Source organism: Eurosta solidaginis, chromosome 4 (genome assembly GCF_040869045.1).
Source record: "Eurosta solidaginis isolate ZX-2024a chromosome 4, ASM4086904v1, whole genome shotgun sequence".
NCBI lineage: Eukaryota > Metazoa > Arthropoda > Insecta > Diptera > Tephritidae > Eurosta > Eurosta solidaginis.
Genome location: NC_090322.1, coordinates 67,260,851 through 67,332,939, shown reverse-complemented (window position 1 = coordinate 67,332,939; position 72,089 = coordinate 67,260,851). Strand labels below are relative to the sequence as shown.

The 72,089-nt window shown below is 38.9% G+C and overlaps 3 protein-coding genes and 3 long non-coding RNA genes across 9 annotated transcripts; 4 read left to right on the top strand and 2 right to left on the bottom strand.

The window, feature by feature from the left end:
* The first annotated feature begins 16,610 nt into the window (after nucleotides 1-16,610).
* LOC137249919 (uncharacterized) lies at nucleotides 16,611-23,433 on the top strand. Its single transcript, XR_010952606.1, has 3 exons — nucleotides 16,611-16,821; nucleotides 16,881-17,110; nucleotides 23,045-23,433. It is a non-coding gene; the product is annotated as an uncharacterized lncRNA (long non-coding RNA).
* Nucleotides 23,434-38,049: 14,616 nt separating this feature from the next.
* On the top strand, nucleotides 38,050-47,089 carry LOC137249917 (uncharacterized). The gene is made up of 3 exons (XR_010952603.1): nucleotides 38,050-38,360; nucleotides 38,432-38,662; nucleotides 43,535-47,089. It is a non-coding gene; the product is annotated as an uncharacterized lncRNA (long non-coding RNA).
* Nucleotides 46,924-55,113, bottom strand: LOC137249916 (succinate--CoA ligase [ADP/GDP-forming] subunit alpha, mitochondrial-like). Of its 3 annotated transcripts, XM_067781999.1 has the most exons (6): nucleotides 54,774-55,113; nucleotides 54,427-54,623; nucleotides 54,205-54,378; nucleotides 53,902-54,132; nucleotides 48,653-48,833; nucleotides 46,924-48,582 (listed from the first exon to the last, which is right to left on the bottom strand). In XM_067781999.1, the coding sequence occupies exons 3-5, from the start codon at nucleotides 54,340-54,342 to the stop codon at nucleotides 48,825-48,827; spliced, it is 378 nt and encodes a 125-aa protein (XP_067638100.1). In that variant the 5' UTR covers nucleotides 54,343-54,378; nucleotides 54,427-54,623; nucleotides 54,774-55,113; the 3' UTR covers nucleotides 46,924-48,582; nucleotides 48,653-48,824. The 3 variants fall into 3 exon arrangements, with proteins under 3 accessions (XP_067638100.1, XP_067638098.1, XP_067638099.1); XM_067781997.1 differs by having other exon boundaries at nucleotides 54,427-55,113; XM_067781998.1 differs by lacking the exon at nucleotides 54,427-54,623 and having other exon boundaries at nucleotides 54,774-55,112.
* Nucleotides 55,114-55,169: 56 nt separating this feature from the next.
* Nucleotides 55,170-57,686, top strand: p115 (General vesicular transport factor p115). The gene has a single exon (XM_067779476.1). The coding sequence runs from the start codon at nucleotides 55,272-55,274 to the stop codon at nucleotides 57,684-57,686; it is 2,415 nt and encodes an 804-aa protein (XP_067635577.1). The 5' UTR covers nucleotides 55,170-55,271.
* A 603-nt stretch (nucleotides 57,687-58,289) lies between these two features.
* On the bottom strand, nucleotides 58,290-63,674 carry LOC137249915 (probable pre-mRNA-splicing factor ATP-dependent RNA helicase mog-4). Of its 2 annotated transcripts, XM_067781996.1 has the most exons (7): nucleotides 63,464-63,674; nucleotides 63,002-63,403; nucleotides 62,687-62,862; nucleotides 62,139-62,426; nucleotides 61,936-62,082; nucleotides 61,727-61,873; nucleotides 58,290-61,633 (listed from the first exon to the last, which is right to left on the bottom strand). In XM_067781996.1, the coding sequence occupies exons 1-3, from the start codon at nucleotides 63,483-63,485 to the stop codon at nucleotides 62,813-62,815; spliced, it is 474 nt and encodes a 157-aa protein (XP_067638097.1). In that variant the 5' UTR covers nucleotides 63,486-63,674; the 3' UTR covers nucleotides 58,290-61,633; nucleotides 61,727-61,873; nucleotides 61,936-62,082; nucleotides 62,139-62,426; nucleotides 62,687-62,812. The 2 variants fall into 2 exon arrangements, with proteins under 2 accessions (XP_067638097.1, XP_067638096.1); XM_067781995.1 differs by having other exon boundaries at nucleotides 58,290-61,873.
* A 272-nt stretch (nucleotides 63,675-63,946) lies between these two features.
* LOC137247971 (uncharacterized) lies at nucleotides 63,947-66,431 on the top strand. The gene is made up of 2 exons (XR_010951969.1): nucleotides 63,947-64,521; nucleotides 64,586-66,431. It is a non-coding gene; the product is annotated as an uncharacterized lncRNA (long non-coding RNA).
* Nucleotides 66,432-72,089: the final 5,658 nt, after the last annotated feature.

The window sequence follows — 72,089 nt, the reverse complement described above, 5'->3', positions numbered from 1 at the left end:
CCGATGACCATTCCGGACAACCTGATCCGTCTAACCATCCCACCGCAACGCAGGTGGCTGCTCCTGCGGCTGCACACCTCGGACTGGTGGGATGGTCAACTTCACAAGTCGACCCGAAATGGCCCTCGTGACCAGCGCTTCGGGTGCCACATTGGGCGCCATCTGTTACTGAATCTCTGGGAGCAGCAAGGAAGGCAGTCGGCATTATCTGGGGGTGCACTGTGACTAGTCATGTCGGCTGGGTTGGATTCTTGCCAACCTTGCTGTCCTGCGCCATAAAAGGAAAAAGTTGCTATCATGCCTATTCAATCAACTGACAAAAAAGCCCAAGGACGACTCAAAACGCTTATAAATTCAAACTAAAACGACATCCGGTCGAACCGGATGCCACGGACAGACCGTTAAACATTCAAAAATTTAAAATTCAAAAAAAGAACCTTCAAAAAACTAAACGCAAAAACAATTTACCGAACCGGACATGACCGGTTACTACTCTGAAAATCAGAGGAAAAAAATGCTGAAAATAAATACAAAAGGGGTATAAACAAAAAGGGCCGAATATAACTTGGGGGCGCCGCGGGTGTTGTTGCGACGCCCGGTGCTGAACCCACCCTCAAAATCCATGGCCACCGACGCACCTAAATTTTCGGTGGCCCCTTACCTGTATGCCCTATGTGCTTCTAAATGAAAGGAGACCTCAGCATTTCCATTTACAATTTAGATTTATTGACAATTCATTATTGTTGAAGACTTAGACTATATTTATCTTTAATACATACTAGGTAAACCTCTGAGGTTAAGACTAACTAACTTTTCCTTTTTTTTCTTATTTCGCTAATTTTAGCAACTAGTTTAATTAACGGTATACTGAAAGCTTTTAAAAAATAACTTTAAAAATGTTTTCGAAAAAAAAGTTCCAAAATTTTACTTTTATCTCTCCGTAACCTTATCAGGCTTTATTTATCCGTCTAAAAACTGTATAGACAAAAATTTATTGAAAATTCCAAAATGTTCAAGGTTCTAAAGCAGTTCTCAAGTTTTCAATTTTTTTTTTTTGAAATCTTTGTGGACATTTTTCTTTGCATAGCTTTCCTTATGTAATAATTTAGAATTTATACAGGTAAATAGAAGAAATTAAATAACTTGTTAGATTTATTGAGCTTCAAGATGAATAAAAATTATTTTTTTGTTTATATTCATTTATAATTTATTTGGTCGATATTTCAACTTCAATCTGAAGTCATCATCAGGAACATATGGATATGTCGATTATACATATCCATATGTTCCTGATGATGACTTCAGATTGAAGTTGAAATATCGACCAAATAAATTATATGTATGATCGACATATCCATATGTTCCTGATGATGACTTCAGATTGAAGTTGAAATATCGACCAAATAAATTATAAATTAATATATACAAAACAAGTAAGGAAGGCTAAGTTCGGGTGTAACCGAACATTACATACTCAGTTGAGAGCTATGGAGACAAAATAAGGGAAATCACCATGTAGGAAAATGGACCTAGGGTAACCCTGGAATGTGGTTGTATGACATGTGTATCAAATGGAAGGTATTAAAGAGTATTTTAAGAAGAGTAGGCCATAGTTCTATTGATGGACGCCATTTAGGGATATCGCCATAAAGGTGGACCAGGGCTGACTCTAGAATTTGTTTGTACGATATGGGTATCAAATGAAAGGTGTTACTGAGCATTTTAAGAGGGAGTGGGCCTTAGGTCTATCGGTGGACGCCTTTTCGAGATATCGCCATTAAGGTGGACTAGGGGTGACTCTAGAATGTGTTTGTACGATATGGGTATCAAATGAAAGGTGGTAATGAGTATTTTAAAAGGGAATTGGCTTTAGTTCTATAGGTGAACGCCTTTTCGAGAAATCGCCATAAAGGTGGACCAGGGGTGACTCTAGAATATGTTTGTACGATATGGGTATCGAATGAAAGCTGTTAATGAGTATTTTGAAAAGGAGTGATCCTTAATTCCATAGGTCGACGCCGGTTAGAGATATCGCCATATCAAACGAAAGGTGTTACTGAGCATTTTAAGAGGGAGTGGGCATGAGGTCTATAGGTGGACGCCTTTTCGAGATATCGTCATTAGGGTGGGCAGGGGTGACTCTAGAATGTGTTTGTACGATATGGGTATCAAACGAAAGGTGTTACTGAGCATTTTAAGAGGGAGTGGGCATTAGGTCTATAGGTGGACGCCTTTTCGAGAAATCGCCATTAGGGTGGGCCAGGGGTGACTCTAGAATGTTTGTACGATATGGGTATCAAACGAAAGGTGTTACTGAGCATTTTAAGAGGGAGTGGGCATTAGGTCTATAGGTGGACGCCTTTTCGAGATATCGCCATTAGGGTGGGCCAGAGGTGACTCTAGAATGTGTTTGTACGATATGGGTATCAAATGAAAGGTGGTAATGAGTATTTTAAAAGGGAGTAATCCTTAGTTCAATAGGTGGACGCCTTTTCGAGATATCGCCATAAAGGTGGACCAAGGGTGACTCTAGAATGTTTGTACGATATGGGTATCAAACGAAAGGTGTTACTGAGCATTTCAAGAGAGAGTGGGCATTAGGTCTATAGGTGGACGCCTTTTCGAGATATCGCCATTAGGGTGGGCCAGGGGTGACTCTAGAATGTTTGTACGATATGGGTATGAAACGAAAGGTGTTACTGAGCATTTTAAGAGGGAGTAGACATTAGGTCTATAGGTGGACGCCTTTTCGAGATATCGCCATTAGGGTGGGCCAGGGGTGACTCTAGAATGTTTGTACGATATGGGTATCAAACTAAAGGTGTTACTGAGCATTTTAAGAGGGAGTGGACATTAGGTCTATAGGTGGACGCCTTTTCGAGATACCGCCATTAGGGTGGGCCAGGGGTGACTCTAGAATGTTTGTACGATATGGGTATCAAACGAAAGGTGTTACTGAGCATTTTAATAGGGAGTGGGCATTAGGTCTATAGGTGGACGCCTTTTCGAGATATCGCTATTAGGGTGGGCCAGGGGTGACTCTAGAATGTTTGTACGATATGGGTATCAAACGAAAGGTGTTACTGAGCATTTTAATAGGGAGTGGGCATTAGGTCTATAGGTGGACGCCTTTTCGAGATATCGCCATTAGGGTGGGCCAGGGGTGACTCTAGAATGTTTGTACGATATGGGTATCAAACGAAAGGTGTTACTGAGCATTTTAATAGGGAGTGGGCATTAGGTCTATAGGTGGACGGCTTTTCGAGATATCGCTATTAGGGTGGGCCAGGGGTGACTCTAGAATGTTTGTACGATATGGGTATCAAACGAAAGGTGTTACTGAGCATTTCAAGAGAGAGTGGGCATTAGGTCTATAGGTGGACGCCTTTTCGAGATATCGCCATTAGGGTGGGCCAGGGGTGACTCTAGAATGTTTGTACGATATGGGTATGAAACGAAAGGTGTTACTGAGCATTTTAAGAGGGAGTAGACATTAGGTCTATAGGTGGACGCCTTTTCGAGATATCGCCATTAGGGTGGGCCAGGGGTGACTCTAGAATGTTTGTACGATATGGGTATCAAACGAAAGGTGTTACTGAGCATTTTAATAGGGAGTGGGCATTAGGTCTATAGGTGGACGCCTTTTCGAGATATCGCTATTAGGGTGGGCCAGGGGTGACTCTAGAATGTGTTTGTACGATATGGATATCAAATTAAAGGTATTAATGAGGGTTTTAAAAGCGAGTGGCCCTTAGATGTATATGTGAAGGCGTTCTCGGGATATCGACCAAAATGGGGACCAGGTGATCCAGAAAATCATCTGTCGGGTACTGCTAATTTATTTATATATGGAATACCACTAACAGTATTCCTGCCAAGATTCCAAGGGCTGTTGATTTCGCCTTGTAGAACTTTTTCATTTTCTTCTACTTAATATGGTAGGTGTCACACCCATTTTACAAAGTTTTTTCCAAAGTTATATTTTGCGTCAATAAACCAATCCAGTTACAATGTTTCATCCCTTTTTTCGTATTTGGTATAGAATTATGGCATTTTTTTATTTTTTCGTAATTTTCGATATCGATAAAGTGGGCGTGGTTATGGTCGGATTTCGGCCATTTTTTATATCGAGATAAAGTGAGTTCAGATAAGTACGTGTGCTAAGTTTAGTAAAGATATATCGATTTTTGCTCAAGTTATTGTGTTAACGGCCGAGCGGAAGGACAGACGGTGGACTGTGTATAAAAACTGGGCGTGGCTTCAACCGATTTCGCCCTTTTTCACAGAAAACAGTTATCGTCCTAGGAGCCAAGCCTCTACCAAATTTCACAAGGATTGGTTAATTTTTGTTCGACTTATGGCATTAAAAGCATCCTAGACAAATTAAATGAAAAAGGGCGGAGCCACGCCCATTTTGAAATTTTCTTTTATTTTTGTAATTTGTTGCACCACATCATTACTGGAGTTGAATGTTGGCATAATTTACTTATATGCTGTAAAGATATTAACTCTTCTTTTAAAATTTGAATTTAAAAAAATTTTTTTTTAAAAAGTGGGCTTGGCCGTTCTCCGATTTTGCTAATTTTTATTAAGCAGACATAAAGAAATAAGGGTAATGTTCCTGCCAAATTTCATCATGATATCTTTAACGACTGCCAAATTACAGCTTGCAAAACTTCTAAATTACCTTCATTTAAAAGTGGGCGGTGCCACGCCCAATGGCCAAAATTTTACTAGTTTTCTATTCTGCGTCATAAGCTCAACTCAACTACCAAGTTTCATCGCTTAATGCGTATTTGGTAATGAATTATCGCACTTTTTTGATTTTTCGAAATTTTCGATATCGAAAAATTGGGCGTGGTTATTGTCCGATATCGTTCATTTTAAATAGCAATCTGAGATGAGTGCCCAGGAACATATATACCAAATTTCATGAAGATACCTCAAAATTTACTCAAGTTATCGTGTTAACGGACAGACGGACGGACGGACGGACGACTGTGTATTAAAACTGGGCGTGGCATCAACCGATTTCGCCCATTTTCACAGAAAACAGTTAATGTCGTAAAATCTACTCCCCTACCAAATTTCAAAAGGATTGGTTAATTTTTGTTCGACTTATGGCGTTAAAAGTATCCTAGACAAATTAAATGAAAAAGGGCGGAGCCACGCCCATTTTGAAATTTTCTTTTATTTTTGTATTTTGTTGCACCATATCATTACTGGAGTTGAATGTTGACAGAATTTACTTATATACTGTAAAGATATTAAATTTTTTGTAAAAATTTTACTTTAAAAAAAAATTTTTTTTAAAAGTGGGCGTGGTCCTTCCCCGATTTTGCTAATTTTTATTAAGCGTACATATAGTAATAGTAGTAACGTCCCTGACAAATTTCATCATGATATCTTCAACGACTGCCAAATTACACCTTGCAAAAGTTTTAAATTACCTTCTTTTAAAAGTGGGCGGTGCCACGCCCATTGTCCAAAATTTTACTAATTTTCTATTCTGCGTCATAAGTTCAACTCATCTACCAAGTTTCGTCGCTTTATCGGTCTTTTGTAATGAATTATCGCACTTTTTCGGTTTTTCGAAATTTTCGATATCGAAAAAGTGGGCGTGGTTATAGTCCGATATCGTTCATTTTAAATAGCGATCTGAGATGAGTGCTCAGAAACCTACATACCAAATTTCATCAAGATACCTCAAAATTTACTCAAGTTATCGTGTTAACGGACGGACGGACGGACGGACGGACGGACATGGCTCAATCAAATTTTGTTTCGATCCTGATTATTTTGATATATGGAAGTCTATATCTATCTCGATTCCTTTATATATGTACAACCAACCGTTATCCAATCAAACTTAATATACTCTGTGAGCTCTGCTCAACTGAGTATAAAAATAAGTTTTATTCATCTTGAAGCCTTTTAGCTCAATAAATCTAACAATTTACAATATTCAAGGCTATTAACTTGTATTACAAATTAAATAACTTTTAAAATTTGTTAATGATTTTTGCACGTTCACTACTGTCGGTTCTTTTTTTGATGAAATGCAGAAATGAAATTATCTCTCTCTATCTATTTTTCAACTTGCAGGTGCATACAATAAACTTAAAAATTGTATCATTAAACCCATTCGTAAATTTTAGTATCAGTACGGAAACCTTTTAATATATTTCACACGTTTTAGAATGTTTTGAAATTCAAATTTACTATTCATTGAACAAATTTGATATATTTTTTTTTTGGTTTTATTTTCGTGTTAATTATTTTAGTTTATCTCATCTTATTTTATTTTATCTTAATTTAATTTATTTCATTTAGGGGGCTCATGTAACCGTATAAATGCCTTATAAAGTGTGTAAACGTATAAATTTATCTAGTGCGTAAACGAGCTGTCAAATTTTGTATGAAAAATCATTTACACAATTTGTATAAATTTACGCGCACATTTCATTGTGTAAACGCGGTAAACTCAAAGGAATGCAACCTTGCAGACATTACAGCAGGCATTTTCATTAGAAATTTCCAACATCAGCAAGTAAAGGCGTTTTAGTTTTGATTTTTCACTTAATCTTGGCATTTTTTAATTTGTATAACAATCAAAACAATTTTGTTTGGCAATAATACAGCTGATAAACAATCAAGTTTATCAAGAGTATTACTATGTGCGTTCATATAACCGCGTGTGTAAATTGATATGATTTTACACCTTATAAGTTTATATGATTTCATGAGTCCCCCTATTATATCTTAATTAGGTTATTTCATTTTATTTTATTTTATCTTAATTTAGTTTATTTCATTTTATTTTATTTTATCTTAATTTAGTTTATTTAATTTTATTTTATTTTATCTTAATTTAGTTTATTTCATTTTATCTTAATTTAGTTTTTCAGGTTAGTTGAAGGAAAACTAGAAGTAAAAAAACAAGTATTCATGGAAGTTTATTGGCAACTTCCCTGTTCGATGAATCATATGTGACTCATAACAGTGTATTAGAATGAGTTCATGAGTCACCTGTGACTCAGTTCTTTATACAACTTTAATGACACTGGCTTGGTACGAACGTGTCGTTATATATATTGGTGAGTTCTATGTGAGCGTATATCCAAAAGACCCGAACTTTAGGAAAGTGAAAGAAAATTTCGAGAAATTTTCCTCTTTTTTTTCTAACGCCCTTTTCTCATTTTCTTCAATTTCTTGGTTATACTTGGGACTTCAATTAAACAAAGGAGCGTACTTATACACGCTTTTGGCATTTATGGATCAATTTAAATTATTTTTTATAGTCCTATATGTTCACCTGGGACTCCTTGAATGTGGTACACAAGATTGGTTCTGCTACGTTCCTGAGTCACATTTGAATCACCGAAATAAAATAGTCAAAATAAGGTAAATATATGTCAAATCATTTATAAACCTAGTATTCTATACTATGCATTCATATCGTTCAATTAAGCAATACACAAATCAATGGGCGTATGACATTCTCAAGGCGCTTCATCTAAAGCAGCGCATTCATAATGCTAGTGAACTGAATTTAATGTATTTTTTTAAATGTTTCTGCTTATGGCCTATGCAAATGTAAATGTATGCGTGTAATTTTTTTTTTTTTTTTTTTTTTTTTTTTTTTTTTTAATGGACGTTGTGGCAGCGCGCTGCCCTCAAGTGGCCCAATGAAACCAGGCTAATCCTGTTCACGCGATCGATTTATATATATATATAATAACTTTTTTTTTTATTTTTTTTTATTTTGCCGAGTCTTTGATGGGCAGCGGTTTGTCAAGCGTCACGATCTGAGACTGCTCAGCTACAGAAGAAATTTCATCAGCCAAGCGTAATACTTAAAGAGAACAGAAGCAAACGTATTATACATTAATTTAGAGAGGTGAGAACAATCTTTTTTATAGAAAAAAGGGAGTCCGAGCTATCAAATGTGTTTGAGTGAGAGTTATAATCTTGGCATAAACGCCGAAAAGGTTCATTTTTTTCGAAATTCGTTCTACATTGTTTCAGCAGAAGAGGTTTGAAGTGTCTCGATGTCCGAGAGGGAACGCAAAAGTTCACTTCATTCAGAAGGAATGGGCTCGAAATTGATCCATTTAAAAGTTTTGTCATAAATATCACACCAAGCATTTCCCTTCGACTAGCAAGAGTTGGAAGATTGATAAGCTTTAATCGATTAGTATAAGGTGGAAGATTAGTTAAAGAGTCCCATTGGAAATTTCTTAAGGCAAATAGTAAAAATTGTTTTTGTATTGATTCGAGACTGTCTGCATGGACTTGATAACGCGGATTCCAAATTATCGAGCCGTATTCTAATATTGGCCTAACTAATGTTGTAAAAAGTGCTTTAGTTATGTAAGGGTCGTTAAATTCTTTTGACCACCGTTTAACAAATGCAAAAATACCTTTGCCTTTATTCACTGTAGCATTAATATGAAGATTGAAACTAAGTTTGGAATCCATCATGACTCCCAAGTCAATAAAATTATTTACAGTTTCTAGACTATAGTTGTTAATTGTATATGAAGCTGGTGGCGAAACTCTCCGAGAAAAACACATGAATTTACATTTTTTGAGATTGAGCGGCATATAATTTACATTGCACCAGGTAACCAAGTGATTTAAATCCATTTGAAGCAAGGAATGTTCCTCAACCGAGGCACATGATTTGAAAAGTTTTACATCGTCTGCGTACATCAAGATTTTTGAGTATTTAATTGTACCAGATATATCGTTTATGAACAACAAGAACAGAATCGGACCAAGATGGCTGCCCTGAGGAACACCAGAAGAAACATTGATGACCCCAGAAAGTGTATTTTTAAAGATTACTTTTTGCGTACGATAACCAAGATACGAAGAAATCCAACATATAAGACGGGGTTGAAAACCGAGTTGACTGAGCTTATGAATAAGTAATGGGTGTGATACTTTGTCGAAAGCTTTACTGAAATCGGTGTAAATTACATCAGTGTGAAGGCCTTTTCTAAATCCATTAGAAACGTGGGTGGTAAATTCTAGTAAATTGGTGATAGGTGATTTGCACTTACAGAACCCATGCTGCGAGCTTGCAATTATGGGGGAAATAGGGAATGTTAGGTGGTGGGTAACAATAGCCTCAAATAACTTTGGGATAGCGGATAACTTTGCTATTTGCTTTAATCTCGTGAGTATACCACTTTCTATAATTTAAACGTCTAAAGTAGCGCATTCATAATGCTAGTGAACTGAAATTAAAGTATTTTTAAACGTTTATGCTTATGGCATATGCAAACGCAAATGTATTTGTGTAATTTGCTTTATTAGTACGTATGCTACTTTCTATAATTCTAAAATACTAAAATTTTTGTTTTTTGTGATTTTTACATTCTCCTACGATCAAATTTGGTTTTGGAATCTCTCAATTTAGTAGATTATAGTGGTCCGTAGTACGGAACGAACGCACCCATTGTTCTAAACGATGTGGTATTGTATTGGTGTTACCGGTACTGTTGCAGCGGGCCTATGCTGGTCGGCCCTGCTGGGGTTGTTGTGGCCGGCGTTTGTTGCTGTACCCGGCTTTTGTCGGTGGGCCTATATGAAGCGGCCTTGCTGTTGTGTTAACTGGTGGTGGTGGTAAGCTTGGTGGTCGTGGTGCGTCTGGGTAGGCGCTGCTGGTGGTTGCGCGCGGTGTTGCACGCAGTAATGATGCCAGCGCGCGGTTTCGTTGGCACTATTGGTGATGGTTGCACGTCGAAGTGGTTATTGGGGCCACTGGCATTGGTGGTTGGCACAGATGGCGGCGTTTGCGCTCGAGGGTGGTGCGTCGAAATAGTTGAGGTTGCGCCTGGCAGCACTGGCACTTGGTGTTGGCGCGGATGACGGCGGTTGTGCTCGAGGGTGGGGAGTGCAGCAGTATGTACGTCTTAAAGATTTCTTTTTATATATTCAATTTCTGTCGTGCTCGATATGACGATGCGTTTTTGATGATGACTGCTGGATGTGTGCTCTGAGACTAAACAAACGAGCAAATTTTTTCAGATCTCACGGAGAGCCCGGCTTTTACAACTGTAACTTTATATATATAGATGTGTGTATATTTCCTCAATGAAAAAGTTTCTGTCCACGAGACGACTTTGCAACTAAAGTCAATGAAAAGTGTGTTTTTTGGTTGTGGTTGTTTTCGACGTACCGGATGTCCCTGCTTCCCTTCCTTCAGCACGAATAAGGAACCGGCGTAAAACAGACCAGAGAAATACTGCTTCCTATACGTACGAGCTGCAGCTGCTCCCTTTTTCTGAAATGAAATTTTTTTGTGGCACAGATGAAGGAAAACTGGGAAGGTGACTCAGGTGAATAGAAAAAGCCTGCGTCGCTGTAGGACGATGCCATGGAAATAGACATATGTTTATCGAAATTCTCGGAACTAGGAAGCTCCGACGAAATCGCCGATGGACCTATGCAATTTGATGTATTTAAATGACTTAAACTCAAGTATCTGTTTTTGTTATATTATCGACAAAAAATATCCACAATTTACTCTATTTGGTCAATGCACAATGTGCTCATTTACAAAATCCATTTTACTACAATAGCAAAATAAGTATGACATATAGAACCATTTTGACATATAGCAATAAAGCAATAGATTGTCTTTGCAAAGTTTCAGCCAAATTCGACTATATCTTCATGTCTTTGGAATACTTTATATAATCGAGAGCCCTATGCTTTTATGTTAGCATGTTATCCGCGAAATATGCCTAAAAAGGAAACCAATCAACTCACAAGAGCTTCAAGTTTTTTGATCTTACACGATTAATGAAAGAAAAATTAACCCAATTACGAAGTATACAAAATCTGCTATGAAGTACTATTTCTTGTATGTCTTATGTTCGGACACCATAAAGATGATTTAAGACTTTCTAGTTTTATAATGATTTAATATTCAATTATCATGTCTGTTTAAGAGAAACTGAAAAGAAACATTTACTGGCATATTGCAATGAATTAAGGCAACTGCAGCTTCACCGTGTGATTCGCGGCTCGAATCTCGGTGAAACCTTTGATAACATTCGAAATTGCCTGATGATGACTACGTGGCGGTTTTTCAAAATGGTGCCTTCGCAATATGCCAGTAAATGTTTCTCTTTTCAAACATCGCGATTGAATATTCAATTGTTATAAGCCGGGTGTTAAGCTCATGAATTCTTGAATATTAAACTTCTTGAATAACTAGAAGACGCTATTGTTTCTATTGATCAATTTTACGCCTTTTTTGCACCCAACTCCTAAATTAATTTAACATATCTGATGGCAATGAAAGTATACAAAAAAATAACCTTGGGGAAAAAGTATTTAGTACTGAATGGAAAAAAAGTTGTGCGTTCATTTCAAGTTTACATTCATTAAAGATTGGGAATGGTTCCTACATTCACACTCTATATTGAATTATATTTTACCATTCAATAACACAAACACTGTTATGGAAACGCATCTACAGTGGAATCAGTAAGGAAGGCGGTCGGCATGATGTGTTGGTGCACAGTGGCTAGTCATTGTCGGCTGGGGCGGGTCCTTGCCAACCTTACTGTTCCTGCGCCATAAACAGAAAAAAGTTCCTATCATGCCTATCAAAACGAGCAGCTGTCAAATTCAAAAAAAAACCTAACAGAAGCGCAGAGACAACTCAAAACGTTTAAAAATTCAAAATAAAACAACATCCGGCCGAACCGGATGTCACGGACAGACCGTTGACATTCAAAATCTAAATTCAAAAAAATTCAAAAATTTAAAATTCAAAAAAATAACCGCAAAAAAAAATTACCGAACCGGAGATGACCGGTTACTAACAGTTTAAATCAAACTCAAAAGAAACGCTGAAAAATTAAATAATAACAAAAAAGCTGAAAAAATAAAAAATAAAAAAGAAAAGAGCCGAATATACATAGGGGGCGCCGCGGGTGGTGTTGCGACGCCCGGTGCTTATACCCACCCTCAAAATCCATGGCCACCGACGCACCTAAAATTTCGGTGGCCCCTTACCTGTATGCCCTAAGTGCCTTCTAAATGAATAGGGTAGTCAACATTCCCATTTTAATTACAAAAGTTTATTCAAAATTCATTTCGAAATAGTTCATAGACTATTGATTCAACCGTTTCTAAACGTATACCGCATTTTGAAGATGTCCAATAGTATTACATATATATCTGCGTATGTACTAGTATTAGCTTATATATCTAGAGAGGTTTCCGTACGTTTAATTATTTCATTTAATTCCTTACACTCGTAGTACGGATATACTATATAATTATGTAATACAAACTATGTAATGGAAAAACTATACGTAATGAAAACTATATTAAGATTGTATTTATGTGTGCAAATGAATAGCCCTCGTATAAGGTAGTAGTTTCTCTAAATGTTGTTTTAAAACCAACATTGTTTACTTGCAACAAATAAACAACAAAAGAATTTAAAAAAAATGTACCTACAGGTTCCTGCAAAAGATCCGCAAACGAGCTCGCATACAACAGTCGTCAGGAAAACTGGGAAAGTAAAATTAATTAACGTATTGGTATCTGGTGGTTATAGAATATAACTTCGTGTTCTAATTCCCCTTAATTTTTCTTTGGGTTTCTGTTGCTTTATTGTTCCTTTTTACATGATCTACATACGATATTTATGTAACTTACAAAAATGTCTTCAAAATTTTCTCCTTTTTAGGTGGGCATATTGAAAATATCTTTACTAATGTTACAGAAATTCAGTACCAAAAAAAATGTTTCCTTTTCGAAGGAGTGTACAGTTTCATCTAAATCTGTTTTCTTCAAAATAGGTCGTACGCATTAAGTTATAGAGACAAGGTGACGAAACGCTTGTCCCAAATGTAATAGAAATAAATTCGAGATAATTAATTATAAACAAATACGTATATAATTAAAGCGTTACATCTGTAAAACGAAAGAGAACTAGCCAACGGTATTATTTCCTTAGAATATATACCACTCCATTACAAGAATATTACTTCAACCGCTGCTAATGCAAAAACTTTGATTGAATGTACGTTCCAAAAAAAATAATAGAACGTTCAATGCGCGCGAAAGATCTCACACTTAAAGTTATGCCATTTGCGATTTCGAAATCGTTTTCAAAAGTTGAACTTTAGGGACTAGGTTCGCACATTCAAGTTTAAGCAATGGTTCAAATAATTTTAAATTTCTTCAAATTATGGTTGAAAATTTTAAATCAATTTCGAGAGCAAAACAAAATGTTCATCTCCCTTTTTGAGGCTTACGGCCGTAATACGTAAACTATAGAAATAGAACTAATAATAAAAGTATACTATTTTTAACTTGTCCGTGTCACGGAACGAACTCACCATGGTGCACGGTCGTTGCAGGTTGGTGTTGGTACTGTTCGTGGTTGTTGCGCTCTGGTCCGAGGTGATCAAATGAACCTGGTGGCGATAGACTTCGTGTTGACCTTTACGATCTTGACGACTTGGTGCTGATTTTGGCGTTCGTTGGGTTACGCTGCCGCGTACTGCTGCCGTTTCTTACTTGTCCTTATGTTACTACGAGAACACACAATTGCGTGGTTGCTATTGACTAAGAGTGGCCGGAGACTGATGACCTACTTATTGATGAATGCCTCATGGTATTCACTCGAATACTCTTCCAGCTTGAACATTTTAAGTATTTTATTCTTCTCTGGTGCGGTAGTGGTGTTGAAAATATGTTTAGAACCCTCCACAAAAACAACTCGTAATCTCAATTTCGTTTCCACCATTTATGTTGCCGATAATGAAACGTTTGAACATTTTCCGTCTTGGCTTTCGGTTTCTTTTGCTGTGTGATTTCTATGATGAGGCAAACCCCAAAAGGAATACATACATACACATATGTATGTATATTAAATTCAATTCATTGGATTGCAATTTTCCGAGAACATCGAAACGCTAAATTGCAAACTCGTTCGATTTTATTTAGCGTTGTTCCCGCGAATTGAGTAATTTTGTTTTATTTTCGCAAATTCTGTTATAAATATTAGATCAAATCGAGAAATAAACTCTCACACAAGCACATGCCAGAAAAAAAAACGTTTCTCCTCTTCTTTTTTCCTCTGTATCGGGCGGAAACTTCTGGTCGAAAAAAAATTTTTCTTAGTGATGGCCGGTCTGTCTCTTCCTTCCTTTTTGATATTTTTCATCGCAACCTTTGCCACATCGCTAGGTGTGTTCCCGTGAACACGCTCCCAAGGGGATCGCAGCCATATACCGTAGCAGCAGACCGTAACAACACTTTAGTTTTGTGTTAAAGTATTTTGAGCCATTCAGGAATGGGGATTTATAATATGCAACCAAAAAATAAAAATTTTTTAAAAGAATTCATACTCAATTGATTCGATCTTTTTACAGCTCTGATTTGCACTTTGTTAAACGATGGCAACATATCTTTTGACAATTGCTTTCGCCTTCCTGTTTAACGTAAAGTAAGAAACGTAAAGGCCAAACGAAAATGATGGAGAATACCATTGCTAGACGAAATCGTTTGGAGCTATTGGTCGCAATACAGAATGAAGCCCTTACATTTTTTAATTCTTTGTTACGGTCTGCTGCTATGGTCTACGGTTACGGTCCACTTGGGCGTTTTCATGCGAACACACCTAGTGACTAGTGATGGGACCAAAAAGTTGCGATGCAAAAGTATCGAAACAAGAAAAAAAGATCTGCGATCACTAGCAAAAAAGATTGCCATGAGTTTCCGGCTGGAAAAGAGCAAGAAGAAAAATGTTTAGAAAGGAACTAAAGAACCAGTAGAAAGCACGAGTTTCCGGCTGAAGAAGTGTCGAGAACAAAAAACCAACTCTCGAACAATTAAAATTTAATTGGCTAGTATAACCGGAAAATAGAAATCGTTGTGCGGCAGACAGTGAAAGAAAGCCAACATCTCTTTGGTGACAGATGCAGAAAATCGATTTTTCCATGTAAGTTCAGAGGAATTTTTCGGTGGGTGCTCTACAACTTTTCGTTGCCGTCGTTTAAAAATTGCCCGAACATCTCAGCAAACTTTAGCGGCACCCGGCTTTTAATTGCGAATATTCATACTTAGGTTAAAAAGTTAAAGGAAAAACCAACAACAAAGACAAGGAAGCAAACGTTCAGGCTGAAAAACTAATAAAGCAAGGGCGTTAAACATTACGTCCAAGAGCAGCGCTTAGCAGCAGCATCCACATAATCCATTTTTGTTGGCTAAAATCACATAGTCTCAAGGTCACTATAAAGAAGTTCACAGCATTTGCGGTAAATCAATAATATCAACATCATCATCGCCATCAACCACAAAATTTTAACACCCGAGCCACGCATAACAGCAACAACAACCTCATCAGTAACCACGCCGGGAGAGGCCCACGGTACGTACTCTGGCCGTCTATGTAAGTACCAGACACTGGGTGAGTCCGTTTTTGTTTGCTTTAAAACGCGTATACATCTTTGGGACTTTGCCTTTCGTTTGTGGGTCGTGCGTTTATGTACCCTATTGTGTGAAGTCCTGTCAGAAGGCAACCCATCATCGTCCTAATGGTAATGCCTTCATTGGCACCTATTCAAACTGGTTTCCAGTAAACTGAAACCGAAAAATTCCAACATGTCCCCACTAAAGCCAGAGCAAAAAAGTTTCTGTCTTAAACAACTAAATCGACGTAGCCCAGGGTTATTTTTTATAAGCGCGGCCGAAGGCCGCTAACGCAGAAAGGTGTTCTGCGCAAAAATACTATGGATCCCACCCCCGGTTTCGGAAGTACCGGCGGGTCTTTTTTCGGTTTTTCGTTAATATCTTTTGAACGGGTAAAAAAAAATAACTTCCGCTTTCGGATTCTTGATCTAGACGTGACTACGCGTCTTTTGATACCTCACTCAAAAAAAAAGGCCCAATTTTAGGGTGGGGCTCCTAAACTGCACAATTACCCTATATTTTTTATCTGGTTTAAAAGTTATTCGCGGAAAACCCGTCCGTACCATTGTCGCATTTTTCGTTGTTGCAATTAAACAAACGAAAACATATCCCTACAAGACGGAGGTAACTAGTTCACCCACACATTCAAAGCTTTTTTCGCTCTCCACTAATACATCGACGTTTCATGCTGTCATCGAAATGACAGTTCATTAATTATTCTGGAAAACATTGAAACGCAAAAAAAATATAATTTTTGAGATGTTAATAAAACAATGATGCAATTATTATTATTATTACATTATGAACAAAACTCTTACAAGCTCTTGCTTCTTTTGATTCCACGTTTGATAATTTTTGATAAAAATTAGATGGTGCACCGTCTTTTAAATCGTTACCATATTAAGTTGTATAGAATCGACGGGATGGCCTAGAAGGTTTCATGTCATACTAAATCGCTCGCGAGATGGTCGGGCTAGTACCTTAATGGTTCCCGGAACGTACCCGATCTGCATCCGGCAAAGGACCAACAAAGTCGATACGGGGAGTGTCCTTATCGCTACAACAACAACAACATTATTTACTTTCTGCTTTTCATTCATACGTATGTGCATTTTTAAATAATAAAAAAAAATGTTATATTATTCTAATAGATAACATCTCCGCCGGAGTGCGATTCAGCTCAGAATATGCCAAAACCACAGGAAACCTACAATTAAATGCAGATTCACGTGCCATTTGCCAAGGATTTACCACTAAACAAGGTACTTTACACAACCAGCATGCTTTGGAATGCGGTACCAAACTGGTTGGATGTATTTCCCTAAAAAGGGTGGAACTACGCATCTTGGTTTCCCAGTATTTGCTTCGGTAATTTATATTGATTTGTATTGACTAAAAATTGCAATAGTAGATAATGTAATGAGTAGGTAGCCGAAGCAAAAAAGGCAACTGATCCGCATGCAACTGTTATTTATGTGGCGCCACCGGGAGCTGCTGCTGCTATCCTAGAAGCATTAGAAGCAGAAATTTCTTTGATTGTTTGCATCACCAAAGGTGTGCCATAACATGATATGCTTCGCGTCAAGCACGCTCTCTTAAGGCAAAAAAATCGCGTCTTGTCAGGCCCGATTGTCCAGGAATCATCGCACCAGAAAGGGTAAGTAAATTGTCTACCATATTAAATTTATATCCAACATGTATGAATTTGTTAGTGATAATTTGTCATGCTTTTGTTGATGATCAACTGAAGAATGCAAATACGACAGAGTTCGAAGTTCATGTAAATACCAATTGATTTTTTTAATTAGCGTTTGGAGAGCAAAATACATATGTATGTATGCATAGAACTGCATTGAAGGGGAAGAATTAATTAATTATTATCAGTAGATTTACAAGATTTTTGTCATTTTCCCTGCGTCGCAGTTGTCATTACATTGCGTTAGGAGAGGACATCAACAACTTATTACCCACAGCCAGTAACAATTTTAGTAAATTTTTCTCTTTTCATCACTGTTCAAAACGTGGAAAGTTATATATCGAACATTCCATGGAGAATGGTACATTTTAGCAGATTTTCGCATTGCGGTCATTATTAATATTCAATCCCTAGAAGGTTTAATGTAGTCATATCAATAGTTCCCGAGATGGTGGGGCTAGTACCCAATGGTGCTTGTTACCGGAACGTAGATAGGTAGATAATTTATTGATGATTGCACAGTGACTTCCACATCTCCTTCACAGCACCTCATCCTAGCCGACTTCCTTGATGTACCTTAGCAGTCTTCTTGGCTTGAGGGATTAAATGTGGGAATGCTCTGGCCATGGTGAACTTAGCCCTACGTCTTGAAATTGCGTCGCATTCTAGAAGGATGTGGTCCGCCGTCTGCTGATCCATCACAAAATCGGCATGTGTTGTTCGATATTATACCCATCTTTGGCATGTGACTGTGCAGTCTACAGTGTCCTGTAAGAATAGCCGTTAGCCGTATCTTTCGAGAGACCTATTAATGCCCTATATCGAGTTGTGCTGTAACCCCCTAACAGTAACTTAAATTGACTCAGGCATGGCATATTGCGCCAGTGTTCTTCTCTCTTTTCCCTCCCTTCTACTAATAGGGGCATTTATTGAGTAAGCCAACTGGCAGGAACGGCTCGGGATCGATGGGTCATGCAGTTGCTGCCTCTCTTTCAGGGTTGTCCGCCTGCTGTTGTTGTTGTAGCAGTGCTTCGCCCCATCTGATAGGTACGACCGATCACAAATTGTCATCAATGTCCTCTAACGGGAGTCCAAGGAAACTTTCTGTTTCAACAGGAGTGGACAATAATGAGAGGAGTGTTAGAGGCGTTGGTTCCACAATACAGTTAAAGAGATGGTTGGTGTCATGTAGGGACACATTGCAAGCAGGGCACATATTTTGTATGTCGGGGTTGATTCTGGAGACGTAAGAGTTTAACCTGTTACAGTATCCAGAACGAAGTTGAGCTAGAGTGACTCGCGTTTCCCTGTGGAGTATGCGTTCCTCTTCCGCAAGTTTTGGGTACTGTTCTTTTAGTACTGGATTCACCGGGAAATTCCTGGCATAAAGGTCCGACGCTTGTTTTTGGAGTTCACCAAGGACCTGCTTGTGTTTTTTTGCTTCATACGGCTGAGTTCTCAGGTGCCGTATTTCCATGCATGAACAACAAGAGCCACAAAAGATTTATAAAAGTTACGAGGACGCTGGATTTTGGAATCTAGCCCAGAGCAACCTGTCCGATGCAACCATCCCTTGCACGTGAAACACTGACAAGGGTATTTATTTTTTTAATTAAATTTATTTATTATTACGGCTGTTTAGGCCTAAAACTTAAACTACCAAGTACAATTCATTGTTATAATCACTTAGTTCTATTGAATGTGCTGTTGGAATGCCATGTGATTCCGATCAGCATGATCATGTCTTTGGATGTCGGAAATTGAAAATAACGTGTATTTTGTTTAGTAAAGACGCTGTCGGAATGCATGAAGATTCCGATCAGCACAGCTCAACATATAATGGGAGGTTGAAAAGGACATGTTTCCAATCCCCCCTGCTCCAACTTTTGTTTGACCTTATTTTCGTTACACATTATATAATTTTATTGTTATATTAATGCTGTCGGAATGCGAGTGATTCTGATCAGCAATAGTAAATATCGGCTGAAAATACCGAATTCCAGCGAAATTAGTTGTTGGAACTGTCTGGAGTTACAGGTGGCGACCGATTTTCTTTTCCTTAGGGCCGGATGCATTGTATTTTGCTGCTTCCAATATTACCATTCCTTTTCGCGCTCCAGTATCGGATATATCATGTAAAAAATAAGAGGATAAAAGCTTTATCTTATTGGAAGGGTTTTACAATGCTTCCATAAACTTTTTTTAAAAGTATTGAAGTTATTACTACTTTTTATGTGATTAGGAAGTTCATTGAAATATTTCAGTCCCTTAATTAATGACCGTCCTAAAAAGATTATTTTCCGGCAAACGCTGCAAACCCGTTTCTCAGGAGCGAGGTCAGGAGAAGGACCCGGATTGGGGTCGATACCTTCCCGGAAGAGGAGACTATGGCGCATACCCGCTCCAAGGATCTGCTGGGAGGATGGCAATTTGTGGGAGGGACGCAACAAATTAAACACTGAGTCCCCCTGCTCATTACCCTCTACTCCCCTGTGGCCTAGGACCCAGGGCAACAGTACTACGTTGTGTGCTCCTAATTGATTCAGCTTTTCTACGCACTGAAGGACCAGTGCTGACTTTATTTCGAACGCCGCAAATGCCTTTAGTGGGGCCTGACTGTCTGACTGAGTATGGCAATTGTTTCAATGGGGTATCAGCAGTGAACGTTCAGCTTAGCGCACTAACTTATGGCGAATACTTCCGCTTGAAAAATGCTCGGATGTGCTTTTAGAGGTACTGATATTTTGGCTCTGGGTCCGAAAACTCTGGCGTCTTCGAGCCATCTATGTACCATACGATCTTGAGCAGACTAGTAATACATTGCACTCGCCCATACCTATAGAGCCGTACCAAGAGACGGAGCAGCCCATTACATATTGGCACAACTGGAGCACTGCTGGACATCGAATCTATATGAAAGCTATGCTTTCAAAAGTGTTTGTACCAGTGGCTGGTGCACACCGAACTGGACCAATGTATGATATTTTTATGCCTGCACAAATACCAAGCTATGTTTTTAAGTAAATAATGTTACTGCTAATGTCAATTTGCACAGTTGAGCACATACGGTACTTACGTTTATACAAGGTCGAACACCATGCTACCTACATGGTGATGTAGCCACCGATCAAGTTGTTGTAAGAGATTAATTAAAATATGTTATTCATAAACACTGATTCTTATATTTTCATTATCATTAAACTGTAGACTGTAGACTCATGACGGGTATTCTTACTGGACACTGCCTTCTGGCGTCACATGCCTTTAAATTAGGCTTGGTCAGTGATAGCAGATGTAGGAAGTGCGGGTTGGAGGAGGAAACGATCGATTACGTTCTGTTCTCGTGCCCTGCGCTTGCCAGGCTAAGACTCCAGCTGACAGCTGTCAGATCTAGAAGCAGCAAGTGGCTTAAGTTCTAGGAAGCTTCTAGTATTTGCCAAGAGGACGGAGTTATTTTATAACATAGGTCCTGGTTGTTGATAGGGTTTTCAGCTTGGTCGTTAAAACAAACTTCTGTTAACACTACGGATTCATTTAGTCTATGTGAGGTCCTCATAAACCCCCCAGTTCAACCCAACCTATATTTGGTTTTTACTTTAGGATCAACCGGTTAAGTAAGCGATGTCAGCTAACTAAGCGCCTTCAAATGTAGATCCATAAGGAACATGGCGTCACCAGAGCCTCGGCTGTTAAAGAAACAGGATTCGCCACGGGTAGGTGAGGTTGACAATTGGGTTTGAGAAGCTATATGTGACCCGGCCTATGAAAAGGTGGCTTATAACTCAAAAAAGAAACAGCTGCTAAAGATTAACAATGCATTTCTCCATTTTCTTAGTAGTTTTTCTTTTCCATTATTTTTTTGAGTCATAAGCCACCTTTTCATAGGCCGGGTCACATATATTGCTGGCAACCCATTGAAAGGGTTGCGCTACACAACCCCTTGAACCAATTTGGTATTATAGTTGCCTCTTACGACAGGCATACCTACCGCGGGTATACTCTTGGCCCCCCTAACCCGCTGGAGCCATGAGAAGCGTGAGTGCACTTTGGGTGTCCCAAGACAAGTTCCGTACCTGCTCCGAATAATTGGTAGCTATCTAAGCGAAAGAGTACTCCTTTTTGATACGTATTAAGGACCAAGAAAGCACAACACCACGGGTGGTGTCCCTCAGGGATCTGTTCTAGGTCCAACTCTTTGGAATACGATGTATGACGGGGTGCTACAAATCGACCTTCCCGGAGGCACGGAAATTGTCGGCTATGCAGATGATATTGTCGTAGTAGCAGTGGCCAAGAAACTTGTCTGCTCCAAGCATTATGTAATGACGCCGTGGGAAGAATAAAGGAATGGTTTACGAACATGGGCTGGAGATGGCTAGCAATAAGACAGAAGTGGTTCTGATGAGCTCAAAGCGGACTGTGGATGAGTTGGTCCTAACCATAGGAGATTATCAAATAAATTCAAAGCCCTCCTCAAAACAAACTTTTAGGGAGCACTTCAGGGCGGTGGGGGAGAAAGCTTCTAGAGTTATGGAGCCCTAACGCGAATAATGCCCAACATCGACGGCCCAAGCGAAGCTACCCGTCAGCTATTATCCAACATAACCAGCTCTATAATATTACATGTAGCACCAGTATGGCACGGATCTAAAATGGTCCACCAAAAAGATATACTAGCAGCCTACCGCATTACTGCTATATGAATATAATGCGCTTATCGGCCGGTGTCCGCCGACGCCATCCATGTTTTATCCAGGAAAGTCCCAGTAGATCTACTCTCAGGTGAAATGGCCGATCTGTAAAGCATTGGAATCACCCGACCATCTGAAGATGCTAAGAAAAGCGCAAGGTCACGAACAATAGTTAGGTGGCAAGAACGGTGGGAAGATTCGAGAAAAGGGCGCTGGACCTTCATGGTAGTCCGGAATATAGCGGAATGGTACGAGCGAAAACACGGCGAACTAAATTACCACCTCACACAGATATTGAGCGGGCACGGTGGCTTCAAGGAATATCTACATAAGCGTGGGATAGAGGAGGATCCTTTCTGCCTAAGCTGTCCCTCCGAATTGGAAAGCGCAGAACATGTAATATTTCACTGCCCTCGTTTTCACGGCGAAAGACTGTCTGTAAACAGAGTTTTTGGAGAGAAGCCTTCCATTAGGAATTAAGTTCCGCGAATGTGCGGACAAATAGATTGTTGGATTGCTGTGAGCAAGATGGCCTTTATAGTAATGTCGAAATTGATCCATGCCGAAAGGAAGTGCAGAGAAATGCGCATACGAAGTAATGGCCCACGGGGTTCGGACGCATGAACAGGAATAGCCTGGTTTCATTGGGCCACTTGAGGGTAGTGCGCTACCACAACGTCCAATAAAAAAAAGACAAGTTCCGTCGTGCCTGGTGTTGTTGGGTGAGCGGCCAGACAGCAGGGTGCAACAAATGCACCTTCCAGTAGGTAGATGTAGCAAACGAGTATATTCTGTGTCATATGATCAACTTGGAGACAACCAAACGTTTATTTTCCTGTCCAACACAGAACTGGTGCACGGCACTGCTGCTAAAGAAAGGATAGGCGTAGTCATATCAATTCGTTCCTGGGTTACTCGGGGAAAGCAATTTTAGCAGTACTTTGCCCTTTTCAATTTGCACATCCATTCAAGAACTTCGCATAATGGATTAAACAGTCATATGAAGATATCTTGGTATGGTGGAGGGGCACTTGAAGTTACTTTACAAGGGCCTGATTCTGGTTATGTGCAATATCATTGAGTCCCTTGAGCCTTTGGCCTCTCAGAAAAGATCTAATCGTGGAGTTATTTATAGAGCACTTTTCCGGTTATATTAAAAAATTTTAATCTATCCTTACTGATATTAGTTTCTTTTTCATTCTAGGTAATTTAATTTTGACGATGTGCGCATAGCAATATTCCAAATATTTCAGCTGTGGCTGTAAGAAGAACAGACATTTGCTCAAATAACAGGAAAACTGCGACAACTATCCCTCCGCCTTTTTATTACCACATATATGGCCCTACCAAGCATATTACGGGAAAGGTTCAAGGCCAAATGCTCAACATCACCTGTGAATCAACTTTGAATGCACGAATTGGGGCTGCCTATATTCCGGTATTTTACCTACAAAACTCATATTGCTCTGCAAACTGGTGTTGAACAACACCATAATAATGTTGAACAACACCAGCACGGGAAAAATTGGGCAGTATCACTCTGAGCTTCGAAACAAGGTTGCAGAATGGGCACAACTATGAATGGACGTTAAAGTATTTATGTAGCTTGTACATATCAATATTTTATTTATTTATTTATATGTTAAGTTCATTAGGGTCATAAGGAAATAACTTCTAATTGTAAAAACCATTATAAATATGAATTATTTGTTAATTAAATATTATTTAAACAAAAAGGACGCGTTTCATTCATGGAAAAAGCGAATTGACAGAAGGTAACCGGTACGGGTAACCGATGGGCCAGTTACCCGTGTTGTTGTTGTTGCATATGTTTTGGTTAGCGATAACGAAAACATAACTGATGAAGTAACTTAAAAATGTAAATAACATCGAGCGAGAAGGAATGTCGGAAACACAATAGGTAAGAGCGAGAAAGCGAGTCACACGTACACTATTTTGAGAGAGCGCATGCGTTACTTTTTTCACGACAGCAATGTAAAAGTGATTAAGACGATAATTGGTGAACAAGTTATTAGTGACGATTAAGTAATCGATTAGGTAACGGGTACCTGTCTCGTAGGGTATGAAGGTGGTGAATAGTGTTGCCAGCTCCGCAACAACATCTTTATCATGGTAGAACATGATAAGGTGGTGGCACGTCGACATAAATGCAAACAAACATACACTATCAATGTACCCTACAAGACGGTGGTAACTAGTTCACCCAACACATTCAAAGCTTTTTTCGCTCTCCACTAACACATCGACGTTTCTTGCTGTCATCGAAATGACAGCGTCATCTTAATACAACAATTTATGGTAATAGTCTAGTTGAGGGGTCGACTGCTAATACGCTACCAAAAATATCGAGGAGGTGTCAAACGACGCGTATTAATCTCGAGAACAATAATCCGATGGCGGAAAAGAAAAATTTTATCTCTGTCCGGAGATATTTGCATTTGAAGTTGGCGATTTCCATGTGGGTGTTGTTGTGTTAGTACCCCCAAAAAAAATTGTGCATCACCGTGGCGGTTGCCACGGTTATACCACACACCAGGACTTGGCATGGCGTAGCCCAGGGTTATTTTTTATAATCGCGGCCGAAGGCCGCCAACGCAGAAAGGTGTTCTGCGCAAAAATACTCTGGATCCGACCCCCGGTTTCGGAGGTACCCGCGGGTCTTTTTCGGTTTTTCGTTAATATCTTTTGAACACGTTAAAATTTTTATTTTCCGCCTTCAGATTATTAATACTGATGTCAAGACGCGTCGTTTGATACCTCTCTCGATATTTTTGGTAGCGTATTAGCAGTCGACCCCTCAACTAGACTATTACCAAAAGTGCTTGTGCTACGGACTTTTAGGTGCGACGTGTGTTAGCTGTTTAGGCACTTCTAAATTAACCTGGCGCATTAACTAGAGGCAGCCAAGTCCTCTTGCCACCAATTGGAATTGGAAGACTCGGTTTCCAAAACTAAAAAAGGTAACGTTTTCAAGACAGTGCACAACCTAAACAAAGGTGGTATCAAAATACGCGTGTCGAGATCCGTTTTTAGAACCTGAAAGTTGTATAGAATCGACGGGATGGCCTAGAAGGTTTCAGGTGGTCATACTAAATCGCTCCCGGGGAGTGTCCTTATCGCTACAACCAAAGCAACATTATTTACTCTCTGCTTTTCATTCATACGTATGTGTATTTTTAAATAATAAAAAAAATGTTATATTCTAATATATATCATTCAGCTCAGGATATTGTAACGAACTTCTCCTCACACTGCTGCTTAAACTAGGGAAACCTACGAAGGTGCGTTCGGATTGAAGCGGGGTGGCACACCTAGCTCTGCTTCAGCTTAGCTCAGGGAAAATGGGAGTGGGTTTGCTTCATCCTTGCGCAGCGAAGTCGTACAAAAAGATTTAAATTGTATGCCGATAACCAAAAAAAAATCAAAACCAAAACGAAACCAGCGAAATGCAAACTGCAGCCAAACAAACAAACAAAAAAAAAAATCTATAACAAAAACAGCCTGCGATTAACTGTCTATGAAATCTGGGTACATGGAGTAGTTTGCGAAAGCAAATGCCGAGGGGAGAAAAAAAAAAGGTGGAAAAAAAAACCCCCCTGTCTATACCCACCCAACCTGTTAACCTGGGAGAGATATTCGTTTAGGTTAACCCTATTTATACTTACGTCATTTCAGCTTATAATATACCTACATTACGTCATCGACCAAGAAAAGATTAGTCGTTCATTTCAATATTCAAGTTTTTACATTTTATTCAATCCAAATCTAAACTAAAGTTTAAGTCCTACGCCTACATCAGAATACTTAGAAAATTAGCATCCGCTTTGTGAATGTTTAGGAATTTAATTTTAGCAATTCGCAAGTATCCAAAAAAAACCACTATTAGCCTAATACTTAATATTCGCAATTTTTCTTTTCCGAATTCAACGCTATAAAAAAAACGATAGTAATCCAAAATGTCTCCTTTAAATGGAAATATAGGTCTAAGTAATTTTAGTTAATTGTGCAAAAGCAAAAAAAAAAAAACTACATCAAAATCAAATTTTAAAAAGAATCAAGCAACCTTATTTTCGAAAGCCTGTATGTATGTCGATCGAACATTTTATCTCGGTATGTAAGTCATAAACCTTACTACGTTTACGTAACATCAGTATGTTCGATCCAAATACATATTTTGGCAATTTTTCTTAGTTGCAAGATTAGGATAGATTACTTACTTGCATTCAGCTATTCCATCGATGCGACGGTGGGCCCAGCGACGACGACGTTGTAGATGATGCCTTCAAAGAAATAACAAGTGAACTAGGTTGCACAAGAACGACTAGTTCGGAATCATTAAAAAGGTAATCAGGGTCGAGCAGGTTCGACTAGTACTATCGGAACAACTTATATGTGATTTCTTTTCATAATTACGTCGGTCAACAAGTTACCTTTTTCAAACACACACACCCATAGGCATGCCCAAAAGCACACAAGGCAATAAGCCTTGAACACTTTGCAATGAAATATTGCGAATATTTTACATTGCTCTTTTCCTTCTGAATTCTAACATTTAAACATTTTGAAACCTCAATACAATTCTGTTTGTTTTGGGTTTTTTTTTTTTTTTTTTTTTTTTTTTTTATATTTTAGGTATATTTTACTAGATATAGTTATTTAGTTGTCTCTACATTTCTATTTTAAATTTTTTTTTTTTTTTTTTTTTCTATTAATTATTTATTTATTATTTATTTTTATTTAGCTAACATTTATGCTTGCCCTGCGTATTGTTTCCTTCATGATTATATTTAGAACTCAATAAAACATAATAGGATTAAGGGCTTCTTAAGATTGTTTTGTACTTTATATATATATATATATAAAAATAATTTATACTTTCTAACTTTGTATTCAACAATTCGAAAGAAATTTATACTCCGATTAACTAAAGCGATTCATGTGTTTCGTACTGCTTATTTTTCTGAATACCTTGACCGATTGCAAGACTTCAGAAATTGCACTTAGCAACATTTTGCAAAATTTTAAATTTCAACAAAGATTTTCGATTTATAATTAAAGAAATCAAAATAAGTGTTTCACCACTGCAACACTGGCACTATGGATTTCGGGATCTTCACGGTAGGCCTCAGGAACATGGTTTTGGGAATACGACGTTAAGCGCGGATCTCTACAGTTGTCTACGCCTTTAAGAAAATTCGCCTAGGTTGGCACTCTAAGTCACTTCACCTTCGTTTTGCATATTTATGGTTTTAACTGATGCACTTATTATTTTATTTTAGTGCAACGTAAAATCGTTCGAAGTTTTTGTTAGTTTATACCAACTTAGTGCAAACAGTCACTATACTTCACATTTTTAACTTTTATTCTTTAATAAATCGTTTTTAAATATTTTCTCGCCAAGATATCCAAGACGTTTTCATTTCAATTGCCGACAAAAGACTGACTTTTCCTCCTAAAGTCAACATCAAGCTCAGCTCCAAAAAGTCTTGCTAACCTTGAACTAATGTTGAACTAGGACTAGCGGTATTTACTGCTATTGTTCCAGCTTAGTGCAATGTTAATCCATAAACAATTAGTAGGCATAGAAGAATTTGAAATAATAGTCGGCATAGGTGACTTCCCGATCACGCTACTTAAATATGCTTTCTGTGCTCTAATTACCAAAAAAAAACTACTTATATGTATTCATTGCCAAAAAGGTTTATTATTAGCGAATTAGGTATTTTGTGAATTAGGTATTTAGGAATTAATTATGACATATGTATTCCTAAAATAAGTAAGTATGAATTCCTAAATTAAATAAGAATGAATTAGGTATTTATTACTAGCGCAAACCTTAATTAGACATTCACGAACTAATTAAATATGAATTAAGTATTCTCGAATTACGTGAGTATGACTAAGGTTTAGATGACTTCCGCAAGGTTAATTAAGTATTCCCGAATTAGGTAAACATGAATTAGATATTTATTCATTAAGTATAAAGTCGGTATTTATGAATTAAGTACATAGGTATTAGGTATTATTGAACTAAGTAAAGATATATCAGGTATAATAATAAATAATTAATAAGTAACTCTGGTGTTTTCCAATTAGGGATGAGCGAATTAACTATAAGAAATTGAATTACGAATGGGTGAATTAGGTACTTGCGAATTAGGTATTAGCGAATTAGGTACGCGCGAATTAGCCATAGTTAAATAGATTACGAATTAATGAATTAAGCATTTCCACAATAGGAATGAGCTATTTCGGTCTATATACGGAATAAATATGAATTAATTTGGTGATTACAAGTTAAGTCTGCGCCAATTGGGTTTTAACGAATTAAGTAAGTGGTGAACTAGATATTTATGACTGTTGCTTTTCGTATCAAATATTCACGAATTAAGTAGGTATCAAATAACTATTAACAAATTACGGTTTACAAACTAACTTCTGATGACTTAACTATTGACGAATTAAGTAAACTTGAATTATGTAATTTAGAATTAAATGCTTTCAATCAAATCCCGATGAAAAAAAAACTTTAGTATTTTAAGCCGAACTAAAGTGACCGACTGCAAAATGTAGCGCCACAAGTACTTTAACAACATTTTTTTTTCTTTGTTCTCCAAAAATCGCCTGATTATCCCGCTATGGTTTATGCGAAAAGTATGTAGGTATTTAAGGTAACGCCTACAATAATTCTTCTATTGTGCCATATCACCTTATGTAGAAGAAAATTCGATACTCGAATAGCCCTGTAGGGTATATTTGACATGAGCGCTACAAATTCCCCCCAACCGGACAGATGCTACACGATGCCAACGCGGAAGTTAGCAACTGCAACTATCAAAAACAACTACTATCCGCAATTCAATATCTTCGATAATATAAGACTATTATTCGGCTACCAAATATCCTTGGCATGGTAAGTTCCCTTGCTTTTGTCATCTACATCTTCCAGCTTGTAATATGAATTTCCTACCCTTTTGATGACCTTTGCTTTGACTCCTTTGGGTGCTAGTTTGGAATTGAAGAACTGCACCAAGTTACTTTGTGCGAAATTTCTCCTTACCACTAACTGTCCCGGTTTGAAATCGCGCAATCGGGTCCTAAGATTATAGGAACGAGCATTTTTGTCATAGGCAGACTGTATTCTTCTCGCAATATCTTCCCTAAGGATAGCGAATTCGTCTTCGCGTTCTATTTTCGCAGTAGCTTCATTCAAAATTTCAAGGTTCCTTAACACTTTGTAATCATGTCCGTTAGTCATCATATTCTGTCCAAAAACTATAAAATAGGGTGATTTCCCTGTAGTATGATGCAAGCTATTCCGAAGTGAGCTATTTATACTACTAATATAACTATCCCAATCCCGCTGATCCTTTCGAAGGAATGATCGCAACGCCTCTATTATCGACCGGTTTACTCGCTCCGAAGCATTTGCTTGTGGGGAATAAACTGCTGTTTTTATGTGGGTAACGCCATACTTAGTCAGAAATGATGTAAAATCTTTGCTCACAAACTGACTGCCATTATCCGAAACTATAGTTTCAGGCACACCAAAGCAATCAAATATACTTTCCTTTAGAAACTGTATTATTAGGTTCGATGTAAACTTTTTAAGCGGCTTCAAAAAGGTAAACTTCGAAAAATGGTCTAACACTATGAGGATACCAATATTACCTTTTTTGGATCTAGGAAAGGGTCCTATGAGATCGACATACAAACGCTCGAATGGCCGTTCGCTACTTACTAGCTGACCCATTGGCGGGCGCAGGGCATGTGTCGGCGTTTTCGATGTTTTGCATAACTCGCAAGATAGAACATATTTCCGCACATCTACAACCATTCCCGGCCAAAACAAATTTCTTCTTATACGCTCTAGAGTTTTGGTTATTCCACCATGTGCTGCCGAGGGAGTGTTATGAGCACTATAGATCACATCCTTTCTAAGTCCCTCAGGTACTAAAAGTTTCCATGGGTCGGGTTGTAAACTGCCTTCAGTTTCAAAGGACGTTCGATGGTAGATAAATTTGTCTACTACTCGATAGTCCGGTAATTCTGCCTGTAAAAATTTATCTCGTAACTGCTTATAATCGCTAGCCTCGAATAATTCTGAATCCAGATCTATTTCTGGCAATACTTCTAAATCTAACGCTTCCATGTTTATCGAGTCAACTTCGTGTATTCGCGATAGTGCATCAGCTACCTTATTTTCGCTCCCTTTTCTGTGTTCTATCGAAAAGTTGAAACCCTGAAGTTTCAGAGCCCATCTTGCTAATCGCCCACTCAAGTCTTTCTGCCGCATTAGCCATTTCAGACTGGCGTGGTCTGTTACCACTTTAAATTCATGACCTTCAATGTAAGCTCTAAATTTTTTTATTGCTAATACGACCGCGAGACACTCCAATTCGGTGACGGTATAGTTTCTTTGGGCTTTATTCAGTTTATGGGACATAAAGGCAATAGGCCTTTCATCTCCATTCTCATCACATTGAGCCAGGAGACCACCAACACCGTACTGGCTTGCGTCGCATTGGACTATGAATGGCTTCGCGTAATCGGGATGCAATAAAAATGGAGCTGTAGTAAGCTTCTCCTTGACCGCTTCAAATGAACTTTGAGCCTCAGTACTCCATCTGAACGGTTTTTTCTTTGTCAGCAATTCTGTAAGCGGAAAAGTGAGACTTGCATAGTCGGAAATAAAGCGTCGGTACCACCCCGTCATTCCTAAAAACTGGCGGATGTGGCGTACATTTTTGGGCACGGGATAATTGGTGATCGCTTCAACCTTATCCGGATCGACTGAGAGCGAACCATTACCTACAACAAAACCCAAATATTTCACTTTACGTAACCCAAAACTACTTTTACTAACGTTTATTGTTAGCCCTGCTTTCTTTATTTGGGTGGCTACTTCCAATAAATGAGTAACGTGTTCTTCGAAAGATTGCGAAACGACCAGCAGGTCATCCAGATACACAAAAACGTGCATTTTAAGGTGGTATGGAATCACTTTGTCCATCAATCGGCACATTGTCTGCGGCGCGTTGCATAGGCCAAAGGGCATACGCGTGAACTGATACAACGGTCGATTGGGTACAGTGAAAGCAGTTTTTGGCTTAGATTCTGGTGACAAACGAATTTGCCAAAAAGCATCCTTAAGGTCAATCTTCGAAATGATTCGTACGGGAGGCAACCTCGATAAAAGTCCGTCGATATTAGGTATCGGATATGCATCTTTAACCGTTAACTCATTTAGTTTACGGGAGTCTAAACAGAATCTGGCTTTCCCTGGCTTCACGATTAATACTCCTGGTGAAGACCATGGCGATCCTTCAGCTTCCTCTATAACGCCTAATTGTAACATGCGGTCTATTTCTTTGCAGAGAATTTTCTCCATAGCTGGTGAAATGGGGTAATATCTCTGTTTCACTGGGGTAGATATTCCCGTGTCTATGGAATGTTCAATCAGGTTTGTGGTGCCTAGGCCTTCTTTCTCAAACGAAGGGAAGGCGGCTATCGCTACTGCTAACTGACATCTCTGCATCGAGGAAAGCTGTATTACTTCCGTTTCTTCTTCTTCTTCTTCTGCAGAAAACTGGCATAAACTCGCTTCTACCAATACTTTTAAACCAAATGTCTGCCAGAAATCCATGCCGCAGATAATATTAATTGCTACAGTGGGTACAATCAAAAATTCAAAATTATGCTGCTGATCATTAAATGATATTTTAAGGCTAATCGACCCTGCTACATTTTGCTTTTTCCCATCGGCAGTTCTAACTAGTCCAGAGAATTTCCTATATTTCATGTCCGGATTATGTAAAATCTCTCTAGCTAAATGCGACCCTATACAACTTTTATTGGCTCCGCTATCCAGCAATGCCAAATAGCTTGTTCCAAAAAGTGATAAGTTAGCGTAGGGTCTAATATCCGACCCATTAGCCACAATTGACGATATAACATGCTTGCGCATGTCCTTTTTGCGCTGCCAAAAGTCATGCATACGCTTACTCGATCTTGACTTTGGAAGTGCGTGCGACAATCCTGAAAATATTCGAGCCCTCGCCCTCTTATATTCAGCCAAACGTATACGGTACGGTCGAAAAAGTGGATTTACTATACTGCGTGAACTGCACGCAACTGGGTTAACGGAATCTAAAGGTTTTTTTAACGATAAATATGTATATGTCATGTCTGGTACCTTCGAAGAAACCTTCGGTAGGATTTTGGCTCTAATGAAATCATCATTAACTGAGCTGGAATTTAGTTCCGAGGTCGATGAGTTGGACGTCCGCCGGTTGTTTGACGAACATCCCTCCTTGCGTTTTCCGACGTGCATTTTGCACAAGATGGTTTGTATGTGTCCGCGGCACCACAGCCATAACAAAATATTCGCCGTGTCTTCAGACAATCGTGATATCGATGACCTACTTCTTCACAGTTCCAACATTTGCTTTGACTAAAATCTATTGCTGCAACATCCATCCTAGCGTCATCAATGTGATCTTCTCCGCTGTTATCATCACTTTTGGGGTGATGGGAAAGTTCGCATATCTGCCGACGCACTGGTGTTTGCCGCGGTACTGTATTGTTAAGGTCACGAAAGAATTTTTCATGCCTTCGTGCCTCTCTTCTCAAAGTAACGATATCGCGTATGTCCAGATGTAGCAACTCGTGTCGGAGGTCAGGCTTTATATTTCGCATAAGTGTCTCCACTAAATCGGAGTCGTTCATAGGATATCTTAATCTGTCACACATGCTCATAATGTTATCTAAAAAGTCATCAAATAGCTCATTCGGCTTCTGTTTCCTTTTCCTAATGTCGTCTTTAATTTCCGAGTCGGTAGAGAAATCTTTAAATTGGCGTCGCATCGCCTCACATAACTCAAGCCAATCTAGATTCTCGCTGTTTTGACGATACCGCCAAAACCATTGCAGAGCTTTTCCCTCGAATAAGGAATGCACATGCTGACATAATAGGATAAAATTTCCATTCAAGTGAAGAGATGTAAGGGTATTTATCCGATAGATAAATTGGTCGATGGATATGGCATCGTTGGAGCCACTGAACCTAATCTGCCAATTTCTTATCAGATTCGATAGTTTTTCATTAGCCAAAGAAATCCGTGATGTTCCCAACGATTCTCCTCGGCTAGGGTTAGAAGGTCTATTTATAGGGCGTTCCTCGTACGGAATATCGCGTGGCCATACTGGTGGCTCCTCACGACGTTCATTGGTAGGTGATGGGATTCTATCTACGTTCCTATTAATATTTAAATTTTGAAATAAATTTTGTACTTCATTGGTAATGGATGCCATGATTTGACCACGAAAATCATTCATGGACTCGCGTATAATCTGTTGCACTCTATTCTCAGATATATTGTTAGAGTTAGTATTGGAATTTCGTTGTCTCCTCGGGCTGGCCTGAGCTGGAACACCGGAAGACGTCGTCAACCGTTGTTGGCTTTGTACATGCCATCGAGTATTTGGCCTATTCCGTGGAATAGCGCCTGTTTGGGGATTAGTCTGTTCAAGTATATTAACGACATTTCCAGATGCTACGTTCGAATCAGAACATTCGCATGTGGCTCTACATACAGGACATGTGGAGTTATTCTCTAGCCATGTACGAATACAAGTTGAATGGAAATGATGCTTACATTCCGTTTCAACTCGATCAGCGTCAGCTCGAAGAGCTTCGCTACAAATCACGCAAATTGAATTATTCATATTTTCTGCTTCTATTCTAGAGGCATCTCGCTCTGGACTATGAGTCACGGGCATTGCAAAAAAAAAGAAAACGAAAATTCTATCGGCACTAGCAAATTACAGAGCTTCTCCAACCTCTGACTTATATGATCACACAAAAAATAGTAATATACATATATTCGGTATTTAACTGCAAATGTAAAGTTACACGTGCAATAACAAAAAAAAACTTTAATCAATTGTTATTTATTAAAATGGTCGACTACTCTGTAGGGTATATGAATAGCTGAAAGTATTATTTAATTTTTCGACAATTGCAAACGCGTTATGCTGTAATCACAAGAAAAACGCGACGGCTAGGCATTGCGTTTACAGCTTTACTCAAAAAAAAAAATGCTGGCATATTTGTACTACTACTATGAAATGAAATGAAATTCCTTAGTATTTCTCCGGTAAACTTCTGAAGAAAAAGTTCCTAAGGTATTTAATCTGAAAATGTAATTTCTCGACTATAGCGCCAAGGGTATGCTTTTAATATAAACCAAAAGCAAAAACTCCACTTCGGGCAAATAAAAAAAATATGTATGAACAAAAAGGTAAAATTATAAATTATCCCAATGCTTTAATCGCTTCCAAAAGCAGATAATTTAGTGGCTAGCAATTAAGGCAACTCAATATGCTATGAATCCAAGCTTTCTTAACTGTTCTAAGTAAACAATAAAGCGAAGTACGAGTGATGCAGTAACAGTTATAAGAGATTGAAAAATTAGCGGTCAGATTCCGAAATAATCCAGAAATTCTGCAAATCCTGCATCTTTTAAACCTCCTAACTGTTAACGCAACAGCAAAATTTAAATTCAAAGAAATTTAGTCTTCAATGACCGATAATCTTAGCGAGTCAATATAACACGCTTGTAAGCCTCTGCTTACTACATTCTACATTAATTGAGCCTAGAAATTTCTCGAGCCTTTCTCGTTGATCGGGCTTCGAAGGTATTCTGGTCCAATCTTGAGGGGCTTCTAGATCTTCCGGCCCCACGTTGGGCGCCATTTCTTTTCTGTAACGAACTTCTCCTCACACTGCTGCTTAAACTAGGGAAACCTACGAAGGTGCGTTCGGATTGAAGCGGGGTGGCACACCTAGCTCTGCTTCAGCTTAGCTCAGGGAAAATGGGAGTGGGTTTGCTTCATCCTTGCGCAGCGAAGTCGTACAAAAAGATTTAAATTGTATGCCGATAACCAAAAAAAAATCAAAACCAAAACGAAACCAGCGAAATGCAAACTGCAGCCAAACAAACAAACAAAAAAAAAAATCTATAACAAAAACAGCCTGCGATTAACTGTCTATGAAATCTGGGTACATGGAGTAGTTTGCGAAAGCAAATGCCGAGGGGAGAAAAAAAAAAGGTGGAAAAAAAAAACCCCCCTGTCTATACCCACCCAACCTGTTAACCTGGGAGAGATATTCGTTTAGGTTAACCCTATTTATACTTACGTCATTTCAGCTTATAATATACCTACATTTCGTCATCGACCAAGAAAAGATTAGTCGTTCATTTCAATATTCAAGTTTTTACATTTTATTCAATCCAAATCTAAACTAAAGTTTAAGTCCTACGCCTACATCAGAATACTTAGAAAATTAGCATCCGCTTTGTGAATGTTTAGGAATTTAATTTTAGCAATTCGCAAGTATCCAAAAAAAACCACTATTAGCCTAATACTTAATATTCGCAATTTTTCTTTTCCGAATTCAACGCTATAAAAAAAACGATAGTAATCCAAAATGTCTCCTTTAAATGGAAATATAGGTCTAAGTAATTTTAGTTAATTGTGCAAAAGCAAAAAAAAAAAAACTACATCAAAATCAAATTTTAAAAAGAATCAAGCAACCTTATTTTCGAAAGCCTGTATGTATGTCGATCGAACATTTTATCTCGGTATGTAAGTCATAAACCTTACTACGTTTACGTAACATCAGTATGTTCGATCCAAATACATATTTTGGCAATTTTTCTTAGTTGCAAGATTAGGATAGATTACTTACTTGCATTCAGCTATTCCATCGATGCGACGGTGGGCCCAGCGACGACGACGTTGTAGATGATGCCTTCAAAGAAATAACAAGTGAACTAGGTTGCACAAGAACGACTAGTTCGGAATCATTAAAAAGGTAATCAGGGTCGAGCAGGTTCGACTAGTACTATCGGAACAACTTATATGTGATTTCTTTTCATAATTACGTCGGTCAACAAGTTACCTTTTTCAAACACACACACCCATAGGCATGCCCAAAAGCACACAAGGCAATAAGCCTTGAACACTTTGCAATGAAATATTGCGAATATTTTACATTGCTCTTTTCCTTCTGAATTCTAACATTTAAACATTTTGAAACCTCAATACAATTCTGTTTGTTTTGGGTTTTTTTTTTTTTTTTTTTTTTTTTTTTTTTTATATTTTAGGTATATTTTACTAGATATAGTTATTTAGTTGTCTCTACATTTCTATTTTAAATTTTTTTTTTTTTTTTTTTTTTTTCTATTAATTATTTATTTATTATTTATTTTTATTTAGCTAACATTTATGCTTGCCCTGCGTATTGTTTCCTTCATGATTATATTTAGAACTCAATAAAACATAATAGGATTAAGGGCTTCTTAAGATTGTTTTGTACTTTATATATCTATATATATAAAAATAATTTATACTTTCTAACTTTGTATTCAACAATTCGAAAGAAATTTATACTCCGATTAACTAAAGCGATTCATGTGTTTCGTACTGCTTATTTTTCTGAATACCTTGACCGATTGCAAGACTTCAGAAATTGCACTTAGCAACATTTTGCAAAATTTTAAATTTCAACAAAGATTTTCGATTTATAATTAAAGAAATCAAAATAAGTGTTTCACCACTGCAACACTGGCACTATGGATTTCGGGATCTTCACGGTAGGCCTCAGGAACATGGTTTTGGGAATACGACGTTAAGCGCGGATCTCTACAGTTGTCTACGCCTTTAAGAAAATTCGCCTAGGTTGGCACTCTAAGTCACTTCACCTTCGTTTTGCATATTTATGGTTTTAACTGATGCACTTATTATTTTATTTTAGTGCAACGTAAAATCGTTCGAAGTTTTTGTTAGTTTATACCAACTTAGTGCAAACAGTCACTATACTTCACATTTTTAACTTTTATTCTTTAATAAATCGTTTTTAAATATTTTCTCGCCAAGATATCCAAGACGTTTTCATTTCAATTGCCGACAAAAGACTGACTTTTCCTCCTAAAGTCAACATCAAGCTCAGCTCCAAAAAGTCTTGCTAACCTTGAACTAATGTTGAACTAGGACTAGCGGTATTTACTGCTATTGTTCCAGCTTAGTGCAATGTTAATCCATAAACAATTAGTAGGCATAGAAGAATTTGAAATAATAGTCGGCATAGGTGACTTCCCGATCACGCTACTTAAATATGCTTTCTGTGCTCTAATTACCAAAAAAAAACTACTTATATGTATTCATTGCCAAAAAGGTTTATTATTAGCGAATTAGGTATTTTGTGAATTAGGTATTTAGGAATTAATTATGACATATGTATTCCTAAAATAAGTAAGTATGAATTCCTAAATTAAATAAGAATGAATTAGGTATTTATTACTAGCGCAAACCTTAATTAGACATTCACGAACTAATTAAATATGAATTAAGTATTCTCGAATTACGTGAGTATGACTAAGGTTTAGATGACTTCCGCAAGGTTAATTAAGTATTCCCGAATTAGGTAAACATGAATTAGATATTTATTCATTAAGTATAAAGTCGGTATTTATGAATTAAGTACATAGGTATTAGGTATTATTGAACTAAGTAAAGATATATCAGGTATAATAATAAATAATTAATAAGTAACTCTGGTGTTTTCCAATTAGGGATGAGCGAATTAACTATAAGAAATTGAATTACGAATGGGTGAATTAGGTACTTGCGAATTAGGTATTAGCGAATTAGGTACGCGCGAATTAGCCATAGTTAAATAGATTACGAATTAAAGAATTAAGCATTTCCACAATAGGAATGAGCTATTTCGGTCTATATACGGAATAAATATGAATTAATTTGGTGATTACAAGTTAAGTCTGCGCCAATTGGGTTTTAACGAATTAAGTAAGTGGTGAACTAGGTATTTATGACTGTTGCTTTTCGTATCAAATATTCACGAATTAAGTAGGTATCAAATAACTATTAACAAATTACGGTTTACAAACTAACTTCTGATGACTTAACTATTGACGAATTAAGTAAACTTGAATTATGTAATTTAGAATTAAATGCTTTCAATCAAATCCCGATGAAAAAAAAACTTTAGTATTTTAAGCCGAACTAAAGTGACCGACTGCAAAATGTAGCGCCACAAGTACTTTAACAACATTTTTTTTTCTTTGTTCTCCAAAAATCGCCTGATTATCCCGCTATGGTTTATGCGAAAAGTATGTAGGTATTTAAGGTAACGCCTACAATAATTCTTCTATTGTGCCATATCACCTTATGTAGAAGAAAATTCGATACTCGAATAGCCCTGTAGGGTATATTTGACATGAGCGCTACAATATGCCAAAACAACAAGAAACCTACAATTAAATGCAGATTCACGTGTCATTTGCCAAGGATTTACCGGTAAACAAGGTACTTTCCACAACCAACATGCTTTGGAGTACGGTACAAAATTGGTTGGATGTATTTTCCCAAAAAAGGGTGGAACTACGCATCTTGGTTTGCCAATATTTGCTTCGGTAATTTATATTGATTTGTATCGCTTATAATTGCAATAGTAGATAATGTAATGTGAATTAAAAATGAATAGGTAGCCGAAGCAAAAAATGCAACTGATCCGCATGCAACTGTTGTTTATGTGCCGCCACCGGGAGCTGCTGCTGCTATCATAGCAGTATTACAAGCACGACATTTCTTTGATTGGTTGCATAATCGAAATTGTGCCCTAACATGATATGGTTCGCGTTAAGCACGCTATGTTAAAGCAAAATAAATCTCGTCTAGTCAGGCCCGATTGTCCAGGATCATCGCACCAGAAAGGGTAAGTAAATTGCCTACCATATTAAATATATAAACAACATGTATGAATTTGTTAGTGATAATTTGTCATGCTTTTGTTGATAATCAACTGAAGAAGGCAAATACCAAAGAAATCGAATTACCAGTTGATTTCTTTAACATAAATACATATGTTGGTATGCATAGAACTGCATGGAAAGGGAGGAATTAATTAATTATGATCAGTAGATTTATAGGATTTTTATTATTTTCCCTGCGTCGCCGTTGCCATTACATTGCGTTAAGAGAGGAAATCAACACCTTACCCACAACCAGTTAAAATTTTAGTAAATTTTGCTCTTTTCATTACTGATACAAAACGTGTGAATTTATATATGTAGTATTCCATGGAGAATGGTAAATTTTAGCAGACTTTCGCATTGCGGTCATTATTAATATTCAATCCCTAGAAGGTTCAATGCAGTCATATCAATAGGTCCGGAGATGGTCGGGTTAGTACCTCAATGGTACTTGTTACCGGAACGTAGATAGATAATTTATTGAGGATTGCACAGTGACTTGCACATCTCCTTTACAGCACCTCATCGTAGCCGACTTCTCTGATGAATCCTAGCAGAGTTCTTGGCTTGAGGGATTAAATGTGGGAATGCACTGGCCATGTTGAGCCCATAAACTTAGCCCTACGTTTTGAGATTGCTTCGTATTCTTGGAGGATATGGTCCGCCGTCTGCTGATCGATCACAAAATCGGCATGTGTTATTCGATAGTATGCCCACTTTCTGCATACGGCTGCTCAGTCTATAATGCCCTGTAAGAAAGCTCTTGGGATTCTTCGGTTATCTTTCGATAGGTCTATTATTGCCCTGTAGCGACTTGTGCTATAACTTGCTAACAGTAACTTAGATTGTCTCAAACCTGACGTATTGCTCTTCTCTCTTTTCCCCCCTTCTCCTAATAAATGCCCCTGTGAGCCAACTGACAGGAACGGCTCGGGATCGATGGGTCATGCAGTTCCTGTCTCTCTTTCCGGGTTGTCCGCCTGCTCTTGTTGTAGCAGTGCTTCGCCCCATCCAATAGGTGCGACAGATCACAAATTGTCATCAATGTCCTCTAACGGGAGTCCAAGGAAACAGAAAGTTTCAACAGGGGTGGAACATAATGAGAGGAGTGTTAGAGGCGTTGATTCCACAATACAGCTAAAGAGATGGTTGGTGTCATGTGGGGACACATTATAAGCAGGACATATGTTTTGTATGTCGGGGTTGATTCTGGATAGGTAAGAGTTTAACCTGTTACAGTATCCAGATCGAAGTTGGGCTAGAGTGACTTCCGTTTCCTTAGGGAGCGTGCGTTCCTACTCTGCTAGTTTTTTTCTTTGAGTACAGGATTCACCGGGCAATTCCTGGCATAGAGGTCCGACGCCTGTTTGTGGAGTTCACTCAGCCTGCTTGTGTTTTTCAGCTTCATACGGCTGTGTTCTCAGGTGCCGTATTTTCTCATAATGTAATGAGGGCGTGAACAACAAGAAGCCACAAAAGATTTGTAAAAGTTACAAGGACGTCGGGTTTTGGGATCAAGCCCAGAGCAACCTGTCCGATGCAACCATCCCTTGCACGTGACACACTGACAAGAGTATGACCGTCCTAAAAAGATTCTTTTCCGGCAAACGCAGCAAAACCATTTCTCATGACCGGGGTGAGGAGAAGGACACGGATTGGGTTCGATACCTTCCCGGAGGAGGAGAGTATGGCGCAGACCCGCTGCATGGACCTGCTGGGAGGATGATAATTTGTGGGAGGGACGCAACAAACTAAACACTATAGTCCGCCTGCTCATTACCCTGTACTCCCCTGTGGCCTGGGACCCAGTGCAACAGTACTACGTTGTGCACCCAAGGACCAGTGCTGACTTTATTTCGAACGCCACAATTGCCTTTAGTGGGGCCTGACTGTCTGAGTGAGTATGGCAATTGTTTCATTGGAGTATCAGCGCTGAAGTTTCAGCTTAGCGCACCAACATATGAGCCGTTTATTTTGAAAGTGGCATAAGTCATTTCCAACTCATGGTCTTAAATGCATTGTTATTTTTGAACGAATGCATATATAGATGGTTCTACAATTATAAAATAATAATAAGAATTGCATCTTTTGGATATTGGACTCTAAAATTCTGGAGGCGAGGAGAGATACAAACAAATTATCACTGAACCTAAACGACATGAAATGACTTATGCCACTTTCAAAATAAACGGCTCATATGGCGAATACTTCCGCTTGAAAGCTGTTCGTATGTGCTTTTAGAGGTACTGATATTTTGGCTCTGTTTCCGGAGACTCTGGCTTCAATCCCTTCTGGCATCTTCGAACCAGGGCCGTAGAGAGAAAATCCGGACGAAACAAATTAAATGGGGTCACACTGAAATGACAGTCCTTGGTCGGGAAAAATCCCGAGTCCCTCCGGTACATAGAACCGACTGCCTTGGGAATCAAATTCCAGGGGCTGTGTAGCGCAACCCTGCAGGTTGCCAGCGCAATATATAGCTTCCCCAAACCTAATTGTCAACTTCACCTATCCGCGGCGAATCCTGTTTCACTAACAGACGAGGCTCTGGCGACCCCAAGCTCCTCATGGAACTTGGGATGGGGAGGGAGGGGATGGCCTGAAGGTTTAATGTGGTCACATAAATCGTTCCCGAGATGGTCGGCCTAGCACCTTAATGGTGCTGTGGTAGCGGAGCGTACCGGATCTGTATCCGGCAAAGGACCATCACATCGATAATACTCCTCAAAGCCTTCGGGGAGCAACCTTATCGCTACAACAACAACAACAACAACAATATAGTTACTCCTACCCCAGAAAATGGTCAACATTTATAGTGCATACAAAGAACATTTCAACTCACCAAATTCACCCATATTAACAGAGTATATGTGGAACTTAAGAGCGAATTGAGAGTTTCACAAAGTTGCACTGCCACTCCGCCATTTTATACAGGGTAAAAGTGTAACGCTTTTGCGTTGCGAGCAGGCAAGAATTTTCAAAAAAGAACGAAATACCCCGTAAAGGCGTTGCCTGTTTTTTAGAATAGAACAAGAACGCTTGCGTAACACTTTATCCAGAAAAGAAAACGCTATCATAGCTGCGGGTTGCACAAGGCGAGTAATCAGCATTGCTACTGGCACTCCACACCAACCAGTGACGCTCCTCTTTCTCTCCATTTGGTAAGATTCTGTTTAACAACGAGGTAGGAAATGCCTCGTCATGACAATCACATGGAAAAATAACAGGGCACTTTTGATGACCTCGACGAATTATTTCGTTGACTTCTTCAGATCGCAAAAACTCATTATTCACGGTACCAATATCGAAGTCGTTTAAATAATCTAGACTTTGATACAGAGTTGGTGGTATTGTTGGAAGGCTTTTTGAAGATGAACTTTCATCAGTGTTACCGCGAAAACTTTACGATTTCGGATTCATGTAAACATATATTTTTGTTTGATGTTTTTATTGTCTCCTCACTGTTCGAGGGACCAGGTAAAAAGTCATTATCAATATTCGTTGCTTTTCGGCTTAAAATTTCCACATGGAACAACTAAAGATTCTCCTGAATTAAAAAAATATCTTAGTACCTCTAAATCGCGGGCCCCCCGAGAAATATCGGGCCTCCTGAGAAATATCGTGCCCTGCGCTTGCCAGGCTAAGGCTCCAGCTATTAGGAGTGATAAAGCTGTCAGATCTAGAAGCAGCAAGTGGCTTAAGTCCTAGGAAGCTTCTAGTATTTGTCAAGAGGACGGATTTTTTTTATAACATAGGTCCTGGTTCTTGATAGGGTTTTCAGCTTGGTCGTTAAAACAAACTTCTGGTTACACTACGGACTCATTCAGTCTATGTGAGATCCTCATGAACCGGCCACTTCAACCTAACCTATATTTTGTGTTTTGGTTTTTACTTTAGAATCTATCGGTTAAGTAAGCGATTTCAGCTAACTAAGCGCCTTCAAATGTAGATCCATAAGGAACATGAGGTCGCCAGAGCCTCGGCTGTTAAAGAAACAGGATTCGCCACGGGTAGGTGACGTTGACAATTGGCTTGGAGAGGCTATATATTGCGCTGGCAACCCATTGAAAGGATTGCGCTACAAAACCCCTTGAATCAATTTGGTATTTTAGTCGCCTCTTACGACAGGCATAGCTACCACGGGTATACTCTAAGCCCACTAACCCGCTGGAACCATGAGAAGCGTGAGTGCACTTTGGGTGTCGCAAGGCAAGTTCCGTCGTGCCTGGTGTTGTTGGGTGAGCGGCCAGGTAATGCAGCAGGGTACACATGCACCATTCAGGAGGATACCCTCGCTGAGCCCAGAAAATCTGGGAAAATTAGATGTACTGCTCAGATCCAGCAAACGAGTATGTTCTGTACTGGCATATGATAAACTTGCAGACAACCAAACGTTTACTTTCCTGTCCAAAAGGGAATTGGTGCTCGGCACTGCTGCTAAAGAAGCATAGACGTAGTCATATCAATTCGTTCCCGGGTTACTCGGGGAAAGCAGTTTTAGCAGTACTTTGCCCGTTTCAATTTGCACATCCATTCAAAGAACTTCGCATAATGGATTAAACAGTCATCTGCATTTATTCGTTTTTGTTTTTGTAGCACGCCTAATTTACTATCTATTACCCCAACATCTATCAATTATCCCTTGTTATAATCTTCGAGTACCCCCACTACCAGAAAATGCCTTGGCATGGTGGAGGTTCACTTGAATTTACTTTACAGGTCCTGATTCGGGTTATCTGAAATCCCCTTGAGTATCCTGTATTTATTAAGCACTTCCGGTTATATTAAAAACTTATTATCTATCCTTACTGATATTCGTTTCTTTTTCATTCTAGGTAATTCGATTTGACGATGTGGGCATAGCAATATTGCAGCTGTGGCTGTAAGAAGAACGTACATTTACTCAAACTACAAGAAAACTGCGACAACTGCCCCTCGGCCTTTTTAGTATCACATATAAGGCCCTACCACGCATATTATGGGAAAGGGTCAAGTTCAAAAGCTCAACATCACCTGCAAAAAGACTTTGATAGCGCGAAATGGGGCTGCATATATTTCGGTATTATATCTACAACACTCATATCTATGCAAACTGATACTAACAACACCACCCGCGCAGGAAAAATTGAGCACCATCAGTGTGAGCTTCGAAACTCAAAATGGTTTCAGAAAGGGCACGACTACGAAGAAAAACACAACAACCACATGGAAATCGCCAAATTCAACTGCAAATATCTCCGGACAGAGATAAAATTTTTCTTTTCCGCCATCGGATTATTGTTCTCGAGATTAATACGCGTCTTTTGACACCCCTCGCGATATTTTTGGTAGCGTATTAGCAGTCGACCCCTCAACTAGACTATTACCCGGAGATATTTGCAGTTGAAGTTGGCGATTTTCTTGGGGTTGTTGTGTGTTAGTACCCACCAAAAAAATTGTGCATCACCGTGGCGGTAGCCACGGTTATACCACACACCCGGACTTGGCATGGCGTAGCCCAGGGTTATTTTTTATAAGCGCGGCCGAAGGCCACCAACTCAGAAAGGTGTTCTGCGCAAAAATACTATGGATCCCACCCCCGGTTTCGGAGGTACCCGCGGGTCCTTTTCCGGTTTTTTATTAATATCTTTTGAACGAGTTAAAATTTTTATTCTCTGCCTTCGGATTATTAATACTGATGTCAAGACGCGTCATTTGACACCTCTCGATATTTTTGGTAGCGTATTAGCAGTCGACCCCTCAACTAGACTATTACCTAAAATCCAACCCTTTTTATTTTCCGCCTTCGGAATATTAATACTGATGTCAAGACGCGTGGTTTGATACCTCCCTCGATAATTTTGGACGCGTATTAGCCGTGTCATGCTGTCATGAAGTATTACCCTTTCCTGTTTATCGTTACGACGGTAAACCAAAACCCAATTGGTTGGCTACGATACGGTTATGACCTTATACTGTTTTCACACAGAAACTTAATGATCTCATTTCACCTGCTAATGAAATCGTAAATTTTTTGCTTTCACACAGAAGTAACTGCTCGATTAGTATCAAGGATGAGACAGACAATCATGGCGGAACGATACAAGGTGGGAGCATGGTGACATACCTACAAACAAACAAAATTCCATGTACTTGTAAATTCGATGGACAAATGTCAAAATCGTACTGCGCCGGTAGTTGATGTATCAAATCAAATAAAAAAGGTTATAATCAGCTGTTCGATGCGGCCACCTTTTATCGTTCCGCCATGCAATGACATTTGATTTGAAAACTAAGAAGCGGAAACTGAAGCGGAACGCTGCCAACAGAGTTGCATTGTGCTTTTGACTTCATTAGGCATTCGATTAGCTACTAATGAAATAATAATAGATTCGAATTTTGTAGGGAAGATTGAGCTCAATAAGCGTCTTAATGTAGAAAACTGCCTTTATTATTCAATAAGCCGTCTGTGTGAAAACAGTATTAGCGGCCCCAATAATCGATTGCATTGATTCTCATAAGGTTGGTCGAATCAGCTGTTAAAAGGTTACCGATACGGTTACCAATAAAGCACCAATGTCTCCAGCTTTATGTGGACCATGGCGGATCGATACAAGGTGGCAGCATGGGACAGCTGATTATAAACTTTTTTTATTTGATTTGATACATCAACTTCCGGTGCAGTACGACTTTGACATTTGTCCATCGAATTTACAAAAACAAAGTACATGGAATTTTTATTTATGTTTGTAGGTATGTCGCCATGCTGCCACCTTGTATCGTTCCGCCATGATCCCTACAAGAAACGCTGATAGTTTTACTAATACACTCACACTTGTAATTGACAATGCTGATCCTGCGATGACGTAAACATTGATACTCAAATTTATGTATGTTCCTTTGTTCGCTCACGCATGTCCGCATATTCCCAACGACAGCCTATAATCATGAAAAAGGACTCAAACTGGGAAGGCTTCGGACACCTGGTACAGAACAAAAGAACATACAGCAGATACCATAATGCATGTGAGACAGATACATAATTCTCAACGGAATTTTATGTATGCGAGAACAGATTATCCGATTTAATCATGTTGTCACTACTGACTGTCATATGACAATCAAATGATTATCACGGTTGTTTTGAAATTTTTTAAATTCCGCCATTTTCAAACGACGAAAACCATATAAAAAATAAGTCTAAAAAATGAAAAAGAGAGCATTTCAAAGCTCCATGCTAAAAGAAAAAAAAATCTAAAATAATATTAAAAAATACCAAAAGCTGTCGGAATGTATGGGGCGCACTCAAAAAATGGATAAGCAAAAAATAATAGTGGTTAGTGGTGATTCATTTTTAAATGTGTTTCCGCATGAGGAAAGCGCTCTTCTGTTGTTTTGTTATTTTCTGAATTTAAATTGAACATTTTGAACTCGAATTCTTATAAAACTATTTATTTTAAACAAATAAGAAACACGTATGCTTTTATCACGTACAAAATTAAAAACGTAATGAAATAAAGTAAATAAAAAGCAAAAAGCATTGTTTCATTTTTGGCGGAATAAAACAATGGTCATTTATGATAGTATAACAATCAAACCTGATATCTACAGTAAACTATCATTTATGACACTTTTTGATAGTTAGAGTGTCAGCACTGATCCAGGAAAAGGAATGAGAGTGAGCAGTACGGCTATATACTTAATCAGTAGGCCATGTTAATGTATAAGAAGGAGACAAAAACTCACACGTACACAGTTGTTTACATCACATTTGCGCAAGTCCCCTTAAGTTTGTGATAGAAAGTTTGTATGAGGCGCTGATCGTTAGGTTGACATTGCTGACAATCAGATGATAGTCATATGATACTCAGTGTTCTTGTAGGGTTGTGGACACTTGTACCCTACAAGACAGGTACCCGTTTCCTAATCGATTACTTAATCGTCATCAATAACTTGTTCACCAATTATCGTCTTAATGACTTTTACATTGCTGTCGTGAAAAAGGTAACGCATGTGCTCTCTCAAAATAGTGTACTTGTGACTCTCTTTCTCGCTCTTACCTATTGTGTTTTCGACATTCCTTCTCGCTCGATGTTATTTACATTTTTAAGTTACTTCATCAGTTATGTTTTCGTTATCGCTAACCAAAACATATGCAACAACAACAATTCGGGTAACTGGTCTATCGGTTACCCGTATCGGTTACCTTCTGTCAAATCGCTTTTTCTATGAATGAAACGCGTCCTTTATGTTCAGATAATATTTAATTATAAATTATTCATATATACAATGTTTTTTTAGAATTTAAATTATTGCCTTATTACTCTAGCGAACTTTACATATGTGAATTTTTATATTTATAAACTATATAAATACATTAACGTCTATTTATAGTCGTGCCCTTTCCGAAACCTTGTTTTGAAGTTCTTATTTTTCCTGCGCTGGTAGTGTTGCTCATCAGTTTGCAGTCATATTAGTTTGGTAGGTATAGTAACATCAGACGTAGGGAAATTAGGAAGCATGTCAGGAGTATCACCAGAATCCAAAGAAGCATGGTGATTCGTCACCTCCGTTTTCTTCCATATCCGGATTCATTCCATACTAGTAATTATAAATATCTTGTAGATGCCACATAGGTGTAACCATACCCTCAAGATATTTCCGTTCAAATCTTGTGGTGTACACGTAAACTTGTATTTGTTCTAAATTATTCACCACATTCTAAACATAGAAAAGATGTATTAAGTGTTTGCGTAAATACCATTGTGATTACAATATGGACAAACATTCAATTCTAAACTTTTCGTTGTTACATCAATTGTTTCAGCGTGTTGTACACGTAAATAAAAATTCATACTTGAATGTATTTTCGTCTTCCAATCGCATAATTTACATTTTAAATAATGGCTATTAGGCATATGAGAAATCTCATGGTCCAATAATTTGTTGAAGCTTGGTGTAGCTGCTTGAATAACACAAAATTTACATTTTGCACCACGTTCGTTATATTTAAATTGTAAATGTTCTGGTTTCTCTACACGATGCATAAAGTTTAGATGCTTTTTCCAACAATGTGCTGAATTTAATTGAAATACATACATTGGGCATTGTCTCATGATAAATTTTCCATAAATATACTGAGCCTCTTTATGTAGGCTCTTTTCTTAACATCTAATTCTGGCCGTACAGGATATGACAGTTTTGCTTCAGGTTATAATCCACATTCATACTATTTTCAGATTCTGTTTCATAATTTTCATCATTTTCAACATTGGACTTTGCATCAACATCATTATCATCATCGTCATTTTTTGATAACTCTGTTTTAAGCTTCATATTTATCAAAGGTTCATCTTCCTTAGTATTAGAATTAGAAACATTGTCATCTTCGGTTAAGTTTTTATCAAGTTTAGCTTTTTTCCTAGGTTTAAATTCTTTACTATCCGTACTAGAATTAATACCATCATCAACATTTTTCGTGGTCTGTTTGAGTTTTTAAATTTGCCAATGGTTCGCCTTTATCAGTATTAGAATCAGAATGGCCTTGGCCATCTTCACCGTGTTGCAAAGTAGGCGACACATGTTGGTGTTGATGTTTGCGCATATTGCGGATATGTTGGTGGTTCACTAGTCATTAATTGTTTTGAAGTTTCAACTTGTTGCGTTTGTTGTTGTTGTTGCTGGCTGATGATGTGGTGTTAACGTTTGTTGTACAATTTATTCGGGTGATTGCACATATTGTTGGTGTGTTATAGTGCTGGAAATCCTTCCGATATTGAAAGTCCTTGATTAGTGTAATCCCCACGTAGTGAACTACTCCTGTGACCGCGTCCGCGGTAACTATTACATCTGAAGGCGCTTAAGTTACAGGCATAGCTGACATCGCTTATATAACAGGTTGACTCTAAAGTAAAAACCAAAACAAAATATTAGAATCAGTGTTTATGAATAACATATTTAAAATAAGCTCTTACAACAACGTGATCGGTGGCTACATCCCCGTGAAAGTAGTGTGGTGTTCCTCCTTGTATAAACGTAGATACTGGATGTGCTCAACTGTGCAGTTTTCTTCTAATTTGAGCAAATGTATGTTCTTACAGCCACAGCTGGAATATTTGGGATATTTCTATCCTCACATCGTCAAAATCAAATTACCTAGAATGAAAAAGAAACTCATATCAGTAAGAATAGATTAAAAGTTTTTAATATAAGCCGAAAAGTGTTCCATAAATAGGGCTCCACACATAGCTCTTTTCCAAAGGCACAAGAGAAATTTCAGATAACTAGAATCAGGACCTGGTAAAGTAACTTCAAAGGCGATTTAGTCGCCACTACTTCGTATGCGCATTTCTCTACGCTCCCTTTCGGCATGCATCATCAATTTCGTCATTACTATAAAGACCATCTTGCTCACAGCAATCCAACAATCTATTTGTCCGCAAATTCGTGGAACTAAATTCCTAATGGAAGGTTCCTCTCCAAAAATTCTGTTTACAGACAGTCTTTCGCCGTGAAAACGAGGGCAGTGAAATATTACCTGTTCTGCGCCTTCCAATTCGGACGGACAGCTTGGACAGAAAGGATCCTCCTCTATCCCACGCTTATGTAGATATTCCTTCAAGCCACCGTGCCCGCTCAATATCTGTGTGAGATGGTAATTTAGTTTGCCGTGTTTTCGCTCGTACCATTCCGCTATATTCCGGACTAGCATGAAGGTTCAGCGCTCTTTTCTCGAATCTTCCCGCCGTTCTTGCCACCTAACTATTGTTCGTGACCTTGCGGTTTTCTTAGCATCTTCAGATGGTCGGCTGAATCCAATGCCATACAGATCGGCCATTTCACCTGAGAGTAGATCTACTGGGATTTTCCTGGATAAAACATAGATCGCGTCGTCGGAACAGCACATGCTATTCGTATAGCAGTAATGCGGTAGGCTGCTAGTATATCTTTTTGGTGGACCATTTTAGATCTGTGCCATACTGGTGCTGTATATAATATTATAGAGCTGGTTACGTTGGATAATCGCTGACGGGTAGCTTCGCTTGGGCCGCCGATGTTGGGCATTATTCGCGTTAGGGTTCCACTAACTCTAGAAACTTTGTCCCCCACCGCCCTGAAGTGCTCCCTAAAAGTTAGTTTTGAGTCAATGATTACTCCTAGATATTTCAAGGAGGGCTTTGAATTTATTTGAAAATCTCCTATGGTTAGGACCAACTCATCCACAGTCCGCTTTGAGCTCATCAGAACCACTTCTGTCTTATTGCTAGCCATCTCCAGCCCCGTGTTCGTCAACCATTCCTCTATTCTTCCCATGGCGTCATTACATAATGCTTGGAGCAGATCAAGTTTCTTGGCCACTGCTACTACGACAATATCATCTGCATAGCCGACAATTTCCGTGCATCCGGGAAGGTGGTTTTGTAGCACCCCGCCATACACCGCATTCCAAAGAGTTGGACCTAGAACAGATCCCTATCTAATCTATCTATCTATCAAATTATTCGGAGCAGGTACGGAACTTGTCTTGGGACACCCAAAGTGCACCCACGCTTCTCATGGCTCCAGCGGGTTAGCGGCTTCCTAGAACTTAAGCCACTTGCTGCTTCTAGATCTGACATCTGTCAGCTGGAGTCTTAGCCCGGCAAGCGCAGGGCACGAGCACAGAATGAAATCGATCGTTTCCTCCTCCAACTCGCACTTCCTACATCTGCTATCACTGACCAAGTCTAATTTAAAGGCATGTGACGCCAGAAGGCAGTATCCAGTAAGAATACCCGTCATGAGTCTAGTCTACAGTTTAATGATAATAAAAATATAAGAATCAGTGTTTATGAATAACATATTTTAATTAATCTCTTACAACAACCTGATCGGTGGCTACATCGCCATGTAGGTAGTGTGGTGTTCCACCTTGTATAAACGTAGGTACTGTATGTGCTCAACCGTGCAAATTGACATTAGCAGTAACATTATTTACAGAAACATAGCTTGGTATTTGTGAAGGCCTCAATATAGCATACATTGGTCCAGTTCGGTGTGCACCAGCCACTGGTACAAACACTTTTGAATGCATAGCTTTCATATAGGATGGATGTCCAGCAGTGCTCCGGTTATGCCAATATGTAATGGGCTGCTCCGTCTCTTGGTACGGCTGTATAGGTATAGGCGGGTGCAATGTATTACTAGGCTCAAGATCGGAAGGTACATAGATGGCTCGAAGACGCCAGAGGGGATTGGAGCCAGAGTTTTCGGACCCAGAACCAAAATATCAGTAACTCTAAAAGCACATCCGAGCATTTTCGAGCGGAAGTATTCGCCATAAGTTAGTGCGCTAAGCTGAACCTTCAGCGCTGATACCCCAAAGAAACAATTGCCATACTCAGTCAGGCAGTCAGGTTCCACTAAAGGCACTTGCGGCGTTCGAAATAAAGTCAGCACTTGTCCTTCAGTGCGTAGAAAAGCTGAATCAATTAGGAGCACACAACGTAGTACTGTTGGCCTGGGTCCTAGGCCACAGGGGAGTAGAGGGCAATGAGCAGGCGGACTCCATGTTTAATTTGTTGCGTCTCTCCCACAAATTGTCAACCCCCCAGCAGATCCTTGCAGCGGGTCTGCGCCATACTCTCCTCTTCCGGCAAGGTATCGACTCCAATCCGGGTCCTTCTCCTGACCCCAGTACTGAGAAATGGGTTTGCTGCGTTTGCCGGAAAAGAATCTTTTTAGGACGGTCATATATATAAGGGCCTGAAATATTTCAATGAACTTCCTAATCACATAAAAAGTAGTAATAACTTCAATACTTTTAAAAAAAAGTTTATTGGAGCATTGTAAAACCCTTCCAATAAGATAGTTTTTTTTTCTTTTATTTTTTTACATGATATACCGATACTGGAGCGCGAAAAGGGAATGGTAATAATGGTAGCAGCAAAATACAATGCATCCGGCCCTAAGGAAAAGAAAATCGGTCGCCACCTGTAACTCCAGACAGGTCCAACAACTAATTTCGCTGGAATTCGGTATTTCCAGCTGGTATTTACTGTTGCTGATCGGAATCATTCGCATTCCGACAGCATAAATATAACAATAAAATTATATAATGTGTAACAAAATTAACGAAAATAAGGCCAAATAAATGTTGGAGCAAGGGGGATTGGAAACACGTCCTTTTCAACCTCCCATTATATGTTGAGCTGTGCTAATCGGAATCTTCATGCATTCCGACAGCGTCTTTACTAAACAAAGTTGAGAGGTGATTGGATACACTTATTTTCAATTTCCAACATCCAAAGACATGTTTAGCTTCATTGATCGGAGACTAATACATTCCGAAAGCTTAAAATACACATATAATTGAAAAATATAAGTTCCAAATTTTGTTGCCTTAAGCTGAGAGCACTGGAGGATTGGAAACGCGTCCTTTCCAACCTTCCTTTAATGAGTGGCTCCCAGACTCGTCCCTCTGTCACGCTAGTAAATATGCTGATCGGAATCACATGGCATTACAACAGCATATTCAATAGAAATAAGTGATTATAACAATGAATTGTACTTAGTAGTTTAAGTTTTGGGCCTAAACAGCCGTAATAATAAATAAATTAAATTAAAAAAATAAATACCCTTGTCAGTGTTTCACGTGCAAGGGATGGTTGCATCGGACAGGTTGCTCTGGGCTAGATTCCAAAATCCAGCGTCCTCGTAACTTTTATAAATCTTTTGTGGCTCTTGTTGTTCACGGCCTCATTACATTATGAGGAAATACGGCACCTGAGAACACAGCCGTTTGAAGTTAAAAAACACAAGCATGTCTTCAGTGAACTCCACAAACAGGCGTCGGACCTCTATACCGGTGATTCCTGTACTCAAAGAACAAAACTAGCAGAGGAGGAACGCACTCTCCCTAGGGAAACGAGAGTAGTCACTCTAGCCCAACTTCGAGCTGGATAACGTAACAGGTTAAACTCTTACCTATCCACAATCAACCCCGACATACAAAACATTGTCCTGCTTGTAATGTGTCCCCACATGCCTCTAACACTCCTCTCATTATGGCCCACCCCTGTTGAAACAGAAAGTTTCTTTGTACTCCCGTTAGAGGACATTGATGACAATTTGTGATCGGTCGCACCTATTGGATGGGGCGAAGCACTGCTACTACAACAACAACAGGCGGACAACACGGTAAGAGAGGCAGCAACTGCATGACCCATCGATCCCGAGCCGTTCCTGCCAGTTGGCCCACAGGGGCATCTATTAGTAGAAGAAAGGGAAATAGGGAAGAACACTGGCGCAATATGCCAGGCCTGAGTCAATCTAAGTTAATGTTATGGCGTTACAGGACAACTCGATATAGGGCATTAATAGGCCTCTCAAAAAGATAACCTAAGAACCCCAACGGCTATTCTTACAAGACACTGTAGACTGAACAGTCACATGCAAAAGCTGGGTATAGTATCGAACAACACATACCGATTTTGTGATGGATCAGCAGACGGTGGACCATATCCTTCTAGATTGCGGCGCAATTTCAAGACGTAGGGCTAAGTTTATGGGCTCACCATGGCCAGAGCATTCCCACATTTAATCCCTCAAGCAAAGAACACTGCTGGGGTTCATCAAGGAAGTCGGCTAGGATGAGGTGCTGTGAAGGAGATGTGCAAGTCACTGTGCAATCCTCAATAAATGATCTATCTATCTACGTTCGGGTAACAAGCACCATTGTGGTACTAGCCCCACCATCTCGGGAACTATTGATATGACTACATTAAACCTTCTAGGGATTGAATATTAATAATGCCGGCAATGCGAAAGTCTGCTAAAATGCACCATTCTCCATGGAATGCTCGATATATAACTTTCCACGTTTTGAAACAGTGATGAAAAGAGCAAAATTTACAATAATTTTAACTGGCTGTGGGTAGTAAGGTGTTGATGTCCTCTCTTAACGCAATGTAATGACAACTGCGATGCAGGGGAAATGACAAAAATCTTGCAAATCTACTGATAATAATTCATTTTTCCTCCCCTTCTATGCAGTTCTATGCATACATACATATGTATTTTTCTCTCCAAATGCTAATTAAAAAAATTAATTGGTTTTCACATGAACTTCGAACTCTGTCGTATTTGCATTCTTCAGTTGATTATCAACAAAAGCATGACAAATTATCACTAAAAAATTCATACATGTTGCTTATATATTTAATATGGTAGCCAATTTACTTACCCTTTCTGGTGCGATGATTTCTGAACAATTGGGCCTGACTAGACGCGATTTTTTTTGCCTTAAGAGAGCGTGCTTAACGCGAACCCTATCATGTTTTGGCACAACTTTGGTGATGCAAAAAATCAAAGACATTTCTGCTTCTAATGCTTCTAGGATAGCAGCAGCAGCTCCCGGTGGCACCACATAAATAACAGTTGCATGCCGATCAGTTGCCTTTTTTGCTCCGGCTACCTATTCAATTTTAATTCACATTACATTATCTACTATTGCAATTTTTAATCACTACAAATCAATATAAATTACCGAAGCAAATACTGGCAAACCAAGATGCGTAGTTCCACCCTTTTTTAGGGAAATACATCCAACCAGTTTGGTACCGTATTCCAAAGCATGTTGCTTGTAAAGTACCTTGTTTTTGTAGATTTCCTTTGATTTAGGCATATTCTGAGCTGAACCGCAACCCGGCGGAGATGCTATCTATTAGAATAATATAACATTTTTTTTATTATTTAAAAATGCACATACGTATGAATGAAAATCAGAAAGTAAATAATGTTGTTGTTGTTGTAGCGATAAGGACACTCCCCGTTATGGACTTTGGTGGTCCTTTGCCGGATGCAGATCGGGTACGTTCCGGGAACCATTAAGGTACTAGCCCGACCATATCGGGAGCGATTTAGTTGACATAAAACCTTGTAGGCCATCCCGTCGATTCTATACAACTTAATATGGTAACGATTTAAAAGACGGTGCACCACCCAATTTTTATCAAAAATTATCAAACGTGGAATCAAAAGGCGCGCTTCGAGCTCCGTTTTTATTATTATTTGATATTTTTAAATTAGGTGGTGTACCGTCTTGTAAAACTTTACCCTTAATATTATTTTGGGCGAAGGCCGCCAACGCAAAAAGATGGTCTCTGCAGCAATATTCTTAATTTCCGTCACATGTCACAACTCAAATTAACTTAATGTTATTTTGGGCGAAGGTCGCCAACGCAAAAAGGTGTTCTCTGCAACAAAATTTTTAATTTCCGTCACATGTCACAACTAAAAGCACAAGATATTTTTCGTTGTAAACAATTTATATTTTTTTTGCGTTTCAATTTTTCCGGAATAATTAATGAACTGTCATTTCGATGACAGCATGAAACGTCGATGTGTTAGTGGAGAGCGAAAAAAGCTTTGAATGTGTGGGTGAACTGGTTACCTCCGTCTTGTAGGGTATGAGTCATCGATAACTGCGACAGTTGTTTATTATCGGTTAATATCAAATTTGTATCAAAACTAGTACGTGGAAAAGTGGAATATAGCCGTGGCAAATTGGAAAGGGTTTTTGTTTTGATTTGATCAAGAAAACTAGGACGGTCGATGGAGTTCCTCAAAAGCGGATTTAAGACAGTCCTGGGAGCAGCTGAACACGGACAACAGCCTACTGCTGCAGAAACAGTGGAAAAATTGGTCGATCGTGTATTATCTTCAACATTATTGGAAGATCGTCGTGATGCATGTCGTGCATTAAAAGCACTATCAAGAAAGTATCGTGTTGAGGTAGGTGCGCAAGGTATGCCGGCTCTGGTTCAGATTCTTAAGCATGATTGTCAAGATTCAGAAATAATAAGCTATGCTTTGGATGCGTTGTGCAATATAATAGATGCGGAGGAGTTTGACGAAGAAACTGATAATCCTGTTGTCTCTGTTAACGTTGGAGAACAATTTACGGAAATGTTTATTAAAGTTCCCGAACATGTTACCATAGTCATGGGTTATTTAGAAGAATATGACTTTCGAGTTCGACGGGCCGCAATACAACTTATTACTACGTTAATTGCAAACAAAACTCGCGATTTGCAAGAAATAATTCTAGTTAGTCCAATGGGTGTCTCCAAGTTAATGGACTTGCTTTCGGATAGTCGTGAAGTTATACGAAACGATGCACTCTTATTACTTATTCAGTTAACAAAGGGTAACTCTAATATACAAAAGATTGTGGCTTTTGAAAATGCATTTGATAAAATTTTTGAAATCATACAAAGTGAAGGATGTTCAGACGGTGGTATTGTTGTGGAAGATTGTTTAATTCTTTTGCTGAATTTATTAAAGAATAATTCGAGCAATCAACAATTTTTTAAAGAAGGTTCCTTCATACAGCGACTATCACCAATGTTTGTTATAGCACCGGAAACTGAAGAAATAGGTTGGACACCGCAAAAAGTTTCTAATATGCATTGCATGTTGCAAGTAGTACGGGCACTAGTGACACCTAGTAATCAACAGCAAGTTGTATCCTCCTGTCAAAAAGTAATGCGAAAGTCAAATCTTTTGGATTCATTATGTAGCATATTAATGGGTAGTGGCGTTCCGGCTGATATACTCACAGAAACTATAAATGCAGTTGCTGAAATAGTACGCGGCGACAAAGAAAACCAAGAAGAATTGAGCAAGGTAATGGCTCCTAGTAATCCTCCAAGGCCAGCTATAGTTGTACTGCTAATGTCTATGATCAATGAAAAACAAATGTTGCCTCTAAGGTGTGCCGTTTTATATTGTTTCCAATGCTACCTGTTTCGTAATGAAGAAAGTCATCAGAAAGTGGTACAAACATTACTGCCATCCTCTGAATCAGAAGTGAGCAGCCATTCAACCGGACAACTTTTATGTGTCGGCCTCTTCTCAACAGATCCATTAGCTAATTGGTTCGCTGCGGTTGCGCTCATGCATACACTTGTCGATAGTGTTGCACAAAAGGAAGAGCTTATGCGCGTTCTTTTATCCACACCTGGAGAAGGTAGACCCGTAACGTTGCTGGAACAGTGTACAAGTTTATTGCAACAAGATAGCTATAAGCTACAAAGTAAAGTTGGACTTTTAATGCTGTTAAGCATGTGGCTGGCACATTGCCCAAGCGCTGTAAGTTCATTTCTCGACACGAATGGAACAATGGCATATTTGACTGCCCAAATAAGTGCGAATGAACACGATGAAAATGAATATTTAGTTCAAGGATTGTGTGCATTTCTTATGGGATTGTGCATGCAATTTAACGACAACTCTATCACCAATCACAAACGAGATGATATCTGTCAACTAGTAATCAAACGTATCGGTCAAGAGACCTTTTGTAACAAGCTAAACGAAGTATCAAGACATGAGGCGTATAGTCGTGCCTGCAAGCAACCCCAAATCCGTGCCAAGTCGGCAGCTGACTTATTATTAGACTATGAATACTGTAAATTATATAAAGGCTTGGAAGCGCTAATCGGAAAAGTGGTCAGTGGTTATGATATCGATGGTATTGAACTGACAGAACTGACGCTCAGCTCTGAGGCATCTGCACTTGTGGCTCAATATAAAGGCATTATACGTGGTCTCGATGGGCAAATAAATATATTGCAACAAAACTCCAAACAAATTGAAGCAAAAAATGCCGATTTAGAACAAAAGCTTTCCAAACTGGAATGTCTTAACACACAATTATCAGATCAAAACACTCTGCTGAAGGCTCAATTAGGAGCTGTGCAGAATGGCTTATCAACGTCAGGTGAAGCATCAGATACAAATGAATTAAGCTCTACACAATTTCAAGCAAATTTATATTGTGCTGAAAATACTCAGTTAAAACAAGAATTGGAAACTCTACGTCTGCAACTTGATAATGAGAAACAGCATGCCGCAACTGCAAATAATGATTTACAAAAATTGCAAAAAGACCAAGAAGATCTGTTGGAACTGCTTACAGACCAAGAAAATAAAATCACTCGATATGAGCCGCTGGTTTACCTATAGAAAATGAGAGTGATGAGGTCGAAAACAAATTAGACTATAATTGTGGAGAAAGTACTACATTTAATACGAATATAAATCAAAATAACGGGAACTTATATATTTAGAATTTTTAAGATAAATATGAATTCACGTAATCCTCCCAGCCGTGGTTCAACTATATACAGGTTGGCTCATGTGTAAAGCAACAAAATATGTCTGTTCAAATTGTCAAAATCTGTGTATTGGTGTTGGTGCGAATGGTATGGAATGGAAACATAAAACCCCTGCAAAAAATGCGATTAGTCTAGGCTGAGTCCGGGATGAGTCGCAAGGGAGTATGCGACCAATGCCAGTTTTGATCTCTTTGTATGAGTTCAACTGTTCCCTTTTGTTTGAGCATGTCCTATGAAGAGACTAATTGTACCCATTTATACCCGAAAGGGATCGATGGGATCAATCCCCTTTGTACCCATATGGGAACATAAGAGGGTAGTCGCTTTTAGGTCCAATAAGGACTCAAATATGGACCAGTCGCATTTTTACCCCAATGGTAGTAAAATGATACTCACCGATGTAATCCATTTAAAAATAAAACAAAAAACAAAATTTTTTTAGTTTCATTTCCGGTTTATATTGAAATAAGCAAGTTGAAAAATTGAATCTTTTATAATTTGTATATTACTCAGATACTACGTTAATGCTATTCATTAAAACAATTCACAAGCATTTTGTTAATTAGAAATAACTTAAGTTTCAAACTTTTTTCATACATTAGTTGATCAGACTTTTAATAATAGATGGCTTTATTTATTTTGAAATTATATTAATATATTACTTCATCACATTTTTAGTTAGTTTATTTCATTCATTATTTTTATACCTTTCATGAACATGAAATGGTATATTAACTTTGGTCCGATGTTTGTAACGTTGAGAAATATAGAAGATAGACTCACCATTAAGTATACCGAATTGATCAGGGCGACGAACTGAGTTGATATAACCATGTCATTCTGTCCGTCCGTCTGTCTGTTTGAACGCAAACTAGTCCCTCAAATTTTGAAATATCTCAATGAAATTTGGCACAAGGATGTATTTTTGTATTATATTAGACATTTGTCGGATTCGGTAGGATCGGACCACTATAACATATATCTCCCATACAGCCGATCGTTCAGATAAGACGATTTTGGTCATTCCTGCCGCAATTTAAAAAGTATAAACGTGAAACTCGGTGAAATATATTCTATTATAATATATTAGAAGATATAATTAAAAAAATTACTTTGATCGGAGCTATATATACTATATATCCCATGCACCCAATCGTTCAGATAGAAAGGTTTTTGGCAATTTCTCCCTTAATTTCCGATATAAAAACGTTAAACTTGGTGATATTTATTCTAATATATCATAGAAGATTTCCTAAAAAAATCTCTTTGATCGGAGCTATATGTATATAGTATATACTTATCCCATACAACCGATCGTTCAGATAGAAAGATTTTTGGCCATTTCTCCCTTAGTTTCGAATATAAAAGCGTGAAACTTGGTAATATATTCTAATATATCATAGAAGATTTCCTGTAAAAATCATTTCGTAGCTATATACAATATATATCCCATTCCGATCGTTCAGATAAGGGGGTTTTTTGCTATTTTTTATCTTATATTTATCTTAAAAATCGTTTAGGTATGTACATCTTTTCACTATATATTTCTTATCTTATATATCCGATTATTTGGAGATTACGAACGGGATAAGATTACTGTTCAGCCCCATTCATGAAAGGTATGAAGTCTTCGGGACAGCCGAAGACAATCCCGTCCTTACTTGTTTTAATTAAAAATATATCTACTCTTATCAACGCTGAAACTTGGCCAAATCTCTTTTAGCGTGGCTTGACAAAACTTTTTGATTTAATTTGGCCATTTAGTGAACATTTTAGCGCTTTCTTATTGTGTGCTTATAATTTGATGTGAAAGAACAAAAAATAATAGGGGGACTCATGAAAGCATATAAACTTATAAGGTGTAAAATTATATCCATTTACACACGCTGTTATATGAACGCACCTAGAAATGCTCTTGATAAACTTGATTGTTTATCAGCTGTATTATTGCCAAACAAACATTTTTTGATTGTTATACAAATTAAAAAATACCAAGATTAAGTTAAAAATCAAAACTAAAACGCCTTTACTTGCTGATGTTGGAGATTTTTGATGAAAATGCCGTCTGTAATGTCTGCAAGGTTGCATTCCTTTGAGTTTACCGCGTTTACACAATACAAATTGTGTAAATGATTTTTCATACAAAATTTGACAGCTCGTGCGTAAACTAGATAAATTTATACGTTTACACACTTTATAAGGCATTTATACGGTTACATGAGTCCCCCTAATATGTTTGTAAATAAACGATTGCAATGAATTATTAGGTAATTCACAAGGTCTTATATTCCTCATATGTATTTGCTACGATCTTAAACCGCTCATATCTGCTTTGTTGTTGTTTATTATATAAAATTTGGATAAAAACTACAATTCAGCAACTTATGTATATCAGATGCACTAAGTTATTGCCAAATAATTTTTTGTTTTTTATTTTTGAAAATTTCAAAGAATTTTTATTAATAAGGATAAGCGGTGGCATACATTTAGATTTTTACAGGCTTTTTATAGATAACCCTCCTTACGGATATACTTAAATACGATCTACAACAGAATTTGGTGTTCACGAGTGTCGTATTTAAAAAGATAGTACATAAGACAATAGGAGACCTAGTGAATTGACCATATAAATTATTTGCGAGTAACATATTTGTGCCAATGCAGTAAATGTCAAGTAACGCGTCAAAGTTTTATCAGCCTCAAACTATTGTCCCAAACTTAATCGACTACCATATATGTAATACTCATATATTGCTACTTCAGGCTAGGTGCTCTCATAAATATCAGAGTGCCAATATATTGCAGTTTAGATGTTTTAGTTTTTGTATTCAATAATCGAATGTACCTTAATTAAAATTATTTCTTGTCACACATATGCTGCTGCAGTCACACAAATTTTGTAGGCTGTATTGTTTTGATTTAACTGATAACTCATTGCGAGCATTTTGTATTAGCAATATAAATAAAAACAATATATATATGACTACTTTTTTTAGTGTTTCTCTTTAAAATTTAGTATTTTGTTCTTGTTTACTATCTTTAAAAGATATGCATTTAATTCAGAGGTAATTTATATAGACAAGTGTGGGAAATTTTTAAATTTAAAATTAACTCACCCTTAAAGTTATATAAAATGATATATGTTTATTATATCGATTTCATACAGAAACTTAATCGAATCACAATTTGGTATTATGAAATTTGTTTGCCATTTGTTACATTGACAATAAAATCCGACCAATTAAACAAAACGTACCAGATTTTTGACTACACTAGGCATTCAATAAAGCAATAATGAGATCATTCGGAATTTGCAGTTTGTACGGAAGATTGAGTTCAAGAAAGGCTTTGTGATAAAGATTAACCTCCTGTGTGCATTTTGCATTAAGTACTTTGTTTTAATATTTAAGAGTGTGCGAATTTTTTGTATTGAACAAGAACTTAAATAATTCACATAGTAATTAAGTATATACATTGAGTATATAATAAAATCTTAGAAATAAACGAAAAATAATAATTCATAACACGATTTTTTCTTGCCTTAAATGCCTGTTGTTTGCACAACTTTTGGACAAACGAAATGTCCTATTATTATTATATTTTTCGTAAAATATTGTATATCCTAAAACTAACTTCAGAGTTTTGGTGTCGAACCGTTAATTTTTTTGTCTAAAAAATATGGTAGCGGCTTCTATAGTTATTATTTGTAAACGTATAGTAAAATTTACTCCGATTGTAGTAGAATTCAAATGCAGTTATGTATGATAGACAACCCTCTAAAATATGTATAGCGAACTTGTCAGGATAAGGTGATGGCAAAGCGAATTCAACCCAATGCAGAAGAGTGTCAGGTCAAAAGAATATATGCATTGATTTCGATCAACTTACATATTGTTGTACTAAGGCATTGTTATGATTGTGACCCCTGTTTTTTTTGTCGATGAAGTTTCTTAAAATGTTTTGACTTGGCAAATTGCAATCCTTTTCGGAGCTCATCCTCGGGGGCTAATCCCTCAAAAGGAATTGTAGAAACAGCTAGTAAAATTTAAAAGTTTAAATTCAAAAAACAATGTATTAATATAAGGGGTTAGAAATACCTGCCAATTCGCTATACAAGTTGGGGAACGATTTCAGCCCAATCTTACCATGAGTCCCGTCCAAATTCAAAGTAATTATCACGTCTGTTTTTATAATTAGTGGTAAATTTTTCGTATTGTTGCATAAATTGATGCAATCATAGATTCCTGTAAAATAAACAAAAATTGTTTAAAAAGTATATAATAGTTCATATTTAACGTACATATACATCTATGTTGGACGATGTTTTTTTCGTCCAATTGCTGTACCTCATGTACGTCACAAAGTGGAAAACATTTTACGACAGGTGTATTTTTTACTTCCTGACGAACTAACTGCTCGGTAGCAACTTTCAGAGCAGCTATGGCATCCGTGATAGCGGTATTTTGGGTATCAACTATCATTTGCAGCTGATCCAATTTTTCTAATTTCTTTTCAATTGATTGTAGTTGCCTCTCAAATACTTAACAAAGGCTGCAGCACACAACTTCGAAAACGCATTGGGTGGCTTCTATAATAAATTAAAAAATTATCATTAATATTGTGAATCAATAATCCTGTAAGAACTGAATTAATTTCGATTGGCGTTTTTTTTTGCAAGCTAGTGGAAATAAAACGCTAAGTAAATTTGCGATTTGCCTAGAAAGAACAACACGAAGTAACCTAATTTAGTTGGGTAAGCGGATTGGTAAAGCAGCTAAAAAAAGAGTCAATTAGCCGAACTTCTTTCACCACCTGCATAGTTCCGCCATGACGAAAGTGTATAGCTACCTGTATCAAGCCATTGATTATAGACTTGCAACAAACTCAAATGATCACCATGCATATGACTGAAGTTCTTACGTGCTGTATCGGCATGTATGATTTTATCTTGTAGACGATAGAATGTTGCGCTATTCACAGAAAGCATCGCAGCAATTGATACCAATTCTTCGGAATAGTTATACCTAAAATTAAGGAATTCAAATTTAATAGTACTGTTTACAATGTATGGAATTCCGAGTATGAAATCAAACTAATTTATACGCATTGATTAGTTACATTTCAAACTCGGAATGCAATTTTTCCAAACTATTTCTCACTAACCAACACATTTACCCATCATTGGATCAATTGGAAATTCGGCCATACGTCTACCCAATTTGGTTAGTTCACCATAGTGATTGAGCGCACCCAAAGTGTATAATTGTTCTAGATTTAAGTTTCGGCATTTATTTGTAGCCAGCACAACTTTCCTAAAATTGGGTGGTGGAGGTTCGAAAATGGTTGCTTGCATATCACATGTAGATTTACATACACTGGTATGATGAGAAGACGTATCTTTGGAACCCAAACGCTTAACACGATCTTTTAAAACTTCTTGGCATGTTTCAATTTCATCTTGTATACGAAATATAGGCGCATCATCAAAGAGTTTTGAAAATTTATCAGCATCCAAAGTTACACTGGAAATTAAAAGCTTTAATTCTGGTCGGAAGCGTGCTATAACTTTGGATATAAGAAAATCATTAAATGTTTGGAAAACTTAAATTTGAGAAAATTACCTACCCTTTTTCAAGTCATACGGCATGTAATAGCTCGTTATCCTTAACAACTCACGGCCTTTTTAATGTTTTTTCGCAACTTGTACTGATTGCTTTTTGTTTTCCCAAAAATACACAAAACGTTTGGCAAACAGTGTTAAAATTAGAGTTGACCGATAAGAACGATATATTTCCGATACATTTACGTTGAAAACATTTTAATTAAACAATTATTCATTAAAAGAAAGGAAATTTACACAACAACATTTTGTATTTTGTATGAAAAACTATAGAACAGCATATCAGCTGTTCGCTCAAGGGTCTACTGTGACGTAGATTCGCAGAACGAAGCAATTTTGAACTCGTGAATGCGCAATCTGGGTAGGTGATTGGTGTTTGATCACAAATCACACACAGAAAATTGCGCATTCACGACTTCAAAGTTGCTTCGTTCTGCGCATCTACGTCACACTTGACTGCTTGATCGAATGAAATAAAGAGAGAAAAAACAAGAGCTAAAGGAAAATGACGCAAAAAAATTGCCCATAAAAAACAGCTGATCTTTTGTTTACATGTGCAATGCGCAATCTTGTGTGTGTGATTTTTGGTGTTTAATACCACTCCCAACATTCGACAGAAAAAAATCGATTGTTTTCTTAAAATTAAACTATCGATAGTGCCATCGTTAGTTTTGCAGCTCTTGATAACAAAAAACAGCTGTTATATCTTTTCCGTGCATGAAAACATTGAACTTTAGTGTATGTCGGTGTTGTTGACATCATTTTATTGCAATGTTTATTATATATTCTCTTCGTTTACTTCACCAAGACCTAACTTGAAAAATTGGGCCCACTTTGCGAAGGTGGCACTACAGCCACTGCAACTGACACCGCTGAGTTCAATAAATCTGCAGGTACTCCACCAGAAACAATTATTGACTCCTTTATAACAGACAGTAGTATGTTAATTGGAGTTAATGGCAACCGAGAACAAATCACTAAAACTATTTCACGTGCTCCTGAGCTGGAAAAATATTTAGATCACAATTTTTTAGAGGAAACCCAGCAAGTGCGATCTAAAGAGGTAAACCTGAGTGCTAAAGCTCCAGATTTACATGGAGTTTGATCAGTGCTGAATATTTTTGCAGTATACCGGGTGAATGTACTGAAAAGCTAAAATAACATGCAGAAGATAATACAAAATTTGCGCAAGAAGCGGAATTAATCGAAGAAAATATGATCTTAGCTATGAGGAGGTATGGTGAAATATAAAATAATTTATTCGTATCACTTGGGATATGAATAATAGACTTCGGGCGGTTGGAGAAAAAATTTAACCAAGGAAACATGCAGAAAGCTAATTGGATATTGCAGCACCCAAAGAATAAATAAATGATTGTTATTCTTTTATATTTTTGTGGGTACAAATATTTCCTTGGATGATGTGTACTACTTGCGATGATTGAGGTGAAATGATTCCACAGTTATTAAAAAATGCCAAAATTCAAAATATGGTTTGTACAAAAATGCAGTAGGTTAAGTTGGCTGTAGTAGAGAGTGGTGTTTATTTTTTTTTTAGTTAAAGGATCTTTAATAAAACAAATATACTTGATTTTCCTCAAAGGAAAAATTAGTCCTACTCTACAATTATGTACAAATTTACAAACACATGAAATATATATGATCCTATATATACTTCCAAAATAATAATAATAGTGTTTTGTCTCGGTAAATATCCGGGGAGAGTAAGCCCCCTTCTCTTCCAATATGTGATGTGCAGTTTTTATTGTTCCCATTGATTGGTTATCCTAAATGTTTTTACCCGACTCCGAACGCATATGCTTAGGCAGATGAATTTCTTGCTGAGAAACTTTTCAAAAAGGATTAAAAACATTATCCGAAAAGCTCTACATTTTTCTTAAATAATTCGATTCCTGTCTTAAAAAAGGGCTTAAAACTGACTAATCCCAACTGTACCCAAAAGGGACTAAAGGGGATCAATTATGCCCAACTGTAGACAAAAGAGATCAATCGGCGATCAATCTCTTTAGGGATTAATCGCTCGATTTTTTGTAGGGACTTAACAGTTTTTGTATGTGTAAGTAAAATGTTGCCAATGTGTTGGTTTCATTTTGAGTTTGCCATCTTTTGACAATCCCTTCGACCATGCAAAGACATAAATAAAACCAGCTGATGAGTTGAGCCAACCTGTACATAATTGAACCATGCCTCCCAGCAAACATTCGGAGTCAGAAAGGATCGTTTACGCTCGTTGTGAGCTGTATTTCCCTTTTTGCGATGGTCGGCCGATATGAGCTTAGGTTAGGTTGAACTTACCTGTCAATAAAGAACTCACATAGACTGAATGTGTCCATAGTGTTACCAGACTTTGCCGATATCAGCTTAATTTCATACATTGTATCAGCCTAAATAAGAGTCCGATATGACTCCCAAAAGACATAGTTTGCTTTTTATATGCCTTTTCGGAGTCATTTACAATATTGATATAAGGGATTAGATTGTATAGATCAGGGCGGATTTTAGACGCATTGTATTAAAAATAGGGAAGTATATCCTCAAAATTGGCAAAAAAGTTGGTCTGGCATACCACGGAGTTAGTTTTGCTCGAAATACTTTCATTGTTAAAATACCGAACATTACGGAGATTATTTAAAATGGAAACAGCAAGACACAAAGAAAATTTTTCAAAATAAATTATCAACATTTGTTCCAAAGATGCCTTGTTTGATGAACACTCTTGGCATATAGCTCATAATTTTATCATATCGGAGTCACAAAAAAATCCCATATGATATTTCTGAAGCTTTATATTTCACGTATTTCGGACTCATAAGTTTGTGAGCTCCGAGAATGTTTGAGGGAGTAGCATTAAAATATAGATTTGTAAGATGAATTGTACGAAAATTGTGAATGTATGTTCTGGGACTATGACAATGTATTAAAATATTATTCCAAATGCTGTACCTATTTCAATTATTGTTTTTGTACAAGCATTTTTTCAAGTTATATATATTATCTCTGGGTAGATGATGAGAATATGGATATGATTTAACCTCATAAGAGGGTATTAAACAAGTTCCCTTCGTGAACTAAGATAGTAGTTTTTAACAATCCTCAAATATACAAAAAAAAAAGGAAATAGCAATGTTTTCTGCTCACTTAGAAAAAAAAATTCAATAGAAAAGAAACAAATTAACCAATATGGCTCTGCTCGCTTGATTTGTTTTTAAATTATTTTTTTCAAGGATGCATTACAAACTGCCGACAAAAAGCGCTCTCGCATTTTTTCGGCCCAACAAACTTTTATGTTGTTGTTGTTGTAGCAGTGCTTCGCCCCATCCAATAGGTGCGACCGATCACAAATTCTCATCAATATCCTCTAACGGGAATGCAAGGAAACTTGCTGTTTCAACAGGGGCGGACCATAATGAGAGGGGTGTTAGAGGTGTTGGTTTCACAATACAGTTAAAGAGATGGTCCGCTCCCCAAGGCCGTCGGTTCTATGTACCGGAGCGACTCGGGATTTTTCCCGACTAAGGACTGCCATTTAGTCTAACCCCATTTAATTTGTTGCATCCCTCCCACAAATTGTCATCCTCCCAGCAGCTCCTTGTAGCGGGACTGCTCCATACTCTCTTGTTCCGGGAAGGTATCGCACCCATTCCGGGCCCGTCTCCTGACCCCGGTGCTGAGAAATGGTTTTGCTGCATCTGCCGGAAAAGAATATTTTTAGGACGGTCATATTCTTGTCAGTGTGTCTCGTGTAAGGGATGGTTGCATCGGACAGGTTGTTCTGGGCTAGATCCCAAAACCAGACGTACACGGCAGTTCTATAAGTCTTTTGTGGCTCCTTGCTGTTCTCGCCCTAGGACGTCCCGTAGTCTGCGCCTTAGGGCCCCCGCTACCTTCCAACAGCCCCGCTGCTCAGCAAGCCACAACAAGTACCCGCTGTTGCTCGCGCCCCACGGCGACACCAACTCACACGGCTGCTCCCACTCATACCTACAATCTCCGTAGTAGAGTCGGGAGCAATGCCGAGCATCAGCCCCTGCCCCTTCTTCTCCCCCCTCCGGCAGCAATTGTGTAGGTCAGGGAAACAGACTCTTAGTTGTTGTTGTAGCAGTGCTTCGCCCCACCTAACAGACGCGACCGATCACAAACTGTCATCAATATCCTCTAACCGGAGTCCAAGGAAACTTGCTGTTTCAACAGGGGTGAACCATAGGCCAGCTCGTCTGCTCTGCAATTGCCCTCAATATCACTGTGCCCAGGTACCCATATAAGGCTGATACTGAAGTGCTGAGCCATCTCGTTAAGAGATCTGCGGCATTCAGTGACCGACTTTGCGTTGTCGACGAATGAGTCCAGGGCCTTTAATGCGGCCTGGATGTCTGAGCAAATAAACACCCGTTTACCATCCTTAGGCATAGACCCGAGATGGTTCACAGCCCTGTGTATTGCCAGCATTTCAGCTTGGTAAACACTACAGTGATCTGGTAGGCGGAAAGAGACCTCTAGACCCAGATCCGGCAAAAAAAAACCTGCTCCCACCTTCCCGTCAAGCTTAGAACCATCCGTGAATATGTTGATGGCACCCGGTACCGTATGTTGTCTGGTATTCCAGTCCTGTCGCGATGGTATATATATACTATAATTTTTAACGAAGACGTTATTTGGCGTGCAGTAGTCAGTGCGCACCGGTATTGGGACTGGGGCGCTCATGCGCAGGATTGTCGCGTGTCCACTAGATCCATTTGACCAGAGACCTGTTTCCCTTATGCGTAGAGCGGCGATGACCGCTATTTCGTTCGCCACCAGGTCAAGAGGTGGAAGGTATAGCATTGTGTTGAGCGCTTCAGATGGAGTGGAGCCGAGAGCCCTGGTGATGCAGAGCTCCGAACTCCGTTGCACCTTTTGAAGCGTCTTAAGATAGGTAGTTTTAGCTAGTGCATGCCACCAGACCAAGGCACCATAAAGAAGAATCGGGCGCACAATGGCTGTATAAATGCAGTATGTCACCTTGGGGGAGAATCCCCAGGAGGTGCCAATTGCCCTCTTGCAGGTGAACAGCGATGCTGCTGCCTTCTTGCATCGCTCCACTATATGGTCACTCCATAATAGCTTCCTATCCAGAATTATTCCCAAATACTTGACTCGATCGCTAACGCTAAAAACGTACCCCCAATTCTAGGCGGTGTGAGATTTGGTACCTTATACCTCCTCGTGAAGAGGACAAGCTCGGTTTTATCCGGGTTGACTTCCAAGCCTGTGGCTGTGGCCCAGTGCGAGATTTTGGATAGTGCCCCTTCCATTAGGTTGCAAAGAGTTTGCGGAAATTTCCCCCGCATGGTGACGCAGATGTCATCTGCATACGCGATCACTTGGTGACCTTCCGATTCCATGAGGCGGAGTAGTTGGTTGACGGTAACCACCCAAAGTAGCGGAGAGAGAACACCTCCCTGCGGAGTGCCTCTGCTGACCGGTCTGCGGATCACGCATCCACCTAGCTCAGTTTTAATCCGCGTACGCGTAAGCAGATTGTATATAAACTCCACCAGGCAGGCGTCCACCCCCAGATCGGTCAGCGCCGAGATGATGGCCTCCGGGAGAACGTTGTTGAAGGCACCCGCTATATCTAGAAATGCCACCAATGTGTATTCCTTGAGGTCTAGTGACCTTTCGATAGCGGATACCAGGCCATGTCAGTTGACCTGCCCTTAGTATAGGCATGCTGTGCTTGCGAATGAAGCGACGGCTCAATCCTCCTCCTGATGTGGTCCTCTAGAAGTCTTTCAAGCGCTTTAAGCAGAAAAGAAGATAAGCTTATAGGCCTATAATCATTTGGTTTAGAGTGGGAGGGTTTCCCTGCCTTGGGGATAAAGACCACGTTGACTTCCCTCCACGATACTGGTACGTAATTGAGCCTAAGACAACCTATAAACATCCCTTTAATCCAGGGCCTTATAAGTTCGGCAGTATACTCGAGCTGAGGCGGAAAAATTTCATCCGGCCCTGGCGATTTATAGGGCTTGAAGGTCTGTAAAGCCCAATCTATCCTTTTATCATCTGTGATTTCGCTTATCAGCTGATCATTAGGTGACCCTCCGCTGACAATACTTGAAGACACGCCCGTTCTTGCTGGGAAGTGCGTATCCATTCGCAAGTTTATGGTTTCAGCGCTGGAGTCCGTCCAGTGCCCATCCGGCTTTTGGACGTAACTTAGCTGAGTTGGAGATCTCGATAGCACCTTCCTTAACCGGGAGGCCGCGGATGCGGATTCAATCCTGTCGCAGAAATCCCTCCAGGAGGATCGCTTCCTATTCCGGATTGCTTTTTTATATATATTTATCTTCGCTTTATAAGCAGCCCATGAGGATTCATGTCCATGATGCTTTGCTTTATTGAAGGCCGCCCTACATGACTTTTTAAGTTTATCAAGATAGACGACCACCATGGTGGTTTGTGAGTTTCCAAAACCTTTTTAGCCGGGCAAGCCCTATCTAAAGCATTCCTGCAATTTTGACTGAAATTATTTACAAACATGTCCAGCTCCTCCTCGCTTTCTGGGACTCGTACCTCCTCAGATAGCTTTTTACCTATAATCTTCTTATAGTATCCCCAGTTAGTTCTTCTAATGTTTTGTATATACTTAGGACTTGCGTGCGCCTACGATATAGAAAAACTTATATATCTATGGTCGGAAAAGGAGTGCTCCTTTAGAACCCTCCATGAAACGATCAGGACACTGAAAGAGTCTGTGACCAGTGTTATGTCAAGGACCTCTTTGCGGCTCCTCGTAATGAAAGTGGGATCATTTCCCCTATTACATATACTCAGATTAGTGCCTAACAGATAGTTGAATAGAGACTCACCTCGGTCATTTGTATCTCTGCTGCCCCACTGGGCGTGATGAGCATTGGCGTCGCCTCCGAGCAGGATAAAATCGTTTCGTGGATTTGCCGCTCTCACGAACTCCTTGAAATTACCCGGTGGTAATGAGCCGTGGTGATCTACTACCTTGAGGCGCGCACCCAGATACACCTCCCCTATCAGCGAAACGGCGGCTTTATAAAGCTTCGCCGACCTGATGTCGTCACACGCAATTAGTTTCATATTGCTCTGGGACCACCCCGCATCGGTATAAGAAGGCGGCGGACCAGGGTTATCTTTTTTGACCTTAACGGTCACAGTAGCGAGCGCTGCCTCAATCCACTTCCACTGCTGTTTCGGGATCCTGCCATCTTCGCTGCTCTCGTCTATAACACCAATGATCTGCCGATCCTTGGCTATTTCGGCGAAAGACCGAGTCCAGCCTCCCTGCACCTTGGCCCTTTTCGGCGCCGTAGAGTTGGATTCATCTATAGACCGCTGGCGCTTCGAGGCTTCATCGCTCTCGACCCAGTCCGGCCTGAACTCCGGCAACATTTGGTTTGCCCAAGCAAGATCGCGCTGAGCCTTCGCCCAGTCCTCCGCGGAAACTTCCCCCTCCCATATCGGCGAGGAGGCATTCCTACGCAGGATCCGGGCAGCCCAGCGCTTGTCCTGATGACTGGGCTTTTTGACTCCCTTGACCCTAGAGCCGCCCCCCCCCCCCCCCACACCCCTGGAGCCCCCAGCAGCCAAACTGCCAGACGCTTGACGCTGAGTGGCAGCCGTGCTGGTGGCTACGAGATGGGCGGCAGCCGCTCCAAGGGCCTCCCGGTCGGTGGCCCCTCCCCAAGAGGTACCGGCCTTTGGAATACCCTGGCTGGATTTTTCCTCAGCCCTTTCCTGCCTAGATTGGCCCTTGGCCCTATAGCCGACCCCTCCCCTCACCCCGAGGCCACCAGCAGTTGACCCACCAGACGCTTGTCGCTGGGTGGAGGGTTTGCTGGTGGGGCCCAAGGGAGGGGCGGTAGTGGCACTGATGGCCTCCCGGTCAGTACCCCCTCCATGAGAGGTACTGGCCATCGGACTGCTCGAACCGGATAAACTCTCTGCCCTTTTCTGCCTATCTGCCGCTGCAGCAGCGAACCTCTGAGGAGTTCTCAGCTAATTTTAGGCCCGGCTGAGCCGTAGCCTTTGCGGAGCAAGCTCCTAACGACTTCTTTTTTGGAGTCTCCATCCTTACTAATTTTTAACAATTTTTCCTCTATACTTAAAACCCACGAGTAGCGGAGAAGGGGAAAGGTCCACCCGGACAGAGATCCGCGATGTCCGGGTAAGGCTTAATAGCATCGAAGGTCGCCCGGTATTCGATGCACTCCGTTAACGACTGGGCTATTTTTGGGCCTCCAGCCAGGCTGATCTTCGGCACGGGTCGTATAACACCTTGATCCAGCCCATTAAGGAGAAGGGGAGAGAAAAAGGAAAAGGAAGAAGAAGGGAAAATAGGGTTTAAGGCGAGTGGGAAGAGAGGTCGCCGCTCGAATTAGCCGCCGAAGCGTTACCAGGTGCCACCACGAGGAGGCTCCGCCCCTACATGAGGGAGGGAGGGTGTAAAAACACCTACGAGTCGACGGTTTGGCGTGACGCCGGTGAGTGCAAGGCGCAAACACCCCCATGAAAGGCACCCTCAAGAGACTAAACTCACAGCAAGATCTGCTCTGCACACTTTTTCTGGGTATAATGTCCACCGAAAAGATCGCGTGA

Bases quoted from the DNA above. Each gene is read 5' to 3' on its own strand.
- LOC137249915 (XM_067781995.1), bottom strand. From the start codon at position 63,485: ATGCCGTATGACTTGAAAAAGG. The intron at 63,404-63,463 runs GTAGGTAATTTT...TTATATCCAAAG, and splicing joins GCCGTATGACTTGAAAAAGG to TTATAGCACGCTTCCGACCA. The intron at 62,863-63,001 runs GTTAGTGAGAAA...CCTTAATTTTAG, and splicing joins AATGATGGGTAAATGTGTTG to GTATAACTATTCCGAAGAAT.
- LOC137249916 (XM_067781997.1), bottom strand. From the start codon at position 54,342: ATGCCTAAATCAAAGGAAATCTACAAAAACAAGGTACTTTACAAGCAA. The intron at 54,133-54,204 runs GTAATTTATATT...AAAATTGAATAG, and splicing joins GTTTGCCAGTATTTGCTTCG to GTAGCCGGAGCAAAAAAGGC.
- p115 (XM_067779476.1), top strand. From the start codon at position 55,272: ATGGAGTTCCTCAAAAGCGGATTTAAGACAGTCCTGGGAGCAGCTGAA.